The sequence below is a fragment of the Alnus glutinosa genome, chromosome 11 (assembly GCF_958979055.1).
Source record: "Alnus glutinosa chromosome 11, dhAlnGlut1.1, whole genome shotgun sequence".
NCBI classification, from domain to species: Eukaryota; Viridiplantae; Streptophyta; class Magnoliopsida; order Fagales; family Betulaceae; genus Alnus; species Alnus glutinosa.
The window spans coordinates 10,532,122-10,593,400 of record NC_084896.1 but is presented as its reverse complement, the minus strand read 5'-3'; the positions used below and the strand labels follow the sequence as shown (position 1 = coordinate 10,593,400).

At 40.8% G+C, this 61,279-nt stretch overlaps 2 protein-coding genes across 2 annotated transcripts; one reads left to right on the top strand and one right to left on the bottom strand.

Annotated features, from left to right (window-relative positions):
- The first annotated feature begins 631 nt into the window (after positions 1-631).
- Positions 632-34,616, top strand: LOC133881664 (DExH-box ATP-dependent RNA helicase DExH9). The gene is made up of 14 exons (XM_062320655.1): positions 632-1,100; positions 1,186-1,386; positions 1,481-1,699; positions 2,580-2,918; positions 10,102-10,206; positions 11,479-11,589; positions 20,467-20,717; positions 23,370-23,493; positions 25,263-25,545; positions 25,626-25,780; positions 26,185-26,334; positions 26,418-26,650; positions 33,075-33,339; positions 34,042-34,616. The coding sequence occupies exons 1-14, from the start codon at positions 816-818 to the stop codon at positions 34,318-34,320; spliced, it is 3,000 nt and encodes a 999-aa protein (XP_062176639.1). The 5' UTR covers positions 632-815; the 3' UTR covers positions 34,321-34,616.
- Positions 34,617-47,206: 12,590 nt separating this feature from the next.
- On the bottom strand, positions 47,207-48,884 carry LOC133881098 (uncharacterized). The gene is made up of 4 exons (XM_062320060.1): positions 48,711-48,884; positions 48,255-48,566; positions 48,042-48,131; positions 47,207-47,860 (listed from the first exon to the last, which is right to left on the bottom strand). The coding sequence occupies exons 1-4, from the start codon at positions 48,882-48,884 to the stop codon at positions 47,207-47,209; spliced, it is 1,230 nt and encodes a 409-aa protein (XP_062176044.1).
- Positions 48,885-61,279: the final 12,395 nt, after the last annotated feature.

The following is a 61,279-nucleotide window of genomic DNA, read 5'->3' as shown; positions in this document are numbered from 1 at the left end:
ATAGTGGATTTCCTGAGTTTGGCTGACCCAAAATGGTTTTTTCTCTTAATTGAGTTTCCACTTCGTTAACAAAATATCTGTCTCTTTTAATTTCACACTCTTGATATTTTATTACACGTTGCACACGCACAAGGTAAATTAGAAGTCTCTTTAATTTTTACCCTTGAACTAATAGCCGTTTGTGATGTAGCACCATGAACTGACAACTCACATGATATAGTCCTCTAAACTATCAATTTGTTATAATTTAGACACTCCTCCGTTAGGAGATTCCGTCTTCTTGGAAGGAAGACCAGTGGTCACGTGACCAATTTGATCCAATTCTACCTATTTTTTTTAAAAATATTCTTTTTCTATTAATTAATAAATACAAAAGGTAATTTTGAGTCAAAATAAAGGCATTTTCGAAATAATTTGGTCAAATTTGATTTTTCATTAAAGTTCGGCTGTTAGTTCGAGGACTAAATAATATTTAAAAAAAGAAAAAATAAAAGGAAAAAAACCGTAAATGTAAATTATAAATTTTGTAATGAAATGAAAAACGTTTCGACTTAAAAAAAGAAAAAAAAAGAAAAAAACAAAAACGCTATATATTAAGCGTCTTATTTTCGGAAAGAAAGAGACCCTTGTGTTGTTCAATTTGCATTACTGAATCGGAAAAGAAGAAATTGGTCTGAGTGTGTCCCGCACAGCGCCGCCGTCCCAGAGCCTTTTAAGGGCGCTCTTGGTTATGGTGTGATACAACTAGTTTGCTTTTAATCCAAAACAAGTGTTTCTGACATTCTGTTTCTGAAGCTCCCACCATTCCACGGTTCATGGAAGCTCTTACAGGATCGTCGAAGAGGAGGTCGGCACAGGACCCACCGGGAGACCCTCTGCTTCCGCACAAACGTCACCAGAGAGATAACGATTCCCCGCTGGCCCTGGGCGAAGAGCTCCTGGACTGTTTGCACGACGTGTCGCACCCGGAGGGCTATGTTGCTCCTCCTCCTCGCTCTCCCTCCTCTTCTGCGGCGCCGCCTGCCAAAGTATTCGAATTCACCCTCGACCCTTTCCAGTCCGAAGCCATCAAGTGCCTCGAAAGCGGCGAGTCCGTCATGGTATAATTTTCCTCCATTTTTTTTTTTTTTTTTTTTTTTACCTTTTTTTCTTTTCTAATTACTTCATATTTCCATGCATTTTCAGGTGTCTGCCCATACTTCAGCTGGGAAAACTGTTGTGGCATTGTATGCTATTGCTATGTCATTGCAAAATAAGCAACGGGTCATATACACTTCTCCAATCAAAGCTCTCAGTAACCAAAAATATAGGGAGTTCAAACAAGAGTTTTCAGATGTTGGCTTGATGACCGGTGATGTGACGATTGAGCCCAACGCTTCTTGCTTGGTAGGTCTTTTGGCTAATTTTCACTTTCTGTTGTTCTTTTTGAACATCAAAAAGTTCTGTATTCTTGGAATGTTAATTTGCAATTCAATTTCAGGTGATGACAACAGAAATATGGCGTAGTATGCAGTACAAAGGATCAGAGATTACACGGGAGGTCGCTTGGATTATTTTTGATGAGGTGCATTACATGCGTGACCGGGAAAGAGGTGTAGTGTGGGAAGAGAGCATTGTTATGGCGCCAAAAAACTCTAGATTCGTATTCCTCTCTGCAACCGTGCCTAATGCAAAGGAATTTGCTGATTGGGTTGCAAAGGTGATTTTCTCTTGATTGACTACGACTGTCTTCTCATGAAAGGCGATTGGAGATGCTTATTAGTACTCTCATCATCATTGCATGCAGAAGATGATTAATCATTAATGATGCTTATTACTATTCTCAGGATCATTGTGCTCAAGGGAACAAGGGTGAACAATATGATTATCCTCTTTGTAAATCTAATTTTAGAGGAACAAAAAGAATATTTAGAAGTATAAGTTAAGAGTAAAGTGGGTTTAGAGTTATCGTAGGATTTTAGCTGGCAGTTATACTTTTGAGGACCCATTGAATATTGTACTCTGTTACTTTTCATATGCTGACAAGAAATTCGCCTTGTAGAAGATGGTTTCCTTCTTTTTTTGTTCTTTTTTGGCCATGTGAATCCTCTTTGCCCATTTTGAGGTGGTTGTTAGGAACTACGAGCCAAGGAACAGTCTCAAGTAGACAGTTTCTCTGGGGTGTAGACTCTTGAGTTCCTATCTTCTTCACTTTGCCTAGAGCTTAAGGTACAAGTTATACGTACATGGTGTGCAACCAGCAACTACAAATATGCTATGGAAGATAACAGATGGATGAAGTCATAAATTTTAACCCTATTTCATAATGTTAAAACTTGAAGATGTGATGATCATGATGCTTTTGTTCTACTTGGGGTTATACGAGAAACAGAAATTTGATTCTTTATTATGTCGTCTATATGGGATTGAATGGATGAAATCATACTTCAAGTGTTGCATTTTATTAGTTTGTATTATTGATGTGCAGCTACTGAATCACCAACTTTTTTTTTTTTTTCATATGAAACTAACATTATGAAGCAATTTACTTAACTTTTCAGTGGAAAAACATGCTGACTTTGTTTGTTGATATAATGCAGGTTCACCAACAACCTTGTCACATTGTTTATACTGATTATAGGCCAACGCCTCTTCAGCATTATATTTTCCCTTCGGGAGGTGATGGTCTATACTTGGTGGTGGATGAAAAAGGAAAATTTCGTGAGGATAGCTTTCAGAAATCTTTAAATGCACTTGTTCCTGCTAGTGAGGGTGACAAGAAAAAAGAGAATGGGAAGTGGCAAAAGGGTTTGCCTATGGGCAGAGTTGGTGAAGAAAGTGACATCTTCAAGATGGTAAAAATGATCATTCAGCGTCAATATGATCCTGTCATACTTTTCAGCTTTAGCAAAAGGGAATGTGAACTTCTTGCGATGCAGGTAATGTTTCATTTAGTGTGAATTTATACTTTAGTAGATAGAGGGAGCATGCTGCTGATTTGTTATATGTTTCAAGGTGCTAACTATTGTTAGCTTGATCATCTTGTTTTATTTTACTTCTTACATGTAAATTTTATGGAAAAATAACTTGGAATTAGTTTTGCATTCCTCGAGCCATTTTTGTGATGTGCAATACTTGTAGATACATAGATTCATTTCTTTTGCAATTTTTAAGTATTTCAAGTGACCCATAACGAATCACTTTTGAATGTTCTCTTTAGAACATTGTTATTCTGGTCCAATCGATTTTGGATTGCATTATTGTTTTTTGATAGATAGCCAGTGGCGCGTGTATGCGCTCCACTAGGGCTTCGTCTCGGTGTTAGGTATGGAGAATCGGTTTTGTGTGGAGGCCAAAACCTTTCTCTTTTCGGTGGAGGAAGGGAAGCCTGTACTTAGAGTGGAGGAGAGCAGGAAAGGCTTTACAGGGGTTGTGCTTTTGGATTTGCAGGTTGTTGCTTGGGCTGTCGCCATGGGGGGAGAGGCATTGAGGTCTCAGGGGGTCGACGAGTTTGTAAAATCCTTTTGGGAGAACTTGAAGTTATGGATCATCCGGAAAGGTTGTAATAAGGCTGGTCAGTACCTGGAGATGGTGGTATACGCAGTGGGTGGTCGAAGAGGATTCATTTTGCTTCTTGAGGGCGGGGTTGGAGTAGGGTGGTTGATGAGTTGCGTAAGGTGTTGGTTTTTTTGAAAACCATGTTTGAGTTTTCTTTCGATGGTGTGTTGTCTCCAGTGGAGAAGAAGGATGGGAAGAAGGATTCGGTTTTGAAGTACCCCTCTTCAGGGTGCTCGGGTGGGGTTTGGCCCATAGTGGGTGGTGCTATACTGTAGTTCATGGAGGTGATGAGGTCAGAGGCTAGTTGTAAAAAAAGGGTTAAAAACCTTTTTGATCCCTTTGGTTTGATCTTTTTATTTTTTGCTCACTGTGCTTCAATTTTTATCACAGATGGTACCTGAGCTATGGAAAAAGACAGAGATGGTACCTCCGTCCAAATTTTCGTAAAAAAATAACGGTTGTCCACGTCAGCGCCACTTAACACCCTTAAAAACTCGATACTTGTCCCATATGCCACGTAAGTCGCCACATCAGCGCCATGTTAGTGCCCATATATATATATATATATATTTTTTTTAAAGGGTATTTTAAAAAACTCACAAGGGGTTGGCTCAAGTGGTAAGGGCCTTGGTCTTTGTGGTAGTTCCATGAGGTTTAAGGTTCGAATCTCCTTGGGTGCAAATAATTCTTTGGGGTCAGCTCGCCGGCGAAGCTGGAGTATTATCCGATCTGTGTGGAGGGGGCGCTTTACATGGGTCCGAGGTTTACCTGACATGGATGGGTACACGAAGTAGCCCTGCCTTGTAGGGGTTCCTCGTCATATATGTATATATATATAAAATGCAAGCCAAGATGGGGTCGGCGTCCTCTGAGAATGCCGCCCAAGATCCTCTCAACCTCACCAAATTCTCATGCCTGTAAGAGGCCAAAATGTATAATCCCTTCAAAAACTCTACTTTTGCCGATGCTCTTAATAGCAACAACATACCCGTCTCTTAAAATTCCTTTGTAAGTTGTAGAGAAGTTACTCTTACCCAACAAATTCACCTCAGAAAAGTATTAAGTAGCTGACTCCACCTCTTGCAAATTGAGTTTGAAGGTTTGGAACACTTCTTGCTCAAACCCACTGAAATTTTGCCCGTCAGCTAAAGGGTCCCACCCATTGGAGTACTCAGGGCTGATGAGAGGAGAGCCATTCTTCCTATAAACCCCCTTGGCCTGATTAGTACTAAGACGACTAGCAGATACATCAAATGCCGGAGCAAACTTTACCGGCAGGTACACTGCCTGAGAGAGTATTGTTTTGAAGGTCTACAACTTCTAGCAAAGGGGCGTCAGCCAACTTTGAGGGAACTGAACCAAAGAGGTGATTGAAGCTCAACTCTATCCGCATCTTGGCTGGCTTTTTTTCATTTTTTTTTAAGAGCTTTTTTTTTTAAAAAAATGTGGCGCTGAACGTGGCATCTGGGACAAGTGTAGAGTTTTTAAGGGTGTTAAGTAGCGTTGACGTGGACAACCGTTAGTTTTTAGACGAAAATTTGGACGGGGGTACCATCTCCGTCTTTTCCCATAGTCTAGGTACCGTCTGTAATAAAAATTATAGCACAAGGGGCAAAAAATTAAAAGGTCAAACCACAGGTACCAATACCCTATTTAACAAAAAAAAAGCGCAAGACACCTCTAAGCATACAAGAAGTATATAAAGGAAACCAAACATGAGCAAGCAAAAAAACAGAAGGGAAAAACCCGCAAAATCCTACAAATAGCCGAGACACCAAGACCCACAACCCAAACCCTAAACCCGCCAAAAACACCTTAGACTAAATTACATCAATAGTCCTTTTACCTTTACCCCAGCTAGAACAAACACCCCTAGCATCAGAGTTAATCGAACATTATAAGTTCTTAACCTCTCTACTCTCTTTAGGCTTAGGAACAGAAGCAAGATCCTCTTGACACTAACCCTTATTAATTAAAGTCAAGAAATCCAAAAAACCCATAGTGTGATAGCATGATTTGGCATCTAGCACAACCTCGGGGTACCCTATAACCCCCACCCCTACCTCCTCTCCAACACCAGCCCTATCCAAATCACCCCTCTGCGTTGGTTCTCACATCTCATAGGGAAATGAGATAGCATGCACTGCGGGACTCGGATCAAGAAACCCCTGCCGAAGGAAGCCTTTTGCTAGAGGAGAGAGACAATGGTTGCCTCCACGGACTTAGCAATCAGTTCGACTAACTTTGCATCTTTCATATTCTGAGAATACCTCAACATCGGCTATCCGATGGATAAAGAGGTGTCCCAACCTCCGACATCATGGGACATGGGAGGTAGAGCCTATCACCCAGCATTGCCGCCCTTGAAAGGACACCAGAAAAAGTTGACCCACTACCTGCCTTCCAAGCATGCGAATGATCACTAAAGAACAAAGCCGAAGGAGAAGCCCCCATCGAAACAACCTGCCCAGACCCTACCGACGACGACCCAGTCTTGATCGCCGAACCTACAAACCCCCCGAAAGCAGACAAGAATAGGGCAACACCGTCGACCTAGCTTCAGCATCTACAGGCTCCTCTAAACAGGTCGGAGCAAACAACTCACCACCTTTGGCGTGCTCAAAGAAAATAACAGATTAGCAACAGGAAAGCCACCCACAACTTATTGCGACGGAAAAAGAACATCAGCGGCAGAAGACTTCTCAAGAAAGTCTCTGGGACAGAAACCTCTGATGGAACGGAAGAGGCGTGTTCTAAATACGCCAGAATAGTAACAACTGAGAAGCCCAGAGCTTCTAGTGGCCCAAAGCTTCAGTCCTCTTTTTAGGGGCTCCTTTGTATATTTCCTGTGTACTAGGGTTGCCCCCCTTTGCGCTTTTTATTGAATTCTTACTTATCAAAAAAAAAAAAAGAACCCTCAAAGTCCGCCGAAGACGAGGACACACCCCGACCTGAATGTTCAGAAACCAAACCCACTGAGAATGCGTTGGATCCAAAGTTTTGAAGAAAACCTATCTTATTGGCCTTCTTGATGTTGGGCATAAAGCCCATCCTCCTGGATCCAACTTGTAAACGGGCCCCTCTAAGCACAAAAATAACACGCTTATACACTCGAGCCAAACCCAAACTACCCAGTTTCCGTTTCAGCCCAAAAGGGGTCCTGCCCAAGCTCGTTGAGCGCCCGCACACCCAATCCAGCCATACACCAAAGATCTCGAGAAGCTTTGTGAATATCCCATCCCCCTCTTGCCCCGAAACGTCACCTTCACACTCGACGTCACCCTCTGTAACTTTACTCTTCGAGCATGCCTTCCTGTACTCTCTCTGCAACTTCGATCCTTGGAGCCAACAACATGATGGTCTTTACCCCAAGGACTATAAGGATTGCATTATTGAGAAGATAGAGCGCCATTTGGTTGGTTGGAAGAGAATGTACTTGTGTAAGGATGTGAGGATTACTTTGATAAAGAGTACTTTATCTAATATGCTTATTTGTTACATGTCTCTTTTTCTCCTCCTTGCTAACATTGCCAATCACATAGAGAAGCTACAATGGGGCTTCTTATGGGATGGTATTGGTGAATTGTTCAAATTTTACCTGATAAAGCTTGTCCAAGGTCTGTTCTCTGATCTCTAAGGGGGGGTTCGAGGTCCGGAATTTACTTCTGTTCAACCGAGCTCTCTTGGGGAATTGGTTATGGTACTACGTGCATGAGAGAGAGGCTCTGTGAAGGGTGGTAGTGGGTTTTAAATATGGCAGCTTGTGGGTGGGTGGTGTTCTAATGATGTTCATGAGTTGTATGGGGTGGGTCTATGAAAAAAATATAAAGAGAGGCTGGGGGGAGTTTCTAGTCATATTGGATTTAAGGTGGGTGACTGTTCCAAGATTAGATTTTGGCAATGATGTTTGGTATGGTGATCCGACTTTAGGTAGCTTTTCCGAAGTTATTTGGTATTGCTTGCTCTAAGGATGCTTTCGTGGCAATTCATTTGGAGTTTTCTAGTGACTCATAAGTGGAACATTAATTTTATTAGTGTGGTGCATGATTGAGAGATGAAAGACAAGCTTTATTGGGCCCCCTCTCTTGGAAGGTTGTTCAATGTCAGATTGTTGTATAATGTCCTAATACCAAATGATAATTGTAACGTCACAAGAAATTAATTAACTGGTAATGAACTTAATTAATGTTTGGGGTATTATAATAATACTCTTTTCCCTTGGAGGAGTATTTGGCGGAATAAGGTTCCCTTGAGAGTGCATTCTTTACTTGGTCGGCCACGTTAGGGAAGATCTTCACTATGGATAACCTAAGGATCATACTGATAGATTGGTGTTGCATGATCAAGAAAAGTGGGGAATCCGTTGATCACCTCTTAGAGCACTAGTAGCAGATGCCCTATAAGTGGTTCTATTCCTTAAAATAGGGAAAATTTAGAAAAAGTCACAAAAAATCAAGCCGCAGCAGTTACCCTATTTTAGAGGGTCACCCTTGGGAAGCTACAGTGCTTCCCAATACATTGGGTAGCACTGTAGCTACCTAATACATTATTTTAATAAAAAAAAATTGTCTCTCTCTCCTTCAAGCTTCACGGCTTCACGCATCCTCAACCTCAAGAACTTCATCTCCTTCACGGCATCACGCATCCTCATCGAGTCATCGTCATCGAAATACCTTTCCCGATCAACGTGTTTGTTCTCTTGCAGGTTATTACAAACTGACATATCTCAAATACCCAAATCAAAAATCAGCTCCAAAATTCAGAATCCCTAATAGACTTTGAGGGGTAGCTCCAGTGACACCCTCCTCCTAGAAAGAGACAACACATGATTCAGAAAATGGAGGAATGAAACAGAGGAGATAAAGGGCGTATATGAGAAAATCACCTGGATTACTGGGAGGTTGTTGAGGGAGTGATCTTTTCCGTCAAAATAAAGCTCCTCAGTATCAACAGGATTGGAATGAGAGGCAGGCGGAGGATCAGTAGCTTGATCTCAACCTCCATGGGAGGCTGGCTTTCAGAGCTTTCAAATGAGCTTGACTTCTTCATTTGGAATCAGGCACGAGAGAGCGAGAGAGAGAAGAAAAGAAATGAAGATAGAAGAAAAGAAATGAAAAAAAAAGAAAGTAAAAAGTAAAAAGTATTATTTTAATAATATAGGGAAAGACAAAGGGAAGCTATTGTGAGGTATTTTTGTATAGGGAAAAAAAAAGTGGTTTGATTCCCTAAATTTTCCCTAAATTAGGGAAAATGGTAGGGAGTCTGCTGCTACTGCTCTTACTCCACTGAGATTGCTAGTGCCTTATGGAATTCTATTTTTAGTCTTTTTGGGTTAGATTGGGTGATGCCTAGATGAGTGGTAGACCTGTTAGCTTGCTGGAGGGTATTTTAGTAGTCTTCATAGTGCAGCAGTCTGGAGAGAAAAAATGATCTTAGTTTTGAAGATTGCAAGAGGGTGGTGGTGGAATTAAAGTCTTTTTCTTCAATACCCTTTACCATTGGATGATTACCTATGATTGCTTTCATTTTTCTAACTTTCATGATTTTCTTGGTCTTTTTTCTTTCTCTGGTTAGACATTTATGTTGTATACTTATTGTGTACTTGGGTTGCATTCTCACCCTTCTTAATGAATTTTGATTATTTATATATATATATATAAAAGACTATATGTTTTATATACTTTGGGCATTGTGCATCATGATGTTACATATTGCTAGATCCATGTGAATTTTATCTTGATCTTTTTTTTTTTTTTTTTGATAGATAATGTCATATCATTAAAATGCGTAGAGGAGCACAACCTTAGTACACAAGAAGTATACAAAAATGCCCCTAAAAAAAGGTAACAAAAGAGCATGAAATTAAAAACTCTGCAAATGCAACACGACTCGGGCTGTGATGAGCTGATACCCGTACAAATAAAGTATTAAGCACGTTTCGACTCAACTCCAACACTGGCTTTTCTTCATCTTCAAAATGCCGAGCATTCCTCTCACGCCCAATACCCCACATTACACATAAAGGAACCTGCTTCCAAATTTGCTTAACTTGACCACGACCCAATGAATTGCCCCAGTAACTCAACAAATTCAGCACCCATCACGACATAACCTACTCCACCCCAATAAAGCTTGTCTATGATTGGAGGACTGCCTATGATTTCTTTCACTTTTCTAGCTTTCATGACTTTCTTGATCTTTTTTCTTTTTCTGATTAGGTGTTTCTGTTGTATATTTATTGTATCCTCGGGTTGCACCCGCATCCTTAATGAATTTCGATTACTTATTTATATATAAAAAAAAGACTATGTCTTATATACTTTGGGCATCGTGCATCATGATGTTGCATACTGCTAGATCCATGTGAATTTTATCTTGATCTGTTGCATCTGTAATTGAATATTGATCTCGAAACTTCTTTATTTTTTTTTACTTATCAAAATAAAAAAAACTTCTTTATTTTTTTTTAATACTTTGGTTTGTTTATCTTTCTACTTTGCATGCATCACATATCTTTTGTAAATATTATGTGAACTAGAGTTTGGTTCTCTTTTTGCGTTATAGATGGCAAAATTGGATCTGAACGGGGATGATGAGAAAGCAAATATAGAAACTATCTTCTGGAGTGCTATGGATATTCTTTCAGATGATGATAAGAAGTTACCTCAGGTAAGTACTTTTCCTATGTCGGTTATGCATGTCAGTTTGTATTTGTGTGCTTGCGAGCATATATGCTGGTTTTAGAAGATGTAACCTGAATGCAAACGCTTAAATGTCACTTCAGGTTGAATGCTGGTAGAATTGCCGACTTCTTAGAAGTGATATATTTTTTGAACTTATTTTACTTCAGTTTGTTCGATCCACATGCACTCTCTCTCTCTCTCTCTCTCTCTCTCTTGTACACACATATCATATGCTCGCACACATGAAATACCCCCTTGTTTATATAGTGGCCATGTCTCAGTTGCCTTGCTTGCTATTTCATGGTAGACAAGTGGAGTTTTGATTAATTGAAATGCAGTGAGACCTTACATTGTTTCTAGCAAAGGCACAAGTGGAAATAATTTGAAGACTCTCATTGGTTGGGTTTGGATGAAGGTGGCTACTTGTTAGAAAATGGCTTATCTAAATTTAACAAGCACAATCAGATTTGAGTGACATGATGTGCCCCTTCTATGATATAGATGTAATGAGGTGGGGCATTTGTTTCAGAACTGTGTTTTCTATCAGTTTGCCATTGATATTACCGGAACAGGTAAGGATTTATGAGATGTAACATATATCTTAAAAAACCCCAAATGACTTTGCACCTTTTAGAAGGGAACACGGAACACCTTCCCTATTTTGGATAAAAAAGAAAAGAAAAGATTCAGATAATCCTATTTGGAATTGGAATATTACGATAATCAATTTAATTTTTTACTGATAGGAGTCTTGTCAAATTTGAGTTATTATTATTATTATTATTATTTTTAAACCGGCAAGTTACCAATGCATCTGGTGGGTCTTAAAACCATGACTTGACCCCTCTCATTCTTATGGGGAAGGAATTGGGCTTTGAGCTGGAGCTCATTGGCTTGCTGTACCTTTTTCATTTGATTTATTTCTTCCATACATCTTATTCTAAAAAGTTTTCATTGTTATATTTGATTAGTTTTTGTGGTGAAAGGGGATACTTCTGTGAAATTCTGTTCAAAGCGAGGATTGAATGTGCCAAGAATCTGGTTCACTATGGTTTAGTGGTATCAAGTATCATGGCATTATCTATTATGTTTTCCACCGACTGCTATTGCATTGTATTACTATTGCGTCGATTGCTGTACACTGGTTGAGCTTGTGAACTCAGCTTTTAGGTCTAGTTTTTTATGCTGATATGATCATGCATATAGCTTTTATTGTTTTAAATTGGTTATCATGCTTTTGAATGTTGCTTTTGCACAGGTTTCAAATATTTTACCTCTCTTGAAACGTGGAGTAGGTGTACATCATTCTGGTTTGCTTCCCATTTTGAAGGAAGTTATTGAGATACTATTTCAAGAAGGGTTGATCAAGGTTAGGAGCAAATTATATTTTGATTATAATTCTGTTATGCGTATCTTTTGGGACTTAATGAGTTATTAAAGCATTTTTGTGCTATTCACCTGAGAGTCCTGACTATATTTTTGCTATTTGAATCCAAAAATGCAAAACACTCTTGAATTGCAGTGACCTGTGTTTTTGGTAAACAATTGCTTGAGTCTGGTCACTGCTGCTCCCTTTGTGAGGAGCCACCTCTTCTCCCAAAGTTACGGGCTGCGAGCCACATTATTTGAAGTTTTGATCATGCACCATGCTTTTAGTCCACCTAAACCCTGTGCCTGTTTTTTTCTTTCTTTTCCAATTTTTTGCTATTAGATTGTTCAAAGACTAATAAGGAGTTATCTTTATTTGGTTTTTTGCCACACCTTTTTGGAGAGTAAATGATGATTCCCTTAGGAACCTTTGGTTTTTTTCCTGGGCAAGTGAAATTTAATTAGAAAGAGAAAGAGAAATACAAAAGGAGGGAGTGGGGCACCTTTACAAAGACCCGAATACAATTCTTATAGTGCAAAATACAACCTAACAATATTTGGGAATGGGCCAAATAAATGACCTGCCTAATAGATTCTTTGCTCACAATTTGAGAAAGAGGCCGTTGGAGCAACGATTAAGGCAGTCTAGTGGATGGGCTATCTGGAGAGAAGCCTACTGCAATTGCAAGGGAGCTTGGAAGCCACAACAGGGAGGATAAGGTAGCCACAGAAATAACGGGACCAAGGTCTTCTCTTCATAGCCCTCTTCTTTTCTTTAGTGACCAATAGCTCTCAGCCGAGGAATTGGTGATGGAATGGGCCTTAGACCTGTGCTACCCGAGGGAATTGGATCCTTGAAATGGAGGGGAGCCGGTTCACGGCTGGGATTGTCTTAAAAAGATCTAAGGATAAAAATTTGCCACGTTATTTAAAAGGTAGTTAATGGAATCTAAAAGAAAACGTTCAACGTTATCGTCAAATCCCCTCTTCTTCCATCCCCATGTCTGCTATAGAATTTGATCCGACGATGATGGTGAAGGCAATGGAATTGGAGAAAGAGTTGTAGTTCATGGGTTGTTCTATTCTGTAAGTGTAGTACATGGGTCGTTCTCCTCATTTCTTCATTTCGCCCCAACCATTCTCCCCAGTAATTGTTGACCGGGGTTAATCCATTCTTATCTGTAAGTGTCACAGCTGTTTTCCTTGTTTGCTCCCTTCTCTCTCTTTCTCACCCCCTCTTCTTCATTTTCCCAGTTTCTTTTTTTTTTTCCCAGCTTTGGAGCCTTAAAAACCAACATGGTCTTTGTGTCTCTTCTCCATTTTTCCCTTTCTTTTTTGGCTGCTGAACGTATGTGTGGTCTTTTGAGGAGATAATGGGTGGGGGTGTTGATTATGTGAGACTGTATAAGGAAAATAGAAGAGAATGGTTGGGGCGAGCTGGAATTGAACCTTAAGCTCTCTAATTCTTAGGTATCTCTCTCAATGATTTTGTATTCCCCTTCCCTTGTTCACATACGCCCTTTGGTTTGGTTATATTATGCATAATAGCATCTGAATTCTGATTCAATGTTTGCTGTGCAACCGCCCAGGACCTTTTTTTTTGGGGGGAATAAAAAAATGTGAGAAATGGGTTATGAGATTAGCAAGAGAAAGAGACTTGGAAGAAAGTTCTGAAAGATTTGGTTTCTACAATGAAAACTCCCGCACCAAACAGAGAAAATAAACAAAATCAACCCGTTCAATGATTTGGAAGTGAAGAAATGAGGAGAAATTTAGAACGACCCATGAACTACAACCCTTTCCCCAATTCCATCGCCTTCGCCATCATCTTCAGATTTGATTCAAGCTTATCTTCTCGTAGACGTGGGATGGTTTGGTTTGGAATTTTGACGTTTTCTTTTAGATGCCGTTAACTAGCTTTTAAATGACGTGGCAAATTTATAATCTTAGATCTTTTTAAGACAATCTAGGCCATGAACCGGCTCCTCTCCATTTCAAAACGAAATGGAGAGGATCTGATTCCCTACCCGAGAGCCCAAAGTTTAATGCGCAATAACCCATAATTGGTTTCTGAAGTGTGGCCCGAGTTATGTTTCTTGAGTTGTCTCTCATTCTCGGGCATAAGGTCTTTTTGGATCCTTAGTGGGTTGGTGTTATTCTTTCCCTCGAATGGAATCTCGCCAGGATATAATTTGATGATGTTTCGTGTTTCTAGGTTGGGGATATAGTGCCAATAGCTATGGTGAGTATGGCCACTACCTCGCTGGTGGATGGGTCTTCTCAACCGGTGACAGGCCGAGGGTTTTGTTCCATTTGTTGTAAATCCCCCATGTCCTTTTGCTTGCTCAGTTTTGTTACTACTGGATGTCGACATTAATCTTTTCCCTTCGGTTGCTTCCTCTAGTAGGGCTCTCTCTTGGTCAGAGGTTCAAGATGGGTCTAGCTATACACCCAATAGGGATAAGTTTAATTTTTATGAGCGTGCCATCTTACGTGGGCTTGAGCCCACCTATTCAGTTACTGTCGTTTTCTCTTCCCGAATAGAGAGTGCCCATAGATGCACTAGTGTTGTTCCCATTAATGCACCTCTTAAATTGTCAACCCCCCTTGCGAGTAGAGATGAGAACTCAGCATGGGTTTAGAGACACGTGTATGGTTTAGAAAACGTTTTGGAGATTTCCTATGAATGTTTTGAACGGGAGGCTTTAGAGGACTTCTCTGCGATGGAATCTAGTCGTAAAGGTAACAAGGGTACTTTGGGTTCCATCAAAAAGAGACAAGGAGCAGGGTTAAAGGAGTTCGGAAACTTCTCAATCTATCTAGCTCAGTGAATAATGAATCCAAAAGGAACCCACTCAAACTCTGTCCTTACTCTTGGTATCGTGGTGAGGCTTCTACCCCTTTATGAATCTGAAAATTAGTAGTTGGAATGTTAGAGGTCTTAACGTCTTAGGGAAAAGGTGCAACATTAGCAATATTTTTGAAAAAATGGAAGCCTGACATAGCGTTTTTCCAAGAAACAAAAATGAAGTGGATTTCTTCCGGTATTGTTCGAGGCTTCTGGGGTGGATCCTTCTCATTTTGCCAACCTCAGGAACCTTTGGTGGTATTAATTTTAATGTGGGATAAATGGGTAATGGAATGAATTGAAGAGGTGTGTGAAAATTCTCTCTCTTGCAAATTCAAATTTGTTGGACCAATTCATTTGGAACTTTTTAGGAGTCTATGGTCTCAATGTAGATTCTTAAAAGTAGTTTCTGTGGGAGGACTTGTCAAGGGGTTTCATTTGGTGGGAAGTTACTTGGTGCATCGGGAGAGACTTCAATGTTACTTTCTTCCCGAACAAAAGGGGTGGGGCGATTTGATTAACCTATGCCATGTGGGAATTCTCAGAATTTATCTTAGAGTAGAGGTTGATGGATATTCCTTTGGTGGGAGGTTTCTTTACTTGGTCTAACAACCAAGACCCTCCTTTTTCGAGGATTGATAGATTTCTAGTGTCTCCAAATTGGGAAGAGCATTTCCCAAATCTTATTCAGCATCAGCTTCCCCGACCCATATTTGACCATTTTCCCATATTGCTTGATAGCAGAGGTATGTCTAGAGGTTCGTGATCATTTAAATTCGAGAACATGTAGCTGAAGGCAGAAGGTTTTGTAAACATGGCGAAAAAGTTGTGGGACTCCTATCAGTTCATTGGTGCCCCCTATTCTGTTTTTGCTAATAAGTTAAAGCGGCTGAAGCTTGACTTAAAATGTTGGAGCAATGAGGTCTTCAGATGCAGAGGGAAAGTAGAAGTCTTTACTGGAGGAGATTCAATCTTTGGATAATTTAGAAGAGGAGAGAATCCTTGTAGAAGAGGAGAGAGTTAGGAGGGCTAAGGTGAAGGCAGATTTAGAGAATGTTGCCATTATGCAAGAAGTTAGTTGGAGGCAGAAGTCTAGGGTAACCTGGTTAAAAGAAGGGGATCACAATACGAGATGTTTTCACTACCTGGCCAATTCTCATTGGAGGAACTACTTTATCTCTAGTCTTTGTATTGAAGGTACTATTACCTCCAAACAAGGGGTGATCATTGATACAATCACTCAGTTTTCTTTCTTCTTTTTCTTCTTCTTTTTTTAATTTTTATTTATTTTTAATTTTATAATACAGTCACTATGTGTTACTAGAATCTCTATGGAAATTGCTCATTGGTGCCCCCAAATCAGATGGTTTGGAGTTTCTTTCTTTAGACTCTACATAAGCGGTTTGGTTGCAGAGACCGTTTCAAGAGGAGGAAGTTCTTTTGGCATTGCTAAGTATGGATGGTGACAAAGCGCCAGGCCCAAACGGCTTGACAATTGCTTTCATTTTGTTTTATTGGGCTATAGTGAAGGATGATCTAATGCGCATCTTCCATAAGAAGAACTTCAATGCCACTTTTGTCGCTCTCATCCCTAAGAAGATTGGGCAGTTGGAAGTAAAGGATTTCAGACCTATCAGCATGATGGGGAGTGTTTATAAAATAATGGTGAAATTACTTGCCACTAGAATGAAACAAGTGTTTGGAACACTCATATCGAACAGTCAGAATGCCTTTACAGAGGGAAGACAAATTCTAGACTCAGTTCTTATAGCTAATGAGTGTCTTGACAGCAGGTTGAAGTCGGGAATTCTTGGCTTTATTTGATGCGGAGCATCGTCCAGAGGCTCCAGTCTCTACTCCTAAGTTTAAAGGGTGTCGTGAAGTGAAGAACCTAGAGTGCACAATTAATTATGAAGTTAGGAGTTTTGGTTCTAGTCGGGGCAAGGCAAGAGAGCCTTTGATGCGATGTTTCAGTCTCTGGGTTTTGTGGGCTAGTTTTGTAGTGGTCTTTGGGTTTCCTCATGTTTTTGGGTTTTTCGGGTGTTTTTCCTCCCTCCTCTCTCTCTCCTGTTTTGGTTTTTTCTTTGTATACTTCCTGTATGCTCAGGGGGACCTTTTTCGTTTTTTATAAAATTCTCTACTTACAAAAAAGAAGAAGCTTATGATCATGTCAACTGGAGTTCGTCTCCTATTTCTTGGGGTGTTTTGGATTTGGCACTAAATGGAGGAAATGGATACCTTGAATCTCTATGACTCGGTTATCTATCTTGATTAATGGTAGTCCACACGGTTTCTTTGGTGGTTCTCAGGCATTTGTTAAGGGGACCCTTTTTTTTTTTTTTTTTGATAAGTAATTGCAATTTATAAAAAAGCGCAGAGGGGTGCAACCCTTATACATGGGAAGTATACAAGAGAACCTCTAAAAGGGACGAACAGAGAATAATTTTAAAAAGTCTACATAAGTAAAAACATTCAAACTATAATGCGACACTATCCAAATATAGCGGTGAGTCTAAGTTTCACTTGGTGAATTGGAAGACTATCTACTCCTTAGTTCCTAGTGGAGGTTTGGGAGTTAAAAATCTCATACTATTCAATAACGCTCTGCTTGGTAAATGACTAAGGAGGTTTGTGCAAAAGGAGAATTCCTTATGGAGATAGGTGATTGCTAAGAAATATGGGGTTTAGAGAGGGAGTTGGTGTTCAAAGGAAGCTTGAAGGCTTTATGGAGTGTGTCTTTGAACGAAATATTAGAGATGGCTCGGTGTATTTCTCCAACCTTGTCTCCTTAAAGGTTGGTAATGGATCCCTCATTTGCTTTTGGCATGATGTGTGGTGTGGAGAAGTGACTCTTATGTCTTCATTACCTTATTTGATAGCTCGTGATTAAGAGACCTTGGTGTTGGATTACTTGGATTCCTCCAACTCTTGTATCCAATTGAATCCAAGTTTCATTAGGGAAGCGCAAGATTGGGAGCTGAAATCTTTTGACTCTTTCCTTAATTTGTTATATTCCTCGAAAACCCATCCAGGGAGGTGAATGGAACGTTGTGGACCCCGGCTAGTAATCACGATTTTGAAGTGAAAAGCTATTTCAAAACTTCGCATATTGGAGATTTAGAAGGTTAAGGTCCCGTCCGCATTGCTTTTTTCTTATGGATGATAGCTTTGGGTAGAATCCTTATAGTTGATAATTTTGGAAGGCAAAAATATATTAAAAAGAGCGTAAGGCGCTCCTAAGTACACATGTAATATACACAGGAATAACCAAACCAACCCCAAAAAAGAAAGAAAACCAACAAACCCGTTAGACCCTAAAACCCAAGACCCACATGAGGCACTCAACACTACATCAAGTGAGCTTTCCCTTTCCAACGCCGAAAGGGTGCACTTGCATCGCTGTAGTTAATGGAGCTTTTCAAGTTCAACAATTCCCTCATACGTTTGGTCTTTTGGCGCAACCATAGTTTTCCGATGAAACTCCTCATCAATGGCATCCAGGATTGCCAAGGACGGATCCTCACCCTCCAATGCCGACACCAAGACGGAATCTACTGAGACCGACTAAGCTGAAACACACCCACCGGCGAAAGCAGACCTAGCTCCTTGGCATGCTATGAAGGTAGATGCTTCCTTTGGAAGAGTGTGTGGTAGATTCAGGTTCCTTCGATGGAGGCTTTTTTTCCGTGGTCGGTAGCCTTAGGCAAGAAACTTACTGTAGATAATAATCTCAGGAAGAGGAATATCATCAGTGTGGACAGATGTTGCTTGTGCAAGAGAGATAGAGAATCAGTGGACCACCTTCTTCTTCACTGCGATGTGGTTTCCACTCTGTAGAATACCCTTTTTACTCGATTTGGTATGTCTTGGGTTATGCCTAGAAGAGTTATCGACTTGTTTGCCTGTTGGTAGAAGGCTGGAAGGCCGATGAGTGCTGGGATTTGGAAGATGATGCCAATTTGCATTTTTTGGTGTGTTTGGAAGGAAAGAAATCTTTAGATGTTTCGAGGATTTAGAGAGTTCCATGGAAGATATTTTGGTTTCGTTTTTTCATACTTTGTATCTTTGGACAATGGCTTTTTTGTCCCCACTGTTGATTAGTTTTGCCGATTTTCTTGTCCCTTTTATTTTTTTTTTATTCCTAGTTATGTGTTTCCTTTTATATACTTTCAGTGTACTTAGGGGCGCCTTACACTTTCAATAGGACTAAATTTACTTATATAAACAACTTGAGAAGACCCACTCTGCTGGACTTTGAAAACCATGGTCTCAAATGACGACAGGGCTTTGACTGTCGATGGTGAAGAAACAAGCCTCGCCTTAGGACCTACTACATCTTCAGGCAAGAAAACAAACCCAGGATCCAAAAAACCCTAGGACCTGCTCCGGGTCCCAAACCAAGGCCAGAACCCATTTTCTCACAAACTAGTTTGGGCTTAGATGCGAACTGGCCCAGACGAAACCCTTTAAAACCCACTATGGGTCAATGATCCAGCCCATAACCAACCACCCGACCCACTTCGGCCTTAATTCGATTGCACAACTTTCTCTACGCAAACTCTAGAATCTTCTTTTGCGAGTGATTGACGAGAGTACCCTTCATCTTCTTCACCTTCTTCATTGACCCAGAGCTCTCTGCTGAACCAGCCTCTTGCCTCTTCATATTCTTCTCCATCTTAGAACAATCCTTCGCCAATCTCAAATTCTCACCTCTTTGCTCCCATTTGAAACAAGCTGCCACGGGAAACAGATCAAGGAGACCCAAAATCGGCTTCTTTAACCCACTAGAGTTTGCGGGAGAACTGATTGTAGCCTGCACCACTTCAGCGAAGGAGCGCCTAGACGAAGAAGCCTTCGCGCCTGCTCCCACTTGCTTCACCGCCGATGAATTCTCAACAGAACCCTGCAACTCAGACTTGGCTTGAAAAGGCACCAACTGACACAACTCTCCCACAAACTGATGCCATCCCCACCCTCCATGACTCTCGGGAAGCCAGATGATACCTTTCCGACCACCTTCTGCAAAAATCGCCACCTCCAGATAACGGCTGGCCTTATTACCGCCCCCACGAACCATTAGCACCTTCTCAACTTCACGGTAAGACTCGGCAAAGTCTTCTATACTCGGAGACTTTAACACCTCTTAAACTGTATCCACTAGCCAAACGGAGCATTGGACACCCAAGAACACGTACCCAACAAAATCTTTCCTCCTTTCCTCCAAATGAAATTCTGCCTTATCTTCACGCACCGAAAAGAATTTTTTTTTTTGCTTCCACAGAGAAACGCCGTTCCATATCAGCACCGCATGATAGCTCTGCGTGCAACCCTGCTCCACCACCAGCTGGAAACCAGCACCAACCTCGCTCAGGACTGAATAGACAAAACCAAACCGGAAAGAACAACAAAAAACAGAGAGCTATGCGAAAACCCAACGCTATCTAAGCTTCTAAGTAGTGTGAGAGAACAGAACCCTAGCAGGACGTGCCTTCACGCGCCACCGCTGGGGTGAGTGAGACGGAAAAAAAAAAGGAAGGAAAGTTTCTCTAGAAGACAAATTGTGCATGAGGAGACTAATCACCTTTTCATTCATCAAAGAAAGAAGGAGAAGAAAATGAGGAAGGGGAGGGAGGAGACCTAGCGCAATTCCCTTCTTCCTTGTCAGCGCTGGGGGGGGAGAAGGCTTTTGAGTTGGGGGGGAGGGGGAGAGCGCTTACAGAAATGAGTGGTTATTATAGTATAGTCGAGTCAAAACTCTTAGGTTTAAACTTTTGACTCCTGGAGAAACTAATTGACTTTTTTGTTTTTGTTTTATGGTTTTGCGTATTCATTCTTAAACTTAATTTTTGGGGTTTTTGTTAAATGATGTTATTTGCTTTCTTCTCTATTTGTACTCAATTTCTGGTATTACTAAAGTTCTTCTGGACCTTTGAGTGGCAAATTTCTTGAGGTTTTCTATTTTTATTACTTTTGCATGATGTATCTGTTATTCATTTGAAGTACCACAAAGATTGATGCATTCTCCTTCAGTGTTTGTTTGCCACAGAGACCTTCAGCATAGGTTTGAATATGCCTGCGAAAACTGTTGTATTTACAAATGTCCGTAAATTTGATGGGGATAAGTTCAGATGGATATCCAGTGGAGAGTATATACAGATGAGTGGGCGTGCTGGTCGTCGAGGTATTGATAAACGTGGAATATGCATCCTTATGGTAGATGAGAAACTGGAACCTTCTACTGCTAAAATGATGCTTAAAGGAAATGCTGATTGTTTGAACAGGTACGTGTGGTGTTCTTCAGATGAACTGTATGTTCTAAAGAAGTCAATCTATGTGACATCAGGACCCAACCATTAGCTAGCATTTTAGATCCAGGCAATTTTTTTATTTTTTATTTTTTTATTTTTTCATTTTTAATATGTAAATCAATATCATTAAAAAATCGCAGAGGGACGAATCCTTAGTACATAAGAAATATACAAGAGATACCCCTAATTTGGAGAAAAAGATGAACAAAACCTCAAAAAATCTGCAAAATTAGAAACAAGCAAGCTTATGATGTGCGGATATCCTAGTATATAAAGTGTTGAACATGATCTTTCGTAGCTCTAACACCGAAGTCTTAACATCTTCAAAGCTCCGAGCCCTACCTTAAATCCCCAGCTCACCAACAAATCGTTCACCCATCTAGGCATAACCCAATCAACACCAAATAGATTAAGAATAGAGCTCCATAACTCTCTTGCTACTTCATAATGAATCAACAAGTGATCAATAGACTCTCCACTCTTCTTGCACATGCAACAACACTCCACCACCACAACATTCATTTTTTCTCAAATTATCTAGCGTTAATATTTTTCCTAAAGCTGCTGTCCACACAAAAAACACCACTCCACCAGGCAAATCAAATGACATGAGATATTTCGCAATGAAGGGTTTAATTATAGAAAAACTAGCATTTCGATTTTTTGGTGGATAAATTGTTCTTTTAGTAATTTTCTCTTTTTGTTTAACATAGAAACCCTAGTGTGAGATCCTAAGGAACCTCAGGTTTGATGCTTATCTTCTCCATGTTATTCTTATTTGTCCTTTTACTTCCCAACCAATTTTCAATCAAATTACAACATACACAAATCTCAATTTGTTCGATCTTTTCCTAAAATCAAAGTCATTAAAACTAAATCCACATATTGATTAAATACACTTCCAACAAACCCGAAAAGCCAAAATATTGCTTTTGGGTTTCTGTTCACAGTCCAGAACAACAACCCAAGATCTTGTTTCACCTCCAAGCCAAATCCTTTTTCTTACTCTGTTAGAAACCCTAAATTCCTTCACTTTTAGCAACCTTTTTCCCCCATACATGTATAGTCTAGCTCTCCCAATGCCAAAGAACCCCGGTGCCAGAGAAAATTCCAGCAACCCTAGATTTTGTTTCCTACCACTTTTAGCCTTCAAGGTTCAACCTTTATAAGCCCAAATCAACTTTTCGAGCCTTCAAAACTATTCCTTTGTATTTTCTTCCAACGTCTTATCACCTAAACCCTTGGAGCAAATAACGTAAAACTCACTTCATGTGAATCCGTTTTCTGCTCCAATTTGGTTTAAAACCAAGGTTAATTTGCTTACATCTCTTTTTTGCATGGCACACAACAGCTTCTTTTATTTTTTAGTGATCCTGCATTTGACGTGTTGAGAAGTGAAGTTGATTTGTCCACTGGAATTTTTGTAGGAATAGAACGCTGGTGCTGGATGGAGAAACATTTTTTTAGGATTTGTTTTAGCGAAAATATTGAACTTGTCCTATTTGGTTTGGGCTTTCATCAATGAACTTCTTGGGCTTCTAATTTTATCAATTAGATTCGTGAGATTTGAGGTGGTATCAAATAGGTTTTTCTGTCCCTATTATGTTTAATATTTCTAATAGATTGCATGTGAAATTCCTCTTGTAACCCTAAAAAAATTTACCAAAAAATGGGTGGCTCCACCTGCTTTGCGCAGGGGGTGAGGCATCTCCAACCCTGCCATGTAAGGAGGGGTGGAGCGTCTCCTCCCCTTGTTGACACAGGGTGGCTGGGGTGTTGTCTCCACTCCTGTGCCTCTTTTTTTTTTTTTTCCCTTTTTTTTTCCTCTCTCTCTCTCTCTCTCTCTCTCTCTCTCTCTCTCTCTCTATAGTAGGACCTATTTGAAAAGGGTTCAAATTAGAGATTTAATTACTAAAATTAGAAACCCAATGAGTGAGTTAGTGGATAGAAACCCAAACCACAAGGGGTTATTTTGATATTGTTTATTTATTATATTGTTGGCATTCAATTCTGAATTTTATTTCCCGTCTATGCCTCTAGAAGTTAGGAATTATATAGTTTGATTGTAACCTAAGTGATCAAGAAATCAAAAAGCTTTCTTCCATTTCCCCCCATCTGACTTTGTGTTTTGGTCTTTTATATATTACAATTCTAGCTGCCTCCTAGGCTTAGTCTTTGTTTATTGGTAGCATAACATCCCCTTTTTTTTTGTGGGGAGTGTGCGTGTGGCTTTTAAAGAATTTTGTTGAAAAGCACAAATTGATGCCCAAAATTAAAATAATAAGTTTTAATTAGAATTACTAGAAATTAAGGAGTCTAAGCCCAAAATAATTCTGATGTAACTCAGAAGTGCCTATACTTGTAGTATGAAGTAGGTCCATCATGCATATAGCCTGAATAAATTTTACCGGAAGTGGATTTTAAGTCATATTTGTTGTTGAAATTGACTATAAAGATGTATCTATTGAACAATTTTAAAACCAGAATTGGTGGATGCGAGGCACTAAAAACAAAGGAGAAATGAGGAAAGGAATTAAATATTAGTTTTGCAGTTATTCTTTTGATTATAAATCTCATTTCATTTTGTCAGATTGCTTTTGCTGACTACCATTCCTTGCATTGCAGTGCCTTCCATTTAAGTTACAACATGATTTTGAATCAAATGCGCTGTGAAGATGGAGATCCTGAGAATTTGCTCCGTAATTCATTCTATCAATTCCAAGCCGACCGTGCCATTCCTAGTTTTGAGGTTAGTTAACATTGGCAGTGGACTGATTTCAATTGGCCTTTTTCTATACAAAAGATGCTTGTTATTCATTTAGATTATGAACTGGTTCTGAAAATTTAATGAGGGAAAAATACAAAATCAGTCCTTTTGATTGGCCTATATTACAAATTTTTCCCTGCGGTATAAAATATAATTCAGAAGTCCTTGGGGTAAGCCAACATAACAATTTAATCTCTGCAATCAAATTCCGTGAAAACGCTTGACGAATTTGTTAGTGTGCCACGTTAGCACTAATAGAATGATGACAAATATCACTCTTTTTTTTTTTAAAAAAATATAAATATAAAAACTTAAAATATTATTATTATTATTATTTAAAAAAAGAAAGAAAAAAAAAAAGGAGGAAAGGCGAAAAAGCCACCCCCTTTGGGAAGGGGGGTCGCGGGGCACCCCAGAGAATCACCGTAGTTAGTGAGAATCAAGGTTTCACATGACAAATCGGAAGTAAGTGGAACGTGGGGATTTAAGTGATGTTTAAAAATGGGATTTGTGATGACCATACGAAGAACTGGAGGCTCTGGTGGCAATTTTACAAACAAATCCAATTTATTTGGGATGACCCCCTTCTTGCATTTCGAAAACAGAGAGCAAACCCAGGAAATTTTACACAATAATAACCAAAACCCAGTAGCCAAACTTAAATACCTTCTGTAACTCTGGTTTTCATGTTCTATTTTCAAAATAAAAAACCCATCAAAAGATTCCAAGCTCTGGTGCTTTTGTTCTCTGCATCCTTGACAAAATGGTGCGTTAAGCTCTTTATGCAGGAACAATGAGAATAACTTCCTTCAAAACTTCAATACCTTCTTGTTTGGGTACTAGGATTTGGTTACTACTGTGTAAAATTTTCGAGGTTTGCTATTTGTTTTCAAGATGGGGGTGGCCTATTGCTTGCTCTGTGGGTGGCCCGCGAGCCACACAAGATGGCGCCCCCAACCACCTCTGGGGGTGGCTCGAAGGCCACCCCCTCCCCCAAGTCGCCACCCCATTTCCCCTTTCCCCTTTATTTATTTTTTTTTGGTTTTTTTTTTAATTTTTTAATTTTAAATATTTTTTTTTTATTAAGAGTGACACGTCATTATTTTATTGGTGCTGACGTGTCACACTAACAAAATCCGTCAGGTGTTTTGACAGAATTTGATTGCTGATGTGGCCTACCCCGAGGACCTCTGAATCATTTTTTATGTTGCAGGGAGTGATTTGTTATTTAGGTCAGCTAAGGGGACTGATTTTGCATTTATCCCGTTTAATAAACAATTCAAAATTGATCACTTTGGTAAAGATTCATGTGTTGTGAGCAACTTAGCACGTAAAAAGTTTTAATTTTTCAAATTCTTTTTAACGGGGTAAACATATATCCTGTTTGAAGAATCTTTGTTTTTTTATCTATGTTTCTGCTGCTGTGATCCTATTTACAACAGTCACATACTCTCTCATTGATAGCTTTCCCATAACAGAAGTGCAACTGAGGATTTTAGGTGCAAGAGTCTAATTTTTTCTTTTTTCCGAATTTCCTCTTTAAATAGACCGAATGAGAATATTAGATAATTCTAAGATGAGATAGTTGTACAAGAATTCACTTACAGAGTAAAAAGAATTCGCTTATAAAATAACAAAATCTTTATCTAGATTTTATTTTTTGAAACAAGAAATTAATCTAATTACTGATACTGATTAATCCAAGAGAGAGAAAACTAAAAACATCACTCTCATTAATGTTGTATTTGCAGAAACAAATAAAGGATCTTGAAGAAGAGAGGGATTCTATTATAATTGAAGAAGAAGATAGTTTGAAGAATTATTATGATCTGCTACAGCAGTACAAGAGCTTGAAGAAGGATGTTCGTGATATTATATTTTCTCCAAAGTACTGCTTACCTTTCCTTCAGGCTGGAAGGCTTGTGTGTATTCAATGCACTAGGACAGAAGAAGTTTCCCCATCTTTCTCTATCGAGGACCAGGTCACATGGGGAGTGATATTAAATTTTCAAAGAGTGAAAAGTGCATCTGAAGGTGAGAACTGTCAGTAGTTTCACATTAAACATCCTCATTTCCCTTCTAATTCAAGTTCATGATTTGATTATTCGATCTAGATGATGCAAGTAGAAAGCCCGAAGACGCAGACTACACAGTGGATGTTCTTACAAGATGCGTAGTGAGCAAGGATGGAATTGCCAAGAAAACCATTAAGATTGTTCAATTGAAAGAACCTGGAGAACCTCTTGTTGTTTCTATCCCCATCTCTCAGGCAAAGTCCCTTTTTCTATTCTGTTGTCCCATATTGTCAATCTACAACTTATTCTTTCTTTAGTTATAAAACAGGAATATCATGAACTGAACTTGTGGTTTTCCAAAAATGTTATTTGACTGTTGAAATGAATAGCTTTTCAAATCTATTGACTCAATGATTCGTTTGAATGGTTGGTCTTTCTTAAATGTAGAATAAGTATGTAGTTTGTTTAGAAATGAATTAAATTGATTTATTTTCTCCTCTGTCCACTCTTTCAACCGGTGTGTTTTCAGAGAGATGGATTTGCTGATCAATAATATTCTACTTTGATGCCATTTTATTTTTTATTTTTTATAACTTGCTTCACTTCCATGGATCATCACTCATTGAAGAATTTACTGGCTCTCTGATATCATGAACAGATTATTAATTTAAGTAGTAATCGGATGGTCATACCAAAGGATCTTTTGCCTTTGGAAATTCGAGAAAACACATTGAAGAAGGTTTCTGAAGGACTTTCTAGATTTCCTGAAAAAGGGTCACACCTTCTAAATCCAGAAGAAGATTTCAAGGTATATAACTCTAAATTCATTTTCCACAGTCACAGACACATTTATATGTCATATGAATTATGACCCTGATTTATTATTTTCAGATTCAAAGTAGCTCATACAAAAAAGCAGCTCGTAGAATAGAGGCTCTAGAGAGCCTTTTTGACAAGCATGAAGTTGCTAAATCTCCCCTTATTGAGCAAAAGCTCAAAGCTTTTCACATGAAGCAAGAATTGACAGCCAAGATCAAGTTGCTTAAGAAGACAGTACGATCTTCCACTACATTGGCTTTTAAAGATGAATTCAAGGCAAGAAAAAGGGTTCTTCGGAGGCTAGGGTAATGGAGCTCTTCTTTATTACTTGACTTTACTTCTTGCTTCCACACCATTTATCCCAATTTGTTAGCTGCTTGATTTATAAACTATATGACGTGACATCAGTTCTGGTACCAGGAGTTCCCCCCTAAACCATTTTTTCTCAGACATTCTGGTATTATGTTCTTTAGTTTGGTAATTTTTTTTTTTTGGAACCATAAAGAGGCGATAATCTTTGGGTTGGGCGGTCGGAAAGGTTTCATCATCATCCCTGAGGGTCGTGGAGGGTGGGGGTGGCAGAAATTCTCCGGCGAGTTGAGTAAGGTTGTTGACTTCCTCTCCGCTACGGTGGGTAGCGGGCTAGGTTCCTCGTCTTCATCGACCAAGAAGGATGCGAAGGTTTTAAGGCCGAGCTTGGGTTTGGCTTCAAAGTGGACGGGACCGTCCTTTGCGGAGGTGTTGTGCTTGGTTCCAACCATTGTTGTGTAAAAGTTGCCCTTCATGGGGGGTCTTCGTTCCGGGTTGAGGGCTTCGTCGGAGGAGCCGGGTGCTCTTGTTCCCCTCCCGGCGTCGACTCATGATGAGCAAGTCCTAAGCTTGGCGGTGGGTTGCATCGATTTGGAGTCTCGTCCACCTGATCCATTCGTTAAAGACCGGTCTCTTGATTCGCTGGGCAAGAAGCCTCCCCCATGTTCAAATTCGAAATTTGAGCGTTCAATGATGCGCACGTGGAGCAAGCTGGTCAACGGTTTGAAAATGGTCTTCGGTCGGGCTTTTAGGAAATTTTTGGGCCGGCTTGTCAGGTTTGGCCTAGGTCGAAAACGTTCTGGTTTTCACTTGGCCCGACTCCTGCCAAAACCTAAAGCATGTCCGTTGACCAAACCAGGGGCGTCTCCTTCTCCGGCGCCGTCTCGGCCGGAGCCCTCGTCGTCGGCAGTTCCAGGGGCACTTCTGGTTGCATCGTCTTCTTTTGGGTTCTCTCTGGTTCGTCCTCCTCCAAGGGTTTTGGAGGCTCTTTCGTCGGGGGAGGGTCTAGCAGCTCCAGGGGCGTCTCTTGCCCTTGCGGCGCCGTCTTTTCGGCCAGAGCCCTTGTCACGGGCAATTCCAGGGGCTTTTCCGGTCTGGTCTTCCTCTTTAGGGGGAGGGACTAGCAGCTTGGAGGTGGATCCTAGCCGGGTTATTGCCTCTAAGCCTTTCGTTGCTTTTCTGGTAGTCTCTCAACTCACGGCCTCTCCTTCCTCTGGAGCGACTGAGTTGGGGGAGAAGCTGTGCTCTTCTGTCCCCGTGGTCTCGAAGCCTTTTCAGAGTTATATCAAGAAGGCGGGGGTTCTCAGGGAAGGGGTTTCGTTTAAGTGGAACGATGTGCTACTTTCAGATTCCCTAAAAGCCTTGAAAATGGTTGCTGACTTAGCTGTTAATAAGGTTTTGGTTGCAGAGCCTCCAGCGAAAAAGGTTGTTGAGCCTCCAGTGAAGAAGGGCATTCTCAGAAAGGGGTTTTTCAACCCTCGCCCAGATATTCCAGCCACTCCCACTTCGCCTCAGAAGGTCTTCGATGGAGGGATAGTCGGGCCTTCCTCCCCTCCTAGAGGTTGCTCCATTTCTTCACCCGTTGAGGGTAATGGATTCTCCCAATCTTGGAATTGGCCGATCGGTTTTGACCATAACGGAGAGATTGTGGTTTGGGAGGAGGACGTTGATCTTTGGGATGTTTTGCCTTTGGATTGGGCGTCAAAGGGTGCTTTTGGGGAGGAGGTGTTGGCAATTCGGGATGCCATGAAAGAAGAATTTCAGCGTGACAAGATATCGCGCCAAAAGTCCAAAGGCAAGAGGGAGCTTCTGAATCTGCATAGCTCTATCAACTATGGCGACGCTAAACCTTCCACTAGGTGTAGGACAGGAAAGGACCTTATGTTGTAGAGTTGTATGCTTTGGTTGGTTTGTGGGCCATTCCTCGGGCTTTTGGTTTTTGCTTGGGATCTCTTGAGGGTTGTTGTTCGTGGGTTTTTCCCTCTGTTTTTTGGGTTTGCTTGTATTTCGGGTTTAAGGTTTGGGGGGTTTTTTCATGTTTTTTGGGTGGGGGCTTCTTCTGTAGTTTGGGTTTTATGGGGGTTTCGTCTGGATGTTGGGTTTTATGGGGGCTTTGGGTGTTGAGTGCGTAAGTCCTTGTGGGTTTTCTTTCTGTGGGCTAGCTAGGTTGTTCCCGTGTATACTTCCTGTGTACTTAGGGGCGCTTTTCGTTTTTTTAATAAAGTTTTTCTTTCTTATCAAAAAAAAAAAAAAAACAATATAGAAGAACAACATCTTCCTGGAAATATATTTATTAGTGTCTCTTTCGTTTCCTTTAGATTGTGCAATAGCCCATTCATGATGTTCCCTATCAAGGCCACGATTTTCCTGCCCAATTTTAGTTATTGTGTTTAGACATGTATTTTTGGTTGTTTTTATATTTTTAATCTTTTCTTGTGAGCCTGAGGTGGATTTATTAATAAGATTTTGACGGAACATCATTCTTTTACTAAGTTTACAGTATCATATTTTATTTATTTATTTTATATTTTGTATACTGCTTCCTTAGAACTTTGCACTAGTTAGGCTCTCAGCTTTCTTGAGGCTTGCCTCATGGTGAGGCAGGTAATAAAATCTTTTGAGGTTGTTTTTTGTGTACTTGGGACAAAATATTGCCTGCTGGAACACTACTAGGATTTAATTTTCCAATTACAATCTGATCCACCAAGTTCACCATTAAATCACGTTCACTTCTCATATGTGTCATGCATACCAAGCTTTTGATTGTTAGGGTTAGTATATATGATCAAGTAAACTCAAGTTACGTTTACTTTAAAAAACTAGGGAAAAAAGAACACTTCACTTCCTAGGTTCAGGAAGGGTTTGCCCATAAAGATGGAGCCACCCCATCATTTTGGAAGTAGGCATAAACTTACTTGTGCTTTTAACTGAAGGGGTTTTGTTACTTACCAAACCAATTTAGCAGCAAGAAGTTGCATATTCACTGGTAGGCATCCAAAGGCCAATTTGTGATGGTAAAATTACATTTGGCCATTCTTAATCCTTCAAATTTAACACTTCATACCTATATGTTCTACAGAGACGGGTTGAGCTGGCATGTCTCCATCTTCCTGTTTCATAATTAGTTTCCTTTTGGTATGCGGTTTATTTTGAATTTGAAGTTCGGATTGGCATTTTGGAATGTGTAATTGGTATTTAGAAAATGAGGATTTATGACTTGGAGCTTGAGGGAAGAACCCAGTACCTGATCTACGGTACATTTTTTTCCTTCTGCAAGAGTCAGCCACCAACTCAGTGCAGGTCAAATGATCTACAGAAGGTGAAGGTGCAGAATGTGCTTCCCATTATAATGGCTTCTGACTTAGGTCAGCATTGCAGTGATTGTGGTCGAGTGTGATTGTCCCCAAAGGGCAAGATATAATGGGCGGGTCTGATGATGGTAGAGTGAGCAGCTGTGGGTTTGACAAAAAATTGATTAATTATGGGCAGTAAGGTTGGCTATTTGGGCTGATGGTGCTGTCTACATGGCAGTGACAGCAATGAAATGGTGGGGAACGGCTCTGAATTGGATTGTTTTCGTTTGTGGGATTGTGGTGGGTTGAATTGATTTATAGAAGATGGGTTTGAAGGAGATGGTAGTTGTGGCAGCACCTACTGTGTGGATATAGTGGCACAGGCTTTGGGTTGAAGACTTGGAGGTGATGTTGTGGGTGTGAACGCAGTTGAGTTCAGTGTGAAATGTTTGCTAGTTATAAGTTTAATTGGTCACCATTAAGTAGGGATGTCCATGGGCCAGGTGACTTGATGGCCAGCCTAGCCTGAAAATATTAGGGCCTAGGCTAGGGTAAGAGGCTAGGAGCCTGAGGATGTGTGAAAGCAATTAGAAAAGAGGCAGCTATGTTGCGGGGTTGAAGGTTAAGGGGTTTGTGACAGCAGCAGGTGAAGGAGGAAAATACATTGCTGGATACCGGGCCAGGGCAGTGAGACATGCTAGCAATGCTAGGGAGGTTGGTGACGCAAATCCCATCAGTTTCAGTGGGACTAGGTGACAAGAAACATCAATGTTGGGGACGTGGAGGGTAACTTCTCTAGCATCTCTTTTAGTTTCTTATTTGGCTATGCAAAAGGCTAATATGCATGCATTCCAGATGATATCATAGCACACCACTGTACCATTCCATTTGACTTTCCTTGGTTTTTCTTTGTGTGTTGCCTATTTTTCTTCGAAGAACGTGCTGTGTATGGGATGGGCCCCCTCTTGTGTTCCTCCGTAGTGCTGGGCCTGCTGATAGATTTCAGTGGGCTTGGGCCAACTCACAACTCTAGTGCTGGCTTGGTCTGAACCTTGCCTGGCATGGCCCATGAACCCCCTACTTCTGAGGCAGGTGTGGCAATCAAATGGGTATTGGAGTGTTTGGCACCTATGATGGAGGTTGAGGCTTGTTGATGGATTTGTAGATGAACTCTGTGATAGCCTCATAGTATATCAGCCTTTTCTACTCTTTTAAAATAGTAATAGTTGATGTAAAAGACAGTGAAGACTTATAGATCATGTGCCACATGATTGATCAATAAATCATCAACTGTCTTGTGTTGCACTTTTGTCAACTCTGAAGCCATTTCAATCTTTTTTTTGATAGATAAGCAAGCGCATTTTCAATCTTGACCACGAAGATCATGAAACTGTCTTATGAAGCAAACAATCTGTGTTAAAATCATTTTTGCCTAATGGCTTTAAAACTTAAACTTTGAGTGTTATATATGTATGACATTTTTTGATCTTCAATCAACTTAAATTTTGCAATCATGATGAGCATGGAGGAACCAAAATTCAAAATCAAGGCTGAAAAGTGATCCCTATCAAGGGTGGTAATAATAGCTAGTTTTATATTTCATTAACACGCATAATTCTCTCTCGTTCTACTGCTTATTTGACTTTGTTTCATACTTCCCTTCCTATTTGATTGTTACTAATTTAAATTTTATGTTTTGTTGCTATGTTATGTTATATTACTATTTATGTATTAACTGTGGTCTTTTTATCTAATTAAGTCAAGCCTAATTAAATGTCTTTGTACGACTCCCATATTCTAATCAATGATTTTGGTTAGTTATATGCTATCATTGTTTATATATGCCCATTTTTTTATTTTTCTGTTGTGGTGTAGTTCGTCCGTTGATTTCAGTTTTAAGTTTTAGACTTAAGTGGTAATTTAACATTGTATTAAAATAAGTAGTCTTAAGTGAGTTTGAATCTTGTTTTCACTTTATAACCTCCAACATTGCAAAAAGTGAGGGCAGTGTTGGACCGATTCAAGTTAAAAATTCCATATGTTTGGCCCATTCATTGGGGGGAAGGGGAGTATGGGCCCACAAATGAGGGAGTGTTAGAATAATCATTAAATAAATTCACCCTTTGTTATCAATTTAAGCATTCGGACCGAGTCATAAGGCTCTGAAAGGAGCCTTAGGCAGTGCTTTCTTGCTCTAACTATCTCACTCCTGAACAAGTAGTGCTACTCTTACTCTTCTTTATTGAAGTGATTATTTACATACCTTCTGTGAGCATTCATCTTCTTTCTCTTTCTACGGCTTAGCAGGGTATATTAGTGGTCCAACAATACTGTGTTAAGCATATAGTCTGTTGTTTTTTTTTGCCTGGTGCTGTTGTTGCCTTTGCGTTGGGCCACGCGATTGTGTACTGTTCTGGTGCTGCTCCCCACTGGTTTTCAGTTGTATGTCTCTCCCTCCCCCCCCATCCGGCAAAAAAAAAAAAAGCCCCCTTTCTTTCTTTCTTTTTTGGATTTTTTTGATATATTTTTAAGTGATATTGTTAGCACACCACTTTGAGCTGCTTGTTTTCCCTATCTTTTCTTTTGAAGTTCGATGTACTTATGTGACTTTTAGTTGCATTCTCCTACTATTTAGATTGATGATGAATGGAGCTCTCTCTCTCTCTCTCTCTCTCTCTCTCTCTTGAATCTTTTTCTCTTATCCCAACAAAATAATGATGTCCATGATACAAGGCTTTTGCCATTTCATCTTATGTTTCACCTGTGCTTTTGGCTAACCGTTGATATTAGTACGTCTAAAATAATGGTATGATATCTTAAGGAAATAATGTATCTCTCTCTTCTCGCTGTCTGTATGTTTATGTGTGCGTGGGTTGATATATTATATACACACACACACACATTAATGTATCAATGTTCTTTGTTATTTTCCTTCACTTTTTCTATTACCTTATAATTGTTTGTCAATAAGTTTAGTATTTATTGCTTTTTCTAATATTTAACACTTTTTTTGTACAAGATAATGATGGACGCTTTTTGAGATTTTCTAAGATATTCTTTTCCATATTCACGTCAGCCTTTTTGTTAACATGCTGTACTAAAATGATTAGAGTGGATTTAATTGCAGATATGTCACAAATGACGATGTTGTGGAGTTGAAGGGGAGAGTTGCTTGTGAAATCAGTAGTGCAGACGAGTTGACCCTGACAGAGCTAATGTTCAATGGGGTTTTAAAGGAGATAACGGTGGAAGAGATGGTGTCTCTACTTTCTTGTTTTGTCTGGCAGGAGAAACTTAAAAATGCTACAAAGCCTAGGGAACAACTTGACTTGCTCTTTGCACAGCTACAAGATACAGCTCGAAAGGTTGCCAAAGTTCAGCTAGAGTGCAAGGTAATAATGGAAGTTCTTGGTATTTTTAATTGTTCTCAAGTTTAAAATAAACTTTTAACAATATTTTCACATTTGAAGGAACTTGGAACTCAATCTCAATTTAGGCTTTTTTTTTTCTTTTTTCTTTTTTCCTTTTTTTTTAGAGGGGGGGGGGGGGGGGGGGTTGTGATTCGTTCCTGTTTAAAAGTTAAGCACATTCTCAGAATTGTTTAGAAAATGGAGTAACTAACTGAAATGAAGTTTTTCCAGCGATTGCTGAGCCGTATTTTTGAAGCTACAAAATACGATTAAAACCCACCAAGATAGGTTGATAAAGGATCTGATTTGTGTCATAATATATTGATGCCTATTTTAACCTCCTTTTGATATGACAAGTGTGAAAGCTTCTATACGCAACACTTAACCGTCATAGAATAAAAACACCTTGCCACAATTAACGACTGTGGAATCTACAGCCCAATGACATCTCGTCCCTTCATAAATAACCGGCGGAGAGTGAGTTCTCGGGTTCAGTCCCAATTAATACACCTTGAAAAATGATGGCGCAGGTCAATTGATCCCATTAGACAACCTTGTGACACTTTCTGAGTGTTTTCTTGATACGTGTCTGACGTACTTGTTATTGTTTTATAGATATATTTACTTTTCAGACATCTATTACTGAATGAAATTGTTTGTTTTTCAAATCCTTGTTTATCTTAGGTCCAAATTGATGTTGAGAACTTTGTGAATTCATTTCGGCCGGATATCATGGAAGCTGTGTATGCTTGGGCGAAAGGATCGAAATTCTATGAGATAATGGAAATCACAGAGGTTTTTGAGGGCAGCTTGATCAGGGCAATTCGTAGACTGGAGGAAGTTCTTCAGCAGCTCGTACTAGCAGCAAATTCCATTGGGGAAACTGAGCTTGAGTCAAAATTTGAAGAGGCTGTTTCCAAGATCAAGCGAGATATTGTGTTTGCAGCGTCTCTGTATTTGTAGTTTTACTTGGAGAAGAAAAATTTTGTTTCTTGTTTTTGTATTATTTTATGATGCTACCTGAGGATGTAGAAGTATAGGGAGATCTCCCTGTAGCGAGAGAGATGCAAAGGGGATTAGTGGAACTTCAGGGCTGCAGGGTCGGTGGCAATTTTTGATGAACTTTAATTTTTTTTTTTTTTTTTTTTTTTTTTTTTTTTTTTTTTTTTTGTTCTAGGAAATAGTTGGCAGCTCGAAAGGAAGATGTATTATATACAAAATGTAATTCATAAGAAAATGGTAGAGTGATTTTTAGATTTCTCTCTCTCTCTCTCTCTCTCTCTCTCTCTCTCTCTCTCTCTCTCTCTCTCTCTCTCTAATAATATATATATATATATATATATATATATATATATATATATATATATTATATATCTCATCACACTGAATCTCTCTAGGATGCATCAAACTAAAAACGTTACCTATAAACTGCTGAAAACTCAGGTAGTGTAGAAACAATACCAATAAATTGCAGAGTTTTCCTTTAAAGTGCAAACAATATCTATCTGTACACTTAAAAGATGTAGGATTTGTGTGTTTTTTGCACTGATATTTTCCGATGGCAATGTTGTTCTACCACGGCTATCAAATGACAATTGGAATGGAACTCCCCTTTGTGTTTGATCTGTTATCTCTTGCAAAATTGGGAAATTGTTAGAGGGTCCTCGGCTGAAGCCGAAGACTCTCAGACGCTTGAGTTAGCACTTTCGGGTGATTTTTCTAGTTATAGAAAATTGGGACTCTCTTTACCTTCTTTGTGTCTTTTCCTTTATGTAGTAGCTGAAAATATGAAGCAGAGATGGATCCCGCACCTCGCCATGATTGGATGCCACATGCCATCGAGGAGACGGTCTCCGTATTGTGCAAATAAAGCTTTGGACGGGCTCGAGGCCTAATGTCATGGATGCTTTCTCTTACGTTTTGTAGCTCGAGGGAAGGCGATTTAAATTCACAAGATCCACCTAATGGCATTTGATTATTAAGGTTGAACAATGTCGATCATGGTGGACAAAGTCAGGGTTGGCCCCCTTTATTGAGATGTAACTCGCAATCGTTAATAAGCATAAGAGGGGGTCTTGAGTCTCGAATGCCGAAAAAGCCTTTGGCAATGAGTTAGTCCGGAGTCTCTGTTTGTATAGTTTATTGTTCAGCTGACTTTTTATGTATAGTTAAATTCACATCACATCTTTTGTATGATTTGTAGTACACTATAAATTGGGTAAATGAATAACTAATTAAACGCACATTGCATAATTAGTAATTGACACATTCTGACATCTATCATTATTGAGGTTAGCGGGATAAAGAGGAAATTTGAAAGTTAGGAAAGCCATAATTAGTAAATCATCCATCAAATTTGTCTAACTTTAATCAAATATGAGTCTATAGTTTTGAGTTTCAGTTTTTAGGTCTGTCAAAAAATCACACATGAAAAAAGAAGAAGAAGAACAAGAAGAAGAAACAATTATTAAGAATGCCAGGTTTCATTTTGATAGGTAATTGAGTTGAAAATTGTAATATATTAAGAAACAATTATTTTGTATCTTTTCTTTTATTTAAATTTTGTCAAAAGCGGATACTAATTTTATATTTTATTTCTTAATTTAATCTTCAATCTTAATAAAATTTCTCATTCATGCTTTAGCCAACTATTTTAATTTATTTTTCCTTGTTGATATAGTTTTCGGTAGGTGGCGTGTCAACCTGTGATTTGTCTAGGTTATTCTCCTTTGATCTACAAAATAAGAGCTGTGTCGGGAGATACCGACAATCCCACTCTGATGCTTAAGTCAGTAGATAATTTGAGAGATGTAATGCAAAGTAATTATCAGGAGACCAAAAAAGTGTCTTTAATACTTGGGATTCTTCTGTATTTATAGAGGTTTTGGTGCAACTGAATAGCTCTGCAAATCCCAGATTCCCGAGGATCTACAGTTAATGGCGATGTGGGTTCGAATATGCGGATCTTTTCGGGATTCGTGGTGTAGTTTTGGTTGTACATATGGGAGCGAAATATCCGGGATCTTAATTCCTTGAACCTTGGGTGGTTTCGAAATATCCGGGATTTTGGGTCATCTTGAAATACTTGAAATGGACCTACCCCGAGATCTGGGATATCGGGATGTTGGAGTCCTGTGGAGTTTCAAATCCAAGGTGCTCCAATCCCGAGACGAGCTTTTCCTCGAGGTTTTGTAGTCCGAGATGGTTTTACCATATATGGTCTTGATGACCTCCGAGGTCGTTATGACCGAGATGATCTGGTCGGGTTAGCCCGTTAACCTGGGCACCCGATTCGACTTTAAGCTCAGGTATCTTTGGAGCTGATTATTTCCCCAACAGTTACCCCCCCCCCCCCCCCCCCCCTTAATTCACTTATTTGAATTTAGAAGGTAAGGGAATAAATTGTCTATTTTGAATATTTGAAAATCCCCTTGGTGCCTGCGCCTGACAACCATCGAATTTTCAAGCCATAATGACGTATCATCGAATCTTCCAGCTAATGATTGCCCTGTATCCCGAATTTCGAGCTTTGAGTATCTAGGCGTCGCATTGATGGCGGATGTGGACTATTTTGGGACATTGATTTGACAGACGGTTTGGTTTTCGGGAATTTACTGATAGGCGCTTCGATTCTTGAGGAAGTGAAATAATGGCGCCCCTTTGATTCTCGGATACACGTGGGGCCATCAAAATTTACCCCCTATAAACACTTGCATTTCTCGTAATTCATTTTCACTTTCACTCGAGCTCTCCTCTCTCCCTTCTTCGAACTTCTAGCGAACCCGAAACTTCCTTCTCCAATTCTTCTTTCTCTGGAAATGGCAAACACTTCGAATCCCACCGAACCTTCATCAGCGTCGAGGCCTCAACAAGCACCTAACCGGGCCGGGGCTGAACCGGCCTTGAGGCTCTTGGAGAATCATTAAGAGGCGGTCGTTTTTGAGAAACACGAGAGTGTACTCTAGCAAAATTTTGACATTTCGCTGTCCGTCCGATTATTCTTCCAAGATCCGACCACCAAGTCGATAAATGGCGGTAACATAACTCTATTCCAGAGGATGTTCATGGCCGGTCTGCGCCTTCCTTTCCTGGAGATTGCTCAGGACTTTGTTCTTTTCTTCATGGTGGCTCAGAGCTAAATAATGCCCAATGCATGGAGGTACCTCTTCACCTCCTATATCCTCTGAAAGACGATGCTCGGGAAGGAGATGAGCATCAACAAATTCTTGAACATCTATCGTCCGAGATAGAAGCCGGATGGTACAGTTGAGCAAGTGGTTTGACACCCTCCTATCTTCATATGGTTTAAGAGTGGGTATTCAAACAAGTTCTGGGAGCAGCAGATGTTCCGAATCTTTGGAGAGTGGGAATGCTCCGATTGGATGCCATGATTGAATGCTCAAAAGGAAGATGTATTATATACATCTTTTTTTTTTCCCCCTAGGAAATAGTTGGCAGCTCGAAAGGAAGATGTATTATATACAAAATGTAATTCATAAGAAAATGGTAGAGTGAGTATTAGATTTCAAAGATCTAGGGTTTGTGTGTTTTTTGCACTGATATTTTCCGGTGTCAATGTTGTTCTACCACGGCTATCAAATGACAATTGGAATAGAACTCCCCTTTGTGTTTGATCTGTTATCTATTGCAAAATAGGGAAATTGTTAGAGGGTCCTCGGTCGAAGCCGAAGACTCTGAGACGCTTAAGTTAGCACTTTCGGGTGATTTTTCTAATTATAGAAAATTAGGACTCTCTTTACCTTCGTGTGTCTTTTCCATTATGTGGTAGCTGAAAATATGAAACGGAGATGGATCCCGCATCTCGCCATGATTGGATGCCACATGCCATCGAGGAGATGGTCTCTATATCGTGCAAATAAAGCTTTGGACGGGCTTGAGGCATAATGTCATGGATGCTTTCTTTTACGTTTTGTAGCTCGAGGGAAGGCGATTTAAATTCACAAGATCCACCTAATGGCATTTGATTATTAAGGTTGAACGATGTCAATTGCAATTGTCGATCAAGGTGGACAAAGTCGGGGTTGGCCCCCTTTATTGAGATATAACTCACAATCGTGAATAAGCATAAGAGGGGGGACCGTTGATTGTGCTCCCTAATTATGCAATGAGTTAGTCTTCAGTCTCGAATGCCGAAAAAGCCTTAGGCAATGAGTTAGTCCGGAGTCTCTGTTTGTATAGTTTATTGTTCAGCTGACTTTTTATGTATAGTTAAATTTACATCACATCTTCTGTATAATTTGTAGTACACTATAAATTGGGTTAATGAATAACTAATTAAACGCACATTGCATAATTAGTGAATTGACACATCCTGACATCTACAATGTTATCATTATTGAGGTTAGCGGGATATAAAAAGGAAATTTGAAAGTTAGGAAAGCCATAATTAGTAAATCATCCATCAAATTTGTCTAACTTTAATCAAATATGAGTCTATAGTTTTGGGTTTCAGTTTTTAGGTCTGTCAAAAAATCACACATGAAAAAAAGAAAAGAAAAAAGAAACAATTATTAGGAATGTCTGGTTTCATTTTGATAGGTGATTGAGTTGAAAATTGTAATATATTAAGAAACAATTATTTTGTATCTTTTCTTTCATTTAAATTTTGTCAAAAAGGGATACTAATTTTATATTTTATATTTTAATTTAATCTTCAATCTTAATAAAATTTCTCATTCATGCTTTAACCAACTATTTTAATTTATTTTGTATCTTTTCGGTAGGTGACATGTCAACCTGTGATTCGTCTGGGTTATGCTCCTTTGATCTACAAAATAAGAGTTGTGTCGGGGGATGTCGACAATCCTGCTCCGATGCTTAAGTCAGTAGATAATTTGAGAGATGTAATGCAAAGTAATTATCAGGAGACCAAAAAAGTGTGTCTTTAATACTTGGGATTCTTCTGTATTTATAAAGGTTTTGGTGCAACTGAATAGCTCTGCAAATCCCAGATTCCCAGGGATCTACAATTAATGGCGATGTGGGTTCGAATATGCAGATCTTTTCGGGATTCGTGGTGCAGTTTTGGTTGTACGTCTGGGAGCGAAATATCCGAGATCTTTATTCCTTGAACCTTGGGTGGTTTCGAAATATCCGAGATTTCGGGTCATCCTAAAATACCCGAAATGGACCAACCCCGAGATCTGGGATACCAGGACATTGGAGTCTTGTGGAGTTTCAGATCCGAGGTGCTCCAATCCCGAGACGAGCTTTTCGTCGAGGTTTTGTAGTCTGAAATGGTTTGGTCGGGTTAGCCTGTTAGCCTGGGCACCGATTTGACTTTAAGCTCAGGTATCTTCAGAGCTGATTATTTCCCCAACAGTTACCCCCCCCCCCCCCTCTAATTCACTTATTTGAATTTAGAAGGTAAGAGAATTAATTGTCTATTTTGAATATTTAAAAATCCCTTCAGTGCTCACGCCTGACAGCCGTCGAATTTTCAAGCTATAATGACGTATCACTGAATCTTCCAGCTAATGATTGCACCGTATCCCGAATTTCAAGCTTTGAGTATCTAGGCGTCGCATTGATGGCGGATGTGGACTATTTGGGACATTGATTTGACAGACGGTTCGGTTTTTGGGGAATTTACTGACAGGCACTTCGATTCTCAGGGAAGTGAAATAATGGCGCCCCTTCGATTCTTGGATACATGTGGGGCCATTAAAATTTACCCCTCTATAAACACTTGCACTTCTCATAATTCATTTTCACTTTCACTCGAGCTCTCTGTTAGCCCTATGGCGTCAATCCAATTTTATTGCAAATATTTTGATGATAACAAATTATATCTTGTTGCTCTAATGTATTTACTTCAAGTATGATAGTTGCAAGAAACATTCGAGCACACATTCTCAAAGGACCAAAAAGAATCAAAGGCATTTGGAATTCAAAGCAAGAAGCCCTTAAGCACTGAAGAACTCAAGATTGAAGAATCCGTATTTTATTAGGGTATTCTTGTAAAGCTCCTATATGATTGAACTTCTAAGGCTCCTTACTCTAGAACGACCTTAGGACCCTTCATACATTGCATACATGAGTTTTTGAAAATCTGATTTCATTTTTGAAAAATTAGCTAATAATAATCCTTGTCTTTGAAAATCAGATTTCATCTTTGGAAAATTAGCTAACAACAATTCTTGTCTTTGAAAATCAGATTTCATCTTTGGAAAATTAGCTAACAATTTCTGACTTTGAAAATCTGGTTGCAAATTTGAAAAGTTAGCTAGCAACAATTTCTGACTTTGAAAATCTGGTTGCAAATTTGAAAAGTTAGCTAGCAACAATTTCTGACTTTGAAAATCTGATTGCAATTTGAAAAGTTAGCTAGCAACAATTTCTGACTTTGAAAATGTGATTGCAACTTGAAAAATTAGCTAGCAAAATTCAAATTCTCTCCAACGGTCATATTCTTGCTAGACCTATAAATACATGACCTTGGTTCTCATTTTCATATCATTCAATCAAGTGAGAAACAAACAAGCTTAGAGCTCAAAGCATTCTTTCATTTCATATATTCAAGTTCATTTGAGCCATTCAAGTTCAATTCATACAAGAGTTCTAGTGAGAGAGATATTGTTGTAAAAGCTTTATTTGAATATCCTTCTCAAAAAGGAGAATTGTCATTGTGAGAGAAATCTCAAATCCGATCCACAATCTATTGTATCAAGAGGGTTGGTGTGACCCTTGTGAGGTGTGAAGGAGATTTTCCACCTTGTGAAGAAGAGTAGTGTACTCTTGAAGTGTAAAGGTTTTAACTCCACCTGCAAGGAGTTTGGTTTAGTGGATTGAAATCTCAAGTGGTGTGCTTGGGGAGTGGACGTAGGTCAGGTGGACCGAACCACGATAAATCGCTGAGTTTGAATCTCTCTCTATCTCTTTATTATTGTTCCAATATTTATATTGTTTGCATTATACTGCATTTTATATTATTCTAAATTCTTAATTCAGTATAATTTTTATTAAAAGAAAAGTTTGCCATCAACCCTATTCACCCCCCCTCTAGGGTTGATTATCTGGGCAACACTCTCCTCTCTCTCTTCTTCAAACTTCTGGCGAACCCGAAACTTCCTTCTCCAATTCTTCTTTCTCTGGAAATGGCAAACACTTCGAATCCCACTGAGCCTTCATCAGCGTCGAGGCCTCAACAAGCACCTAATCGGGTTGGGGCTAAACTGGCGTTGAGGCCCTTGGAGAATCTTCAAGAGGCGGTCGTTTCTGAGAAACACAAGAATGTACTTCGGCAGAATTTGACATTTCGCCGTCCGTCCGATTATTCTTCCAAGATCCGACCACCAAGTCGATAAATGGTGGTAACATAACTCTATTCCAGAGGATGTTCATGGCCAATCTGCGCCTTCCCTTATTGGAGATTGCTCAGGACTTTGTTCTTTTCTTGATGTTGGCTCCAAGCCAAATAATGCCCAATGCATGGAGGTACCTCTTCGCCTCCTATATCATCTGAAAGACGGTGCTCGGGAAGGAGATGAGCATCAACAAATTCTTGAACATCTATCGTCCGAGATAGAAGCCGGATGGTACAACTGAGCAGGTGGTTCGACACCCTCCTATCTTCATATGGTTTAAGAGTGGGTATTCAAACAAGTTATGGGAGCAGCAGGTGTTCCGAGTCTCTGGAGAATGGGAATGCTCCGACTCTACAGTGCTTGCCGAGGACCAAAGGATGCCTTGGGATTGGAGAATTCTGGACAACGAAATGCGAGAGATTCCCTTCATGAGCATTACTGACCGGGCAGAGGTTAGTAAGCTGACTGGATGGTCTTCAGAAAGATCAAAGGCCAAAGTGTTTGATGAGATCAACTTTGACCAAATCGTCACAAATGCGGCTATAAGGGATCACCTCGAATACATCATCCCCGATCACCTCGGATACATCATCCCTGAGAACAAAACTTTGCTCAACATGAAGGGCAAAGCTAAAAAGACGAAGGGTGCTATACCTGGGGCTTCCAAAAGGCCTGCCAAGAAGAGGACAGCGGATCCCAAGGCTCTTGTCTCCGAAAAGGTGGCGAAAAAGAAAAAGATTCTGACTCCTTCGCAGCTTCTCTTCTGAGATGTGCTCCCCCAATGAGAGCGGCCAAGCAACCGATTAAGTAAATCTCGCGAGAGGAAGTATCTGACGCTAAGGCCGAAGATGTTTTTGAAGACAGGGCTACATTCCGGAGTGTTCACTGACACGTGACATTGTAATTTTGCTGACATTTCGGTTGGTTGACGAACCGAGCCCGGCTCAAAGTTTGAGCTCTTCGGGGCGAGACGGAGAAGTTGCTGATGCTCCCGAGGTGACAAAGTTGGCACCCAAGGCTACCCCGAAGGTGGTTGCTCATAGAGTAAAGCACAAGGCGAACGAGAAAAAGTCCATGAGCTGATGGGTTGGAGTAATTGCCGAGGCTGAATTGGTCATGGGTTGGCCGATTTTCATTCCCGACACAAAGCCTCGGCTTCAAGTTGGTCTTTCTTCAAATGATTCTAAGTAGATGGACAAAGAAATAAATGTTCATTCCTCGAAGGGGTTTGATCCTAGTACTTCTTCAATGGAACGTCAAGCCACTCCTCCACCCCCTGAGTCTGAGACAAATTTTGGGCATCTTGAATGTGGGATCAGTGCCAAGGGTATAACTCCGAGGCCGGGTGAGTGTCTCTCTTAGAATGAAGAGGAACATGACGAAGAGAGGCAGCCTCCTTCTCGGAGCAACAAGGGTCAAACCAGGGATGGGAGATCGAAAGGAGCAGAAGTTCTGGAGGGGTCCCAACCCAAGGACAATCATAGGGGAAATGCCTGGAATCAGGAGTCCATTCATCCCGAGGGGAGTCAAAGTCATTCTGCTTTGAGTGCTGCGTCTCGGGCAAGACCTCCTTTTGAGAATTTGGATGAGGGCTTACTTGGTGATCCTTTAGCTGCAATAACCGCTCTGATTCCCGAGGGCTTCATGGATGAAGTAGGAGTGACTTCGCCCAATAGATTTGCTGGAGGGTTGATGCATGCTCATTACCAGGTGAGCTTTTACTTGCGACATTTTTTTTGGTAAGAAAAACTTTTATACTAACTTGTATTTTCTGTTTGCTTGAGTCTGCAGTTTTTGGTGAAGTTGACGGCACTGTGACGCAATTTTCAAAGGTTCTCTGCAGCCAATCCTCGTTCTTTCATTCCCGAGACGCAGGCTCGGATAGAGAGCCTCGGGGTGAGGTTGCTCAATTGAACGAACAACTGAAATCTCAGAACGAAGAGATTTGTGCTTAGGATCAGCATCTCGCCGAGGAGAAAAGGTTGAAGGAGAAGTACAAGGAGGAGGCCCGAGAAGCCAATGCTCACTACATCCAAGCTGTCGGCTTTCTAACTGAGGAGCAAGATCTTCGAGACAACTTGGAGGCAGAACTTGGTGCCTCTCGGGCTTACGCTTCTACTTTGTCAATGAAACTATCGGCTTCCGAGGTTGTAAAAGATAAGGCCGAGTCTGAGAAGGAAGCAGCAGTGGCTGAGAAGCTGAAATCGAAGGAACACTCCAAGAGTCGGTACTAAAGGCTTCGTCGGAAATACAACCATTATAAAAATTAGTTGAAGCGTCTTTTAGGGCAGCTTGCATTGGTTTCGAAGCTTTAGGATTTCAGCTGGGGTCGGGGCTACAACTGGGGATTTGAAAACAATCGAACCTTAGAGTTGAGTCCCGAGATTTACACTTACGACAAGGCCACTGTTAGCCCATTTTTGGTCAGGATACCAGAAGAGGTGATAAAGAAGGTCGAGGAATTAGGCAAGAGTTTTCTTCCTAACGTTCCCGACTGGAGTGATAATGCTCCTAATCTGTGGAGAAGTCTGGTGATCCCCGAGCCTTCGGCTTCCGAGCTTGCTGCTAAAGAAGACCGAAAGACGGCCTCAAAAGACTTATCTTTCAACATGTAATTGTATTTTCTTTTGAGTTTGTAAAAATATTTTTGTACTTAATGAAATTTTAAATGAAATTTGATTTTGAAATTTGAATTTAATCAGTTATGATGAGTTTGAATTTGTATTCGGTTAAAGTTAACCGAGTTACCCTCCAATAACTTGGACAAATTTTTGATTTGTCTGAGTTATTTTCGAATGAGTCTTTTTTTGAATTTTGACCGAATCAGTTATCTTCCCGAACCGGTTGTCTTTCAAACCGGGGAAGATAACATTGTTTGATTTGATCTGGATTTAGTTGGACCGAGTTACCCCCCAATGACTTGGACAAATTTTTTATTTGTGTGAGTCATTGTCAAGGGAATAATCGTAGTGAGCTAGTTGCCTTCCTGAACTGGTTGTCTTTCAAACTGGGGAAGACAATATTTGTTGATTTGATCTGGTTTGAGTTGGAACGAGTTACCCCCAATGACTTAGACAAATTTTTTATTTGCATGAGTCATTGCCGAGGGGATAATTAGAGTGACTTAGTTGTCTTCCCGAACCGGTTGTATTTCGAATCGGGGAGGACAACATTCTTTGATTTGATCTGGTTTGAGTTAGCTTGCAATGATCGAATGATGACTTGAAATTAGTATGTGTGCCCAAATGATTTACTTTATTGAGATAGTATCCGGTTACATATGTCTCACATAAAATACTTTTTTAGATGCTCGCATTTCAAGCTCTCGGTAATGTTTTGCCTTCTGTATCGATTAGATGTGTTAGTTTGTAATTGGCCTCATTTTGTTGGACAAAATCAATTCTATGTAATGATGCTTTTAAACAGGGATTTTGCTATTCAGAGGTCTTCTAGAAGATTCTGCACAGTCTACAAGTCAGAAAAATCGGATCCCTTGCAGCCGTCCGGATGACGTGATATACCGTCCGAACGCCCAACTGTCCAAAGCATCATCCGTCTAGACGACGAGAACTTTCCGTCCAGACCTTCCTCTGTGTCGAGAAGCTTCGAACTGTTCCAACTTGCATCCGTCCGGATGTTTCAGCAGCACGTCCAGACGACACTCAGTTTCCGACCAGCTACAGGATTTCTTTTCAAAACACAGATATGGGAAGATCGCTGCAATCGTCTGGACGATGTGGATTCCCGTCCGGACGCGCTCATCCATAAGGCAAGTCGTGCATTCAAAATTCAGACATCCAGACATCAGCCTTCATGGTCCGGACGCGTGAGCTACTTATATGGAAATTGCGTGCATCAGATCAACCGTCTGGACGACCATTCCCTTGGTCCGGACGCGTGAAGCCTTAATATGGAAATTGCGTGCAGCTGAAGTGCGACCGTCCAGACGCGGCTCAAATCAGGAAAGAATTTCTGCGAATTTTGGAAAGCCGATCACACAGTTGTCCGTCCGGATGCCTTATGTCTACCATCAGGACAACGCCTAGGTTTATCAAGCCAGACGCTCATTTGAACCTGCAGCCTATAAATAGAGGTCCCTAGGCTTGAGAACTGCAAGAATTCGGTATTGAATTCCTTAGTGCTTAGAGAGTTATATTATATAGTTATTGTGCTGAGTTAGTCTTTCTTAAGCCGGTGCTGTGTGTGCTGTTGTTGCGCTGATCTTAAGTCTATCTTAGGGGTTGGCTTTAAGGTAAAGGATTCCATTGAAGACCCCTTCAGGTAGGAGACCTGATTGGGAGGCGTTCGTGTTGGGTTACACGTTAGAGTGCAAGGTACGACCACTGCATCAAGGGTATGTGAGTGCTACTACTTTGTAACTAGTCTTGTCTTCTGAATAGTGGATATCTAGGGTTTGGCTGCCCCTGGTTTTTCTCTTATTAAGTTTCCACTTTGTTAACAAAATTCTTGTGTCTTTTATATTTGGCATTGATCTTATTTTGTTAACACCTTGTGCACACACACACACTTGTTTTATATTAGAAGTCAATTTATTTTTTTTCAAGATGGTATGCTCCTTTGTTGTGACACTCGATTATTTTGTAGGGTCCTTCCCACTGAGGTCTGAGTTTCCCTTCATTCTGATCCCTAGTGATTGGACTGACTTTCCTTATGACCCAATCTCCGTGTTGAAACTTTCGAGGATTCACAGTTTTATTGAAGTAGGGGGCTGTTCGGTCTCGCTATACGGCCCATGTGACTTGTGCTTCATCTCTTCTTTCTTGTAGCAAGTCCAAATGGAATTTGATTCCTTCGTCGTTGAGTCTCGGATTGTAGTGTGACATACGAAATCTAGGGGATCCGACTTCTGCAGAGATAACTGCCTCGGTACCATATGATAGAGAGAATGGATTTTCTCCGGTTGGAGTCTGAGTTGTTGTTCGATAGGCCCACAGTACTTCAGGGACATAATTCACCCAAGCTCCCTTCTTCTTGTCAAGCTTCTTTTTTAGTGTCTTTAGCAAGGTCTTGTTTGTGGATTCAACCTGTCCGTTGGCCGGAGGGTGGATTGCAGTTGAATAATAGTTTCAGATGTGAAGCTCGGCACACCACTTGCGGAACGGTCCACAATCAAACTGTTTTCCATTGTCGATGACGAAGGCATGTGGTATACCGAATCAGCATATCACCGAGCTCCACAAGAATTTTCTTACCTTCTTGATAGTGATGATGGCTAGGGCTTTGGCTTCGGCCCATTTGGTGAAACAATCTATTGCGACAACAAGGAATTTCCAGTTCCCTTTACTTGAGGGCATTGGACCGACAATGTCAACTCCCCATTTTGCGAATGGTCATGGCGAAGTGACCGGGTTGAGCTTTTCGGGAGGATTTTTCATTATCTGAGCAAATCTCTGGCATTTGTCGCACTTTTGGACTAGCTTGATCGAGTCTTTACTCATTGTCGGCCAATAGCATCCAGCTTGTAGTGCCTTATGTGATAGCATCCGAGATCCTGAATGGTTTCAGCAAACCTCTTCGTGTATCTCTTTGAGTACGTACTTGACCTCAGAATTTGTGAGGCATTTTAGGAGAGGCTCAGTATGTCCTCTTCGATACAATATTCCTCCAATTAGCGTGTACCGAGCCGAATGTACTTTTACCTTTCGAGACAACATCTTGTCTTCGGGAAGTGATCTATTCCGGAGGTATTGGATGACTCCCGTTGCCCACTTAGGATCGGTTGATTGTTCTTCGATTTCCATCAGTTCTTGCTTTGGGATGATGGATGGCTCAGTCTGCACTATCACTTCATTGGCAAATGTTTTGATCTTGGGACCAGTTCTGGAACCCATTTTAGATAAAGCGTCCGCTTGGGCACTGTCTTCTCGAGGAATTTTTGTCAGTGCTACCCTGTCAAAGTTAGATTGATATTTGTGTACCTTGTCGAGGCATCGGATCATCTTTTCACCTTGAGCCTCGGATTGTCCCTGGATATGGCAAACCACTACTTGTGAATCGCTTCTGACTTCCAGGTTCCTGGTTCTCATTTCCTGAGCTATGGAGAGCCCAGCCAAAACGGCTTCGTATTCTGCTTCATTGTTTGTAGTGACGAAGTCTAGCTTGATTGCATACTGGGATTTTCTCCATCCTGTCTGGTAAGCATGACGCCGACCTCGCTTCTCCGATTAGCCAAGGATCTATCCACATAGGCTACCCATGTGTCTTCTTTGGGCAACTCTTCACTCTCGGGAGTATTACTGAGCTCCATGAGGAAGTCAGCTAAGGCCTGGCCTTTGATTGCAATCCAAGGATGGAACTCTGTCAAATTACCCTAGCTCGATTGCCCAATTCACTAACCTGATCGAGAGGTCTGGCTTCTGCAATACTTTCTTCATTGGACACTTGGTCAATACTCGTATTGCATGGGCTTGGAAGTAGGCCCTTAGCCTTCGCACCGAAACAACCAGGGTAAAAGGCCAATTTTTCGATCCTAGGATATCTCTCTTCGGCTCCGTGAAGCGCCTTGCTCATAAAATACACTAGTCTTTAGATTCCTGAGTCTTCTCTAACCAAGGCCGAACTGATAGCCGAGGGAGATACTGCCAAGTAGAGATAGATTATTTCTCCTTCGGCCAGACAGCTCAAGAGTGGCAGATTCATTAGATATTCTTTCAGTTTGCCAAAGGCTTCCTCGCATTCCTCGGTCCATATGAATGCTTTCCTCAAAATTTTGAAAAAAGGGAGGCATTTGTCAGTAGACCGGGAGATGAATCGGTTCAGGGCTGCTATTCTCTCGGTTAGTTGCTGCAATTGTTTAGTGGTTCGAGGCGGTTGCATTTCTAAAACAGCTTTCACCTTCTCGGGATTAGCCTCAATACCTCTCTATGAGACCATGAATCTTAAGAACTTCCCAAAAGAGACACCGAAGGCACACTTGTCCGAATTCAGCTTCATTTTGTGATCCCTCAGTGTTTTGAAGGTTTCCCTTAAATCTGCTATATGGCTAGTGGCTCGGGTGCTTTTTACAAGCATGTCGTCGACATAGACTTCTATGTTTCGGCCAATCTGGTCTCGGAACATTTTGTTGACTAGTCTCTGGTATGTGGCCCCAGTATTCTTGAGGCCGAACGACATCATCCTGTAACAGTATAAGCCTCGGTCGGTGATGAAGGATGTCTTCTCCTGGTCGGCCTCGTCCATGTGTATTTGATTGTATCCTAAGAAAGCATCCATAAAGCTAAAGAGTTCATGCCCGGATGTAGAGTCTACAAGTAGATCCATTCGGGACAATGGAAAACTGTCCTTGGACATGCTTTGTTGAGGTCGGTAAAGTCAACGCACATTCTCCATTTTTCGCTTGACTTTTTTACCAAAACGACATTGGCCAACCATTTCGGATAGTCTGCTTCCCTGATAAATCCGGCTTGTAGAAACTTCAGCACCTCCTCGGCTATGGCCTGTTTCGTTCTGGGGCAAAGCTCCGTCTTCGCTATTTGACTGGCCTATGACTCGGGTCGGCCATCAGTTTGTGAACTATTACCGAGGGAGGTATTCCTAGCATATCCTCGTGAATCCATGCAAACACGTCTTTGTTCCACTTTAGCAATGGCACTAGCATGTTCTTCATTTCGTGGGGAAGTTGCGAGCCTACTCGGACTTTCTTCTTTGGATCGCCGACCTCAAAATCCTCAAAATCTTCAACCGACTCCCCCAGCTGTGATTGTTACTTTCCATCCTCATTTATCTTCTCACCGAGGCTGACGGGTTCGGGGAACTTTTTCAAGCTCGTGTTGTAGCATCCCCGGGCCATCCTCTGATCGTCTTTTTCGACATCGACTCCTTCTTCAGTGGGGAATTTCATGCTCAGGTGGGGCGTCTTTGAGATTGTTCAGAGCAGTCCTCCCAAGGATGGCATTTTAAGCCGAGATTCAGTCTATTATCAGGAACTTTACCATAATAGTTCTCAGCCTCGAGATTCAGTCTATTATCAGGAACTTTACCATGACCTGTTCTCCCTAGAAACCAGCTAGGGAGTGTCTAGTTGGGATAACTTTACTCCGATCAATCTTCATAAGCTCGAAGGCTGACTTACAGAGGATATCAGCTAAGCTACCCGTGTTTATTAAGATTCGGTGTATCTTGTGGTTGGCGATAGCCAAGCTCAACAACAAAGCATCGGTATGCGGGAGAGACACTCCTGCATAGTCGTCATTCGAGAACCCGATGATCTGGGTCTCATATGTCCTCGACTTCGGAGGTTTTTGCACTGAGTACACCTCGAAATCCTTCATTTGCCTTGCATAGGCTTTCCGAACTGAGCTTGACTAGAGCCTCCTCCAAAACCCCCTGAGATTATGTGAATTTTCGGGAGGTTTTCCTATGGTTCCTGACGTGCTTGGTTCCTACTCCTTCCTCTCCTCTCCCAAACATCATCCCGATGATTTGGCTCCCTGGCTCTATCATGGCGCCTTTCCCAGTCATCCCGAGGATTACCTTGATTCTGGTTGGCTTGGTTGCGTTCTTCTAGGGGACGGTTATTGCACTCGAGATTCGTTGTATTCCTCTAATCTAAGAGGAACCAGACAAGCTTATCGTTCTCAATAAAGCGCTCGATTAAGATCCTCAGGGAAATGCAAGCCTCGGTCTGTGTCTGGTGGCATCATGGAATGCACAGTACTAGTCTATGAACTTTGAATTTGGTTGACTGAGTATCGGCCTGGGTCTTCGGTAAGCCAGGTCTCTCTTTATCTCCATGAGGACATCCATAATGGGGGCGTTGAGAGTGGTCCAGTTGTAGTCTTTGAGAGACTTTTTGTCTTGCTTGGATCTGGAACCCTCTGCCTCACGGTTGTCCTTGTGTTCCGCCTTCCGGGAGTCCCTCTTCTTCTTTCGAGGCTCAGACATTAAGGGGCGAACCTGCTCGGGTCCCAAGAGGGATCGGAGTGTCTCCTCTTGGTTTATGTATTTTTCTGCTTTGCTCATAAAGTCATTAAGATTTTGGGGCAGCTTTTGACCTAGGTTAGCCATGAGGGCCCCATCTTTCCCGATTCCTTGGAAGAGTGCACCGTAGATGAAATCATCAGTCAAACCCGAGTCTCTCCTGGTTCAACTGCATAAAGAAATCCTTAAAAGACTCCTCGGGACCTTGGTGCAATGACATCAAGGATCCAAAAGGTTTCCTCCTCACTTCACAGGCCATGAATTGCGTCAAGAACAGCTTTCCAAGTCCATCAAAATTGCTAATGGAGTTTGGTGGGAGTTTCCTAAACCAATCTAGGGCATTGCCCGAGAAGGTCAGGGGAAAAGCTCGGCAGGCCACCTTCTCTGGCGTTCAGTGGAAATCTATATGGGCCAGGAAGTTCTCAAAGTGTTCAAGAGGGTCTCCGAGCCCTGTGTAGAATGGAACATCCGGGACTTTGAACTTCTCGGGGATAAGAAAGTTGGCAACCTCTTCGGTAAATGGTGAGGCTGTCTTTTGCAGGAGATTCTCAACTAGGGAAGCTTTTCCTTTGTTGTTTCTGTGGATTGCCTCGGTTAGAACATTGCACCTCTGTTCTAGTCGGTTGATCATGCTGTACATCGCTCTCTCCACATCGGTTTGCGAAGGAGGAAGATCCATGAGAATGGGTTCTCGGCAAACTTGGCTCTCTTCCGTTTCTTTGACTCGACTACTTTTAGGCACTTCTTCTTCCTGTGGCTCGCCAGTATGAGTATTGCGTGCTTCTCAGTTTTCCATAGCTGCCCGAAAATGCTCCGGAATCCGAGCCTGAAGAATGACATTCATGTTTACCAAATCCTCAATACTCTTTGCCATCTGTTCCATTCTCTCATTCAAGAGAGTAAGTTGGGGATCATTCCAATGCCCTTTGTTTACTTCTGATCTTGTAGTCACCATATCGGATTTTGTTGATGGAAAAACGATATAAGGCGTTCCCACAGACGACACCAAACTGTTGATACAGTTTTTGGTAGGTGACTTGTCAACCTGTGATTCATCTGGGCTATGCTCCTTCTTTTATCTACAAAATAAGAGGTGCGTCGGGGCATGCCGACAATCTTGCTCCAATGCCTAAGCCAGTAGATAATTTGAGAGATGTAATGCAAAGTAATTATCAGGAGACCAAAAAAGTGTGTCTTTAATACCTGGGATTCCTCTGTATTTATAGAGGTTTTGGAGCAACCAAATAGTTCTGCAAATCCTGGATTTTCGGGGATCTACAGTTAGTGGCGATGTGGGTTCAGATATGCGGATCTTTTCAGGATAGTGGTGCAGTTTTGGTTGCATGTTTGGCAGCAAAATATCCGGGATCTTATTCCTTGAACCTTGGGTGGTTCCGAGATATTCAGGATTTTGGGTCATCCGGAAATACCCGAAATGGACCTACCTCTAGATCTGGGATACCGGGATGTTGGAGTCTTGCGGAGTTTTAGATCCAAGGTACTCCAATCTCGAGACGAGCTTTCGTCCGACATTTTGTAGTCCAAGATGGTTTTACCATATATGGTCCTGATAACCTATGAGGTAGTTATGAGCGAGATAACCTGGCCAGGTTAGCCTATTGGCCCGGCCCCCCAATTCGACTTTAGGCCCAGGTATCTTCGGAGCTGATTATTTCCCCAATAGATGAAAATGGCACATATAGTGGATGAGTAGGTGATTTGTTGGAGTGCCCGAGGGCATTGGCTAAGCCGAGGCTGATAAACTCGAACGCTATGGTGGGTTGGCTCTGAGTTGGGGTGGAGGATGAGCTTGCCAAGCTTAACTAAGGAGATCATGTGGCCTAGAGCTGGGTCAGTTGGGTTTTTTTTTTTTTTTTTTTTTTTTTTTTCTTCTTCTTCTTCTTCTTCTTCTTCTTCTATTTAGTGGTAGAAAGACATTAGTTTTAAAATGAGACGTTAGAGGTAGACGGTAGATGGTCTTTAAAAACGACGTCGTCTTTTTAATTTTTTTGTCATTAGATCTTGGCCGTCTATTTTTAACTGCAAATGTGTTGTTATTTTATTTTACATCACTAAAGTTGGATCCTAGGGAGATTGATGTGAATACTCTTAAACGCACCCCATACAAAGCTCACAGGGAGGAGATGAAGGACCGACAGGATCGTGATCAGTTACGCTTCAACTGCGATAGCAAATTCACGTCCGGCCTCTGATGGAAATTGGACCATCATTATTCTAGCTCTCATAAATCACACGATTATGCCAAATTTCTACTTTAGTTGGTCCGTCCTTGTCTTTTTCAATGATATTGGAAACACCATTAAAAAATGGGCTAAAATATCAAATTAGAAAAGTAGAAACACCATTGAAGGACCACAATTAGAAAGCTTAAGGGAGTCAGACATTGTATATGTGGACCCTTTAATTTGCATTTGTTAAATCTTTAGCTTTTTTTATTTTTTAATATTTTTAGTTAGTTGTGGTGTTATAGTATTTTTGCAGGTTATTGATAGAAAATGGCAGTATTTTTATAGAATTGCAATAAAAAATAAAGGAGATACAATTTAATTCCTTAAGACCGAATAGAATAGGTGAAGACGTATGTGGAAGCACAAGATTGGAGGATCTTTTTGTTGATATTTTCTTTTGGTGTGATTCTTTGTCTTTGCTATAAATACATGAGCATATTATTTGAAACCAAGAGACACACGTGGAGGAGGCGCAAGGGGACTTTAGCAGCCAGACCGAGACCTAGAGCTGCAGAAAGTCAGATTTTATTAACTTGGCAACACCAATCGCATTTCTCCAGAATTGGCATGTCTAGATTCTTTCCGTGAAGGTGCAAGTCATATTTTGGGGTGGCAGGCGCAAGACCAGCTGTGCGTGAGATATTTGAGGGACACGTTTCTTTCCGTGTCTAGCAACAACATGAGACAACACAAATCCAAGAGGATCCAGTTCGTGCAACGTAAGGAGGTCCAAAAATAAACAACATGCAGAGCTAGCAGCACCGGTTGTTTAAGAAGCCATGCACAAGTTCTTTCCAAAACAGGTAGCAAGTGACACGTTTTCCTCACAATACAGGAGCAGCCGACGCACTTTAAACTTTTCTCCATGTCCTGAATTGACTTGTAAATGGCAGCACCGAATGAGACACATGACTGGCAGACTAAAACAAACGGGCACATCTTAACCTTTGGCAGCATAGTTTTGGCAAGACACTATTTTTTCTAGGAAAGCATGACACAGCCAGACAAGATTTTTCCAGACCTGGGCATCGAATAGGATCACACCTTCCATAATAGGTAGCACCTCTACACGTGACCCAGCCATGCACATCTCCCTCCATGCACGTTTTATTTCCATAACAAGAGCAGCTATGCGTGAGGATGTTTGACACTTTTCTGTCCATAATAAGCAACAACTGACACATATTAAGAGAGATCAATCCCATGCAAACCTGCAGCTAGCCGTGCGTGAGAACCAACAGATAAGTGGTGAATGTTGCATATTCAAGCCCCTTAACTTATATATGTTAATTCCTTAGCATTGTTATTTGTTTGATTTTGTGTTGTTTTATTGTTTTTATGTTTTAAATAAAGATGCAATTAATTCCATTGATTTTGGGCCTAAAGCACACTTTGAGAAGACCTAGAAGATATTGGTAGGCTTAACCAATCATAATAGAAGACTTATATGATGTGGTTAAATTTAATCAAATCAAGGGAATGATTAAATTAGAATTTCTTCACTAAGAGTCAAAATTGGACTGGATTCAAATTTGGATTCTGCACATGTCTCAGTGTTTTGATCATAACTTTCTACTTAGCTATCGTATTTCGATGCAATTTATGGCATTGGAAAGCTGATAAAAAATGCAACAAATATTTAGAAATAGCTTTTTCCTTATTCGAAAGTTTACTATGTCAAAATTGCCCTGCAATAAATGACCGCAAATCTGGACTATTCCTATTCCAATTTGTACTAAGATTGCTTCCTAATTTGACAAGAAGACTCAAGAGACTATTTTTCTAGAATTCCAAAGGCTTTTAAGGCTTGTTTGCTCCCTATAAATAGACCCATAAGCTTCAAGAGAAGGAGTGCTTGTACTTAGCTTTAGACAGAAAATTCTTCTTAGAGGCTTGACAAGTTGAAGAGGAGAAGAACATGGCAAGAAGCCATCCCAGCACCACAATGAGCGGCTAAATTTGTAATAGGATGTTGATGTAGCCCTTTCCAAGTAACAATGGTTTAATTGTATTTTAATTTGGAATTTTCTATATGCATGATGGTTGTATAACTGTGAGAATTGATCTTAATATTTATATTCAATCATTATGAATTTCTTATCTTGTCTTAGAAAGTCTTTTATATTGATTGAACTCAATCCTTCATATTTTCTATGATTATGTGAATTATTGTTATACAACGCTTTTAATTTGAAAAATTGAATTGACTTCTAAAAACAAAGTGTGTGCATAAGTGTCAACAAAAATTAAAGCACAGCGGAAAGTAAATGACACAGATATTTTTGTTGACGAAGTAAAAACTCAGTTAAGAGAAAAACCACTCCAGGGCAGCCAAACGCAGGAATTCCACTATTCAGAAGACATAGCTAGATACAAGACAGTAACACTCACATGTACCGATGTAGTGGTCGTACCTTGATCTCTGACGTGTAACCCAACACGAACGCTTCCCAACCAGGTTCACCTACCTGAAGGGGTCTTCAATGGAACTCCTTACCTTAGAGCCGACCTCTAAGATAGACTTCGATTTATAGCACAGCACACTTGTAAAACAGCTTCAGAGGGATTGATGACTTCTCTGAGCTCTAATGGAATTCACACCCTTGGCAAGGCTTTAGAGGAAATATCACGTCTCTAAGCTGTAGAGAATTCACCACCGAATTCTATGTAGAAAGCATGCCTCAAGCCTCTTATTTATAGGCTTTAGAAATCCAAAATCGACTCAAAAACAGAGTCTGAAACACGCGCGTCAGGACGGGAGCCAGGGCCGTCCGGATGGGTCAAGTTTTTCTTGTCCGGAAAGTAATTCTGGAATTTTCTGCAGGGCCATCCGGATGGGCAAATATTTCCGTCCTGACGGAGTCCTTCCGGACGCTTCTAGGGTCCGTCCAGACACTCAAATTATAGCATTTTTTCTAAGCTTTCCAATGAAGCCAATTTCGTCCCAATCCGATATTTGAGTAAAAGGTTATGACCAAAATACCCGAGGGTGTCCGGACGGCTTGACCGAGCGTCCAGACGGTCAACTGCAACCGCCTCTCCAAGATAGCACTGAAAGCTTCCATAACAAGGCCGCGTCCGGACGGTGTTGCCCTAGCGTCCGGACGGTTACACTTCATCTGCACGAAATTACCGTAATAAGGCTTGTAGCGTCCGGACCTTGAAGGCTAACGTCCGGACGGTTGAACTGGTGCACGCAATTTCCATATATGAAGCTTGATCGTCTGGACCATGAAGGCTGATGTCTGGACAGTTGAACTTGGTATGCACGTTCTTGCCTTATATAGGACATCGTCCGGACGGGATCACACATCGTCCGGACGGTAGCAGCCGTCTTCCCATAACTATGTCTTGAGGAAGAAACCCTAATGCTTGTCAAACCCTGAATGGCGTCCGGACGGTATAACCACGTCGTCCGGACGGATGCTCTGGAACACTGGGATTTTCTCGAACTCTGAAGAGCGTCAGAACGATTTGCCATTACGTCCAGACGGATGCAATCTTGAACTGTTCGAAGCTTCAAGACACTGGTGGGTGTCCGGACGGAAAGATCTCGTCGTCCGGACGGATGTTGTTGACGTATGAGCGTCTGGACGGAATACCACGTCGTCCGGACGGCTGACAGGGAACCAAAATAAATCCTTGAAAACTTCACAGAATCTTCTCGAAGAACATAGCTGAAGAGACTCTGGATAAAGCAGCATCCCTGTGAAAGCAGCAACATTACATAGAAGTGATTTTGTCCAACAGAATGTAGCCAACACAAAAACTAACAAAGGAGCCCTTTGGCCATTCTGGGACAAAAATCACTTGAACAGTTAAAAATACAATCCCGGTCCAAACCAACAATTACTCCCCCTTTTTGTCACAAAGGGACAAAGGGTAAAACAGAGTAGTGAGAAAAACCACACAACAATTACTCCCCCTTAATGTCTCAGAAAGACAAGGGTAAACAGAGTAATAATATCCACAGACAAAAACTTTCTAAAATCCAAAGCAATAGGAAAATAGAGAAAAGTCTGCAAGTGGCCCAAAAGAGAGGAACAGAAGTCCTCCAAGTATCAAATCCCAAGACCTTTGGAAATCGAACATCCGACTACAATAATAGTCAGTTTTCCAAAGGATGTATCTGTCAATCACTGTGCTGGGAGCCGCTGGATGTCATATTCCTGAAAAACCAATCAGAAATATCTCCAAAAATACCATTAGATCCTGTTAGTTCCAAACATAATGTGGTATTTAACACGGCTGTCAAATGGATGCCAAAGAGAAATATAAGCAATGCAGCTACTCATAAGGCATAAATATATCATGATCAGCCCAACACACAGACAGAAAAGGATTTTCATGCACAATATCTCAAGAAAATATCCCAACAAATATTCCAATATTCTAAAAGCACAAAGACTTAAAAGAATAACGGAAGACACAAAGAAGATCATGGGATGAGAAGAGATGTGCAACAAATGCCAAAATCTCGGGAGAAATCCACGAGAAAAACACACAAGATGCCATGATAAATCAATAAAAATGCAAAGATGTGTGTATGGCAGAGAAAGATTAGCAAGTCTTAAACCTATAGAGATCCTGACCGGATGAGCAATTGCTAGGTTAGCATATGGCAAGACTGCTCTCGTTTTGGACGTAAGAATAAGTCCGTCCACACACTTCACACTGAAAATATGAAACTTGAGAAAAATTTGCAGAAAAATAATTTTTCCAAAGTCAGTTTAAGAACACGCATGTATAATCCACTGATAACACAATCAGGGAGCATCTCAAAACCAAGCAGAGATATAAAAGAGAGTTGAGATTTCAATAAGCACAAATAACTTTTCCTGATCACAGAAAATTCAAATAGGCAACTCAACTCAAGCAATGTGTGTGTGTGTGGAGACTCTTTTCCCACAAGGTATGACTTTCCAAGACATGACAAAGAGCAACTAGATTTTCTAGACACGAGAGAAAATCAGAGACAGATAAGCCAAAAGTCAAACCTTAATTTTTACTTGCTCATAGAGGGCAAGGTAAATTTAAGCACATAAGTAGTGATTAAACAAATTTAATGCACATAACTTTTTATGAATTATTGCTCGAATCTTATGGTACTGCAAACTGAAGGGAGTGCCAGAATTTATAGATGCTAGGTTCAACTAGCCTGTGGTCAATTTGGCCATCTAATCAAGGACTTCTACTCATATCCAAAATCTCCAAAAGCAACGAGTTAGAGAAGGAAAGAAGTACCTTAGGGGAGCTCAGGATAGTGCACTTTTTCCATCGCATGAGGAAAGAAGCTATCCTACTTTTGCATAAATAGGAAAAACACTTGGCTAATATAGTCAAAAATCTCAAATATATCTAAGCATAGTAAATTAATGCTCACAGAAGAGAGATATCAGGTAAGGATACATACAGTTCCTAATAAGCCAAGAGAAAGAAAATCCTACAAATTCTGCCCCCTTTTTTTTTTGTTGAAAACCGATAAACAAAAAAACAACAAACACATGCTCAGAAAAGGAAATGACATCTAATCCCAGCATGTAAGGTAAAACCAAACCTATCCACATGGAGAGAGGTTTAGAAATACCAAGACAGAAAAGCAGCCGCCCGACGTGCTTTAATTGTCATCCCCACAAATATCTGCAGAAGCTTCTCAAGATAACAAGAGAAAATATGGGGATAAAATAAACAGTTCCTCAAACAGAATGCAAGGCATGAATAAAATATGACAAGATAGACAATGCAATGCAAACATACCTGACATGCACTAGGATTAAGGAACCACAATCCTAGGCATGGGAGACTTCACCTTTACTAGGTAAGTCCACTCCCCCTCAAGGGGTGAATGGTCACATCCTTCCTGACCCATACCTGCTTAACCCGAGGCGGTAGCTTGCAGGTTTTGTCCATGTTGTCCATTCTCCGTAGCATACCATGTATTAGGTTCAGCAATCCTTCATGGGCATGGCTGCCATTGGGCATATGCGGCTTTCTCTTGTAGCGCCTTGATTTGCCACTCTGATTAGCAGGAACAAACTTCTGCTGATGCCGTAGAGCCTGAAGAGCCATCGGAGGTGTAGCTCTTATTGGCAGCTTCCTCTACCTTCAACTTCTGGAGTTGTGGACATTTGGGTCGGATGTGACCGGTGATGCCGCAGTGATGACAGGTGGGCAAGCTTCTTTTGTTTGAATGCTTCTTGACATTCTCTGCAAAATTATGGTTAGCATTCTTACACATAACAGTGCCCTTACCTTCTATATGTCTCCTATGCGGAGGAACATATTTTGATGAGGAAGAATCTTCAACTTTACATTTCCTCATAGCATCCTGCTTGATCCAAGGCTTGTGGGATTACAACAAACAACAATTTGGCCTAATATGACCAATCATCCCACAATTATGACAAGTAGGGACAAACTTACCATGAGCTTGTGTACCCGTGTCTTTGGATTTTGGCATCACACAATCATTCAAGCAAGAATTATCCAAACAAGCAGTGTCTACTATCACAGGCTCAATAATAAAGGAATCTAATTCAGAATCAGAAACATGTGAAGTAGAAGCACTCAAATCATCAACAACTAAATCAGGCTTGTTGGAAATATCTGAATGAATACACATCATGCTTTTCAAATTATCACTAGAGAAAACAGAATCTTTTAATTTATTCTCTAGTGAATCAATAATGTTAAACAACATGGTATTCTCAGATCTCAAAGAGTCAATTAAGGCATGTGATTCAGACAATTGAACAATCAAAAACTCTTTTTCTTGCATCACCTTTTTAAGCTCTTTATGTGAAATTTTAGAATGATGATCATTCTTCAATTTATTAAAAACCTTAAAGAGCTTAATATCAGAATCCTCATTTGATAACTGAGAAGAATTCATGATAAAAGGTGTAATAAAAAAAATAGAAGTCACAAAGAGATGAGGATCACACTCAGGAATTAAATCCTAAGCAGAGTGTGCCGGCTCTGATACCAATTGAAAAATTGAATTGACTTCTAAAAACAAAGTGTGTGCATAAGTGTCAACAAAAATTAAAGAACATCGAAAAGTAAATGACACAGATATTTTTGTTGACGAAGTGGAAACTCAGTTAAGAGAAAAACCACTCCGGGGCAGCCAAACTCAGGAATTCCGCTATTCAGAAGACATAGCTAGATACAAGACAGTAACACTCACATGTACCGATGTAGTGGTCGTACCTTGATCTCTGACGTGTAACCCAACACGAACGCTTCCCAACCAGGTTCACCTACCTGAATGGGTCTTCAATGGAACTCCTTACCTTAGAGCCGACCTCTAAGATAGACTTCGATTTACAGCACAGCACACTTGTAAAACGGCTTCAGAGGGATTGATGACTTCTCTGAGCTCTAATGGAATTCACACCCTTGGCAAGGCTTTAGAGGAAATATCACGTCTCTAAGGTGTAGAGAATTCACCACCGAATTCTATGTTGAAAGCATGCCTCAAGCCTCTTATTTATAGGCTTTAGAAATCCAAAATCGACTCAAAAACAAAGTCTGAAACACGCGCGTCCAGACGGGAGCCAGGGCCGTCCGGCCGGGTCAAGTTTTTCTTGTCCGGAAAGTAATTCTGGAATTTTCTGCAGGGCCGTCCGGACGGATAAATATTTCCGTCTGGACGCTTCTAGGGTCCTTTCAGACACTCAAATTACAGCATTTTTTCTAAGCTTTCCAATGAAGCCAATTTTGTCCCAATCCGATATTTGAGTAAAAAGTTATGACGAAAATACCTGAGGGTGTCCGGACGGCTTGACCGAGCGTCCGGACGGTCAACTGCAACCGTCTCTCCAAGATAGTGCTAAAAGCTTCCATAACAAGGCCACGTCCGGACGGTGTTGCCCTAGCGTCTGGACGGTTACACTTCGGCTGCACGAAATTACCATAATAAGGCTTGTAGCGTCCGGACGTTGAAGGCTAACATCCGGACGGTTGAACTGGTGCACGCAATTTCCATATATGAAGCTTGATCGTCTGGACCATGAAGGCTGACGTCCAGACGGTTGAACTTGGTATGTACGTTATTGCCTTATAGAGGACATCGTTCGGACGGGATCACACATCGTCCGGACGGTAGCAACCGTCTTCCCATAACTGTGTCTTGAGGAAGAAACCCTAATGCTTGTCAAACCCTGAATGGCGTCCGGATGGTATAACCACGTCGTCCGGACGGATGCTCTGGAACACTGGGATTTTCTCGAACTTTGAAGAGCATCCGGACGATTTGCCATTACGTCCAGACGGATGCAATCTTGAACTATTCGAAGCTTCTAGACACTGGTGGGCGTCCGGACGGAAAGATCTCGTCGTCCGGACGGATGTTGTTGACTGATGAGCGTCCGGACGGAATACCACGTCGTCCGGACGGCTGAC

What these genes read in the sequence shown, in the direction of transcription:
- LOC133881098 (XM_062320060.1), bottom strand. Translation starts at nt 48,884, where the DNA reads ATGGACGAGGCCGACCAGGAGAAGACATCCTTCATCACCGACCGAGGC. An exon ending in TCTATGTCGACGACATGCTT is followed by an intron (nt 48,567 to 48,710) that starts GTAAAAAGCACC and finishes ATGGTCTCATAG; the next exon opens with AGAGGTATTGAGGCTAATCC. An exon ending in CGGCTATCAGTTCGGCCTTG is followed by an intron (nt 48,132 to 48,254) that starts GTTAGAGAAGAC and finishes TTCGGTGCGAAG; the next exon opens with GCTAAGGGCCTACTTCCAAG.
- LOC133881664 (XM_062320655.1), top strand. Translation starts at nt 816, where the DNA reads ATGGAAGCTCTTACAGGATCGTCGAAGAGGAGGTCGGCACAGGACCCA. An exon ending in AGCCCAACGCTTCTTGCTTG is followed by an intron (nt 1,387 to 1,480) that starts GTAGGTCTTTTG and finishes ATTCAATTTCAG; the next exon opens with GTGATGACAACAGAAATATG. An exon ending in AATGCTGATTGTTTGAACAG is followed by an intron (nt 20,718 to 23,369) that starts GTACGTGTGGTG and finishes CTTGCATTGCAG; the next exon opens with TGCCTTCCATTTAAGTTACA.